The sequence below is a fragment of the Callorhinus ursinus genome, unplaced genomic scaffold (genome assembly GCF_003265705.2).
Source record: "Callorhinus ursinus isolate GAN/ISIS: 27379988/994484 unplaced genomic scaffold, GSC_fseal_2.0 scaffold10, whole genome shotgun sequence".
In the NCBI taxonomy this organism is placed as follows: Eukaryota; Metazoa; Chordata; class Mammalia; order Carnivora; family Otariidae; genus Callorhinus; species Callorhinus ursinus.
Window position 1 is genome coordinate 57,474,269 of NW_027397072.1, and position 71,340 is coordinate 57,545,608.

Genomic DNA, 71,340 nt, shown 5'->3' on the forward strand with positions numbered 1-71,340 from the left:
CAAAAGATACAAAAAGGGAGCAGAAAATCAACTATAATCCCACCACTCAATGATAGATAGTCCGGATATCATTTTTATACATTTTCCCCCTACTATTTTCTAAGCAGGCAGGTATAGTTTTACCTGAGATAAAATGATTAACATAAGAATGGTCTTAGCTTCCCCCCCTGCCCCCACCCAGCCCATGGACCTTGAGCAGAGATGTTTTGGGGAAGGAGCTGGGCCTTGGCACATGGTGAGTGGGGAAGAGGAGAGGTCTCCCAGGGAAGATGGCAAGGGGGCCCAGTGAAGGCTCCATGAAGGATTACTTTTGCTACCCAGCACCCTTTCCTTCGAGGAATCACCCTTTCCACATTCCACAGGAACCCCCTCAGCCCCTGAGCTTTGGTGGTGCTGATCTCACCACACCTTCTACCCCTACCCCATCCTGGACTGGAGCCAGATCAGTCAACGGTCTCCACACTCTGATCAGGATGATTGGTCCAAGGACAGCCACATGACCAAGCCAGGAAGAAGTCTTCTCTCTCGTTCACTAAGTATCCTGTGGCCCTCCCCTCCCACCAGGTGAGGGCTGCCGAGACATTCATGGAGCTGAGAGATGAAGACCAAACCTTGACAGCATCACTCAGTCCCAGGTCCCAACCATGTCTGAAGCCAACAGGGTCCATCCCGGACTTTTCATTTACATGAGTTCAAACATTTCTTTTTTTCTTTTTTTCCCCCAAATTGCTATTAGATTTTATTTTCTAAGCATTGGCTTTTTTTTTTTTTAGGTAAATTTCACATAACTTAAAATTAACCATTAACCATTTTAAAGTGTGTGGTTCAGCAGCAGAGTACATCCACAATGTTGTGTAGCCATTGCTTCTGTCCAGTTCCAAGACATTTTCCATCACCATCACCCCGAAAGGAAACCCCATGCCCATCAAGCAATCACCTCGTATTCTTTCCTTCTTCTCAACCTCTGGCATCCACTAGTTTGCTTGCTGTCTCTATGGCTTTACTTATTCTGGAAGTTTCATGTAAATGGAATCATACAATAGGTGACGTTTTTGTGTCTGGATTCTTTCACTTAACATGATGTTTTCTTTTTTATTTCTTTAATTATTTGACAGAGAGAGAGCAGAAGCAGGGGGAGCAGCAGGCAGAGAGAGAGGGAAAAGCAGGCTCCCTGCTGAGCAGGGAGCCCAATGCGGGGCTTGATCCCAGGACCCCGGGATCATGACCTGAGCCGAAGGCAGACGCTTAACCAACTGAGTCACCCAGGCGCCCCAACATGATGTTCTCAAGGTTTATCCATGTTGTAGAATGTTTAAGCATTTCATTCCTTTTTTAGGGCTGAATATTATTCCACCATACGAATATACCTATCAGATTTTGTTTGTTCATTCTTATGGACATTCGAGTTCTTTCTACCTTTTGGCTAGTATGAATAATGGTGCTGTGAACATGCATTTATAAGTATTCGTTTAAGTACCTGTTTTCAGGGCGCCTGGGTGGCTCAGTCGTTAAGCGTCTGCCTTCGGCTCAGGTCATGATCCCAGGGTCCTGGGATCGAGCCCCGCATCGGGCTCCCTGCTTGGAGGGAAGCCTGCTTCTCCCTCTCCCACTCCCCCTGCTTGTGTTCCCTCTCTCGCTGTGTCTCTCTCTGTCAAATAAATAAATAAAATCTTTAAAAGAATAAATAATTAATAAATAAATACCTGTTTTCAATTCTTTTGGGTATATAACTTTGAGTAGAATTGCCGGGCCGCATGGTGATTCTATGTCCATATGTTCCTTTTCTAGTTTAATGTGAAACGGGTTTCTTTCCTGGGCAAGCAGCATGGCCAAAGCGGGGAGCAGGGAGGAAAGTGTTCTGCCTGGAGAGAGCGGGCAAGCAGAAATATGAGAAACAACGGAGACAAAATACATTCTCGATTGGGAGAGCAACGTGAGAAAGTACTTTCTGGACAAGCAGCAGGGCACACTGTCTGGGAGACCCACAGAGAAGAGAAATCTCAGAGCAGCTGCTTCAGCAATCCTGTCTGGGAGAGGAAATGCCCCTTCTTCCTCTGTTATTTCCTCTTCTCCTTCCTACCAACGCCCATGCAGGGATGAACCAACGGGGTATTCTGGGTGGGAGAGAACACATTTTCCTTTTAAAGGAGAAGGATTTATTTCACTGGGTACCTCCCACAGCTCTGCCAGGGATTGATTTCTCCACTGTGATGAGCCACAGGTCAGCCCTCAGGACCACTTGGGAGGGTGGCTAGCCACCTTCCGACATGGCTCCTCTGCCCAGGACTCCAGGTAGGGTGAAGCCCCTGACTTAGCTTAGAAAGGAAATCACTGAGGTCTCTGCTCCTGTTCCTTCATGCCCACCGACTGCCGCTCTCCACACCCCGGATGTTATCAGTCCACCTGGGGACTTGTTTGTCAAGTGGCATCCATGTTTCTGCTCACTCTCATCAGGCGTGTGTGGAGATTCTCTTCAGAGGCAGTCTTATCCCCACTGTGGGATGTCCCACAGGTAGAACATGATTCTACTGAATTCTTTTAATGTTGAGCCCCTTCTGTGTGTGTCAAGGTAAAAAAAAAACCCTGGGCAATAGGGGAAGGGGCTTGGGCAGGGCCAGGGGATGGCAGGGCTTGGGAAATACCAGTAAATCAAGGCTCCTGACCCTGTGGAGCATGCAGCTCAGTGGAGGGAGACAGACATGGTGGCCTCATAAAGGAGCGCTGACAAAATTACAGGAGTAGGGAAATTTGGTTTTGGAGCCCTCCTAGTGAATATTTATTTACTTAGTATTTTACTTACATAATGGGTTATTTAATTGCATTAATAATTAGTATATATTTATATTTAATAAAAGTAATACCTTCACATAGTTTAGAAGCTAAGATCTCCTACCAATAGCCAGCATCAAGTTGCCAGCCAGGTAAGGGAGCCATGTTGGAAGTGTGCCCTCTGGCCCCTGTCAGGCCTTCAGATGACTACAGCCTCAGCTAGCTAGTATCTTGACTAAAACCTCACGAGAGTCCCTGAGCCAGAACTGCTAAGCTAAGTCACTCCTGAGTTTCTGATCCACAGAAACTGTGTGAGATAATAAATGTTTATTGCTGTTTGAAGTGGCAAAGGTTTTGAGATAATTTATCACATGGCAATAGAGAACTACTAGACAATTTTGTTATTATTATTTTCTTGGGTCAGTACTCTGAGCAAAGAAGCTGGGAAAAGGTATGTTCCGATGCAGGTGTGCTGTGAACAGTATTAATGGCTGAGGACACCTTGCTACTAGGTGGTGTACAACGTGATGGGCAAAGGGCCATCTGGACAAGTTTCAAAGCTTCTATTGAAATGATAAGTTTCACACCAATCTGAAGTATACTTCAGAAGCTAAAGGTCTCAGGGACGAGATGCCTTGGGCTGACAGACCTCGCTCACAGATGACCTCAAGTGCTCAGGTGACAAACAGCCAAGCAAGACTCCTGGGGCTGTTGACCTAATGCAGTTCCCGTGGTTAGGAATTGATGGAGCACTTTCATTAGAAAAAGTCGTCCCAGCCACAGATTCACCTGCATCCAGCCCATGTTCCCAGTGTGTGGAAGCTCAGCCCTTCCCATGAAAACACGGTGAAAACCTCTGCAGTGTTTCCCAGTGAAACTGGCTTCCTTCCCTATCACCAGGACCCGGATAGAGCTGCGGGGCACAGGACAACCACATTTCATGAGCTCACGTGAGCTCATGGCCAAGAAGTCCCCACCCTCTCCCCTCTAGGTACCTGAGATTGTGGGAAATCAGCTCTATTTTCAGCCTCTAGATTTCCTTGTTATTATGAGCACTGAGCTCCTTGGAAGCAGGTGGCCGCAGGGGAGCTGAGAGAAAAGAAGATGAAGCAAGACCCACACAGCCCCTCAAGGAGATAGGTCTCAAACTGAAAACTCCAGAAACCTTTGTCAAGGATCCTCTCAGCTGCCACCCCTTGGAGACATCGACTGTATTTGGGGTTATGTTTTCTAGGGCTTCTCTCAAGGAATGAATTGTCAGCCAATTTGAGCCTCCTTCCTTGAAAGATGTTTGATATAGAACATTTCAAAGAGAGTTTTAACACTTCTGGATTTTTGTTGTTGTTTTGTTTTTGTCTTTGCTGCTTATTCCTTTCTCCTCTGGTTTTGCTGCTTAGTGACAGATCTTAAATTCAGCAACATCAGCCTCCCCATGGCGGTGCAGGGAAGCTGTTGAGAAATGGCCACTTTTCAATTTCCTCTGGCCCTTGGGAAGAAAGAGCACAGAACTGGAGTTTGAACCTTTTAAGGACCCAGGGGCTTACAAGTCTTTCCTCCTCCAGCAGAGGCCTAGAGACAGTAAAAGAAACACATCCAGCCCATTGGTTATTTAAAAGCCTTCGCTTAGCGTTTGATAAAGGATGCGTTTTGAATTAACCATTAAAAGTGACTTCGAATTCCCAACAGAAATTGAACACATCCAGGCTCGGCACACATGGTAAACGAAGGCACCAACATTGAAAAAGCCAAGGCTGGGTTTCTTAGAAATAACCCCAGTTGGTGTGGGTAGGAGGGCTCCCCCACAGTTTCCTTGGCCTCCGCTCATGTCCTCCCGGAGTGGACAGTATCAGTGCCAAGGCTGAGGGGTAAATGGTGTGCGAACAAGGCATCCCTAGCAGCGACTTTAGACAGGGCTGGTGATGTAAGAAAAGCAAAAATGAAATCAAAGTAAAATACTGCCAATGCTTCTTATTGCAATTTGCATCACATTACCCATAATGATTTGTAATTTTACAGTTAAAGCTATTATCTTTTGGCAGACACCTTGACTTTAAATAAGTGTCTGTTACCCCAAGGGGCTGCAGCAAACTGTGCCTCGCATCCCACAGTGAGATCCAGAGTGAGGATATCCACCACGGAGCGCGGCTGTCCCGGCAGGAGCACCACCAGCCTGAGGCTGCGCCCTGCTCTTGGGTATGGGGCTGCCCTGGCTTGGCACTTATCCTGGTCACTGCTTTGGTGACTGTCATCCTGCCGAAGGCTTTCAACTACCACCTTTCATCTACTCCCACTTCTTTCTGCATCCAAAGTATCAAGTATCTTTCATTCTTCCCTTGGTGCCCTGGACTCTCTGATAAGTGCGTGAAAGGATCGTCTCTTGGGTCTCTGACATCTAGGAACCTACCTATACTTAAAAACAGCAAGAAAGCTCCCCGCAGAGCTGCTCGCAGAATGAGAAGTTGGATGGATTCCAACTGGAGTGCCACTTCCCTAACCCCACACACCTTTAAGTGACAGAGACTGAGGAGTGATAGGAGGTTATCACAGAACATTCCAGTCCTTTTGTCAGAGCCTGAAAGCTCCAGGGAGCAAATGACTATACGGAAATTCGATCAGAATGGAAGAACAGGCAGAAGCAAACTGAGGGGCGGGCTGGGAGCTATCTCTCCCCCGCCCCGCCGCCCCAAAACATCCGACACACTGATAAGTACTAATACAGTTAAAAGAAATAGGACAATTACATAAAGTACATAGCCAGTGGTTGGCATGTAGTAAGTTAGCTCTTTCTAGTGGCATAACAACCATTATTTAGCTCGTGATTCTGCAGTTTGGCATATTTAGGCTGGCTCACTCATGCTCTGCCATCAGCTACTCCATCACCTCAGGGCTGGTCTAGGGTGGCCTTGGTTGGGGCAGCTCCCCCGTACAATGTGGCCCCTCGTTCTGTGGCAGGCTAGCCCGGCCCGTTCACATGAGTTCGAGGGAGAGAAGTAGGCGCTTTCTCCTGAGGCCTAGGCTGGGAACTGTACCAACAGTACCCACTGCATTGTACCGGGCAAAGCAAGTCACTGGGGCAGCCTGAATTCAAGGAGTAGAGAAATAGCCTGTTGCTGTTGGTGGGAGGGGCTGAAAAGTCATCTTGCAAAGTGGTGCTTACAAAGGAGTGATGAAAGATTGTGGCCATTTCTGCAATCTACTACTATAGATGCCAGTAAATTCTGGGAGTGGGTATAGTTTTCCTACCATTTCCAAAAGGAATTACATTGATGTGTCAGTTGACAAGCCTAGGATGAAAAGCTCTAAAGAAAAGCCAGACCGTCAGACTGATAAAGAAGGTAGTCAGAGGGTGACGCCTTTGTTAATGTGCTTGTTTCCCTAACAGCCAACCCTCCCTCCTCTAATCCAGCCCCACCTCCCCTCTCCCCTCCTTGGTGTGAGAACCCGGCTGGGCCTTGCCCTAGGCTAGAGGCCTGTCCTCAAGACATGAGTGTGTGGTTAAGGGGACTTTCTGCATCCTCTGGCTTCCCATCTAGCAATCCTGTTTCCTTGTTTTCTACTGTCTTCTTGGAGTCAGTTCAGTCTCTCTGGGAAGAATGGAGTCTCTACTCTGTGAGTTAGAGGTTCATCACCCTGATCTGAAATGTTTATTTCCCTCTTATTTGGGAGGTAGTAACACATGGCCAGAGTCCATGAGATCATTCTGTTTCTCGAGTTGGCTAGATATTTGGAGACAAGTGCGAAGAAACCCAGGCTTTGTCTCAATGTGTACTGACTAGCTTCTGTCACATTCTCAGGTGAGACAAATCTGTCTAGTGATTTCCCTTCAGAAGTGGGAAATGTATCCCCTCTTCCTTCTGAGTCCCACCACCAGTGCTATTACACACATATACACGGTGCACTCATAGAACTGCACTGTTCTGTTTCTTGAGCAGAGCAGATACTGTTGCTTCGCATCTTCATCCACAATTGTCTTTTTCATCACCCTTTCTAGCTCAGCATGTGACACCACAGTGACCTATGAGGTGTAGGCAAAATCAGCCAAGTGAGATTTCTGGAAAAGCTTGTTTCTCTGACTTAAAAAAAAAAAAAAAGGCAAAAGCAAAAGGACCGATGAGCCCTTTGCCCTTCTTCCTTCTTCCTGCCTGGAACAAGGATGTGAGGCCAGGAATTGCAGCAGCCATATTGTGACCATGAGGATTAAAGTCATGGGCTGAGGACAGTAGGGCAAAACGATAGAAGAGGCCTGGGTATCTGACAATGTATTTGAGCAGCTGCACCAGCCCTAGGGTTAAGCAGGTTAGTGTAAGTCACTGTTGGTTGGATTTTCTTCTTATTTGCAGCCAAACAAATTTTTTACTGATACAGGTAGGATCCTTATTGGTTTGAAAGGAAAGTAGATTTACAGAAATATAACTGAGAGAGCTAAGGATTTCTAAGGAAGTCCTAGGAATACATCAGTCAGAGAGATCGTCGTCCATTCCAGGCTTCAAGTTTCTACTATAACTTGCCTGGAAGGGAAACAAATCTGTATCAAGGAGGGTTAGGATGCCATCACCTGAAACATACTGTTATACTTTATTAAATCTCAGATGCCATCAATTGTAAAGTGCAGCATAATTTTATGTATCACTATGAAAGAAAAAATGTTCTTAGGACCACCACTAATTATGAGACACATCCACTCTGATTTCAGAAATGTAAAAATCATCCTAGAATCAGGGCAATATGGCATATATTTGCTTCTTTGATTATTGCCTGCCATCTCCATTAGGTCTGACTTGTTCTCTGCTGAGTCCTCCATACCTGGAATTGGGCCGGGCACAGAACAGGCTCCATAAAGATTTGTTATTGAGTGAATCAGGGATCAAGTCCCTGCCTTTCCAATAACTTCTCATGCCACCCTGGCTGAGCAAAGCATTTCCCTTTGTGCCTCATTTGGTCAGAATGTAGTTTAACTGAACCTCACCAGAACAGGAGAAATAAAAAGCCCCACATGAATGGCAAGTGGACCCACACTCGGCATCACCATGGTGATGCCTCCCGGGACCTCAGATGGATGCAGAAAGGCCTCATTCTCCACCATCGCTAGAAACCCCACTTTCCCCAGAGCCCAATTCCTTCTAAGGCTCTGGGATTAACCCTTTCCAGCCAAGACTTTTCCAGCACTCTGGGTTACTAAATGTGCTTCCTGCAAATGGACAGGGACCAAGGAACTAGGCAAGAGAGTTCACGCAAAGAGTCGGAATTTTGTAATTTGCCTGAATTTCTCCAGGAAGTCAGCATGCCAGTGTGTGTTTGACACATAGTATTTATGTCACATCAGCCGCGTCTCTCAGAGAGATGGTCTTGCCTAATCAAGATCACTGAGCTGATGAGGAAGAGGGCTATGTGTGTCCTTCCTGCACCTTATTCAGAAATAATGAAGAGAAAAGTAATAACTCATACGTAATGAGTGACAGACCTTTTGCACATGTCTCCTCATCTAGATTTTTTAAAAATTTAATTCGTTTGAGAGAGGGAGAGAGCACAAGCAGGGGGAGCAGCAGAGGGAGAGGGAGAAGCAGGCTCTTCACTGAGCAGGGAGCCTGACGTGGGGCTTGATCCCAGGACCCTGGAATCATGACCTGAGCCAAAGGCAGATAGACGTTCAACCGACTGAGTCACCCAGGCGCCCCGTGTCTCCTCATTTAAACTTCAACAAAAACTTGGGGGATAGGAAGTATCATTACCCCCTTTTTATAGGTAGGGAAATTGAGGCATGGAGCTGCTAAGTCACAGTCAGCAGCATAGCCTGGCTTTGACCTCAGAGTCTAGGCTCATTACCATTACGCTCTACTGCTTTGTAGCTGCCTTACACTGGGTACCTGGCTGATGCTAGGCTTTGTGCTTGGCAGCAAGGCACAGACAACAATGAAGCCCAGTACCTGCTCCGAAAGAGTTCACACTCTGGTGGAGAAGACAAACCTGCTGACAGACCCAGGCAGAGATGGGTACACAAAGGGTCACAGGGACAAAAAGAAAGAGGAAAAGGGCTGTGCCTGAGAGCAATCAAGGAAAACGTCACAGAGAAAGTGGCTTTGAGAAGGGCATTGAAGGGAAAGTAGGAGTTTGCTCAGTAGATAAAGGAGAGGTGGGGCATCCCAGGGAGAAGTTTCTTGAAGGCTGGATCTGGGGAAAGGGAGGAGGAAGAAGGCAGGGCTGAAAATAGGGAAGGGGGTCCATGGGGAGAGAGTTTTTCTGCCTTGGTCAGGAAGCCTGGGAAGGATTTAATCAGCACAGGGACAGGCTTGCTTTGCCTTTTGGAAAGAGCTCACAGGTAGTTGAATGGGGTGATTGTGGGGAGAAGAGAGAACTACATCAGAGTGGACTGTGAATTTTATATTCCATGAGACACTGTGAAATGGAGAGAAGGGTGGACAGACATGGAGACCAATTTTGTCTTCATATAGAAGGGAATGGACATCCATGCCTATAAAACTCTCACACAAACTGGATAAGCCTTCCATATGTCCATGTGGAATGGCAAGGGTCTCTGGCAAGGTCTCTACTCCCATTTCTAAAACACCACTATTTATCTCTCTGATGTCTGAAATTCCACCTCCAGAAACTACTCCTGGGTTAAACACTGATCTTTCTTTTTCAGAGTTTTTCTTGTTTTTTCCAAAGTGGCTCATTTACTTATTTCTTTAACTTTCCAAAGTGGCACACCTTTCTTACAGAAAAAGAAAACTTAAAAACATACTGAAGATGTCCTATATTTCCTTCCCAACGGTGGCTGAGATTCTGAGTGTTCCTCAGTATCTATCCTTGCTTCTTTTTTTGGTGGCAGAACTTGGGTTATATTCTGGGTGAAAATGTGTCTTCCTAAAAAAAATCCTTCCATTTCCCAGACTTTTTTGCATCTAGGTATGACTATGTGACTAGATTTTGGCAATGATATAAGCAGGAGTGTTCTGTGAGACTCCTGATAAGGATGCTTAAAGGGAGCCAACTCAGCAGCAAGTGGGAGAGAGCTTTAGTCTTTCTTTTCTTCCTTCCAGCCTGCAACCCAATGTGATGTGATGATTGGTGCTTCAGCAGCCATCTTGGATCATGGGGTAAATTTGAGGATGGAAGCCACATACCAAGATAGTGATCAAGAGGCCACACTAGGGGTGCCTGGGTGGCTCAGTTGGTTGAGTGTCTGATTCTTGATTTCAGCTCAGGTCATGACTTTGAGGTCATGAGATCGAGCCCAGCATCAGGCTCTGTGCTCAGCGGGGAGTCTGCTTGAGATTCTTTCTCTTCCTCTCCCTCTGCCACTCCCCCCTGCTCATGCTCTCTCTCTCTCTCAAAGAAATCTTTAAAAAATTATATGAAAAAAGAGGCCACACAATACCAGTCCTAGACTGCTCAACTCTTGGATAAGAAAGAAATATATTTCTATTTATTAGGCTGCTCTTATTTTGGGTATTCTGCCACATGCAGCTGAACCAAATTCTGTATGGCGCATCAACCATGCTGTCTTTTAGAGAAACTGACTGGCCCAATAGTGGCGGCCCCATGATGATTGAGCCTGATGTGGTCAACTGAACCCCATGGAATCACCTATAGGCTGTAGGAGGCCAGATTTTCCCTCTCAGGTATTAGGAATTAGGTCAGAGAAACTCTAGTTAGTCCGTGTTGAGGCTTGACATAGAAAGTCACGTGGTGGGGTTCTGGGGCCCCCATTTTAGGGCAGCCACGATGGGGCCCTGTGCTGATAATTGAGTGAAGGAAGCTGTCTGCCAAGAGAAAAGGCTGAGGTGGACACAGGCAGGAGAGATGAGAACCCATGGAACCCTGGAGAGTGAGAGGCAGTTGGAGCGGGTAGCTCCTGAGAATTTTTCTGTTCCCTTGAGGCCACAACCATACTGTCTACAACCAAGTTTCCTGTGAATTCCAGTTTCCTATTAATAAGCCTTTTCTTTTAAACCTAAGTTAGCTTGAGCGAGTTTCTGTTTCTTGCAGTTAACAGATTCCTAACCCAACCCTGCAAACCATCTTGTCCTTTCCTTTTTCACTTTCCAGATTCCCTTTTAAGATACAAATGCTCCTGAGGAAGTAACGTGTACATCACTAGCACGCGAGGATAAGGGACTTTTGTCATTTTTCTTAGTGGAAGAAATGAAGGAGGAGGCAGGCAGGTGCCAGAGGCTTCAGGGGAGCAGGTGCCTGAGGGGTGGGCGGCGCCCATGAGAGGCCAGAGGCAGACGTGGCTGTCTGCACAGTTGTGCTTCGGCTCAGCCCTGCATGCGAGCTCTCTCACGGCCTTCAGGTCTGCAGGTCCTGGAGAGAGCTGTTCCAAAACACAGGGGTATAACACAGAAGGTAAAGAATCAGCTGGAAGTCTGAGCGCTTCAGACTGGATCTGCAGCCCATACTGAATTCTGCAGAAATGGAAGACTGTTGTATTTTGCTCCATCTAAAAGAGTGTGGAGTTTCTTTACTTTGTTGCACTAAAAACTTGGCCTCCCACGATTTCATAGTTTCTCCCACATTCTCATATCCCAGGTGACAAGCTGTTAATTAACAAGAAAAAAATACCGGCATTCTTAGTTACCTACCTAAACAAGTAGCTTTTTTAAAGGCTGGCTTTTGGGAAGGCCACCTAAAACGCCTATGCCCGCAAAGAACTGCCAATAGCAAGTGCCAAAGCCACATTTTAATTTACTTGAACTTGTTTATTTTTAAGATATTTTATTTCTTTATTTGAGAGAGAGAGAGAAAGCACTAGCAGGGGGAGCGGCAGGCAGAGGGAGAGGGAGAAGCAGGCTCCCCGCTGAGCAGGGAGCTCGATGTGGGGCTCGATCCCAGGACCCTGGGATCATGACCTGAGCCGAAGGCAGACGCTTAACCGACTGAGCCACCCAGGTGCCCCAATTTACTTGACCTTATTTATACCCTTTCCCATTCCACAAGGGATCTGAGGGGGCTATCAATTTCCTGTGTCACAAGATCATGACTCCAAACTTACAACGAACACTGGCTCTGTGCAGAGGGCTAGAAATACAACAGTGGCAAAGGTGAACCGAACACTTACTGCAGGCGAGGCATTGTGCTAAGTGATGAAAGCATTTGGTCTGTGAGAGGGACCACGGTGCTTCACTGAATCGACATCACCGTCGATTGTGAGTTGCACCATTATGCACCACTAAGGAAGAAAAAAGAAGCTGTCAGTTAACTGGAAGAGGTGATACCAGTCAGGATATGGGAGATTGTGCTGTCAAAACAGAACCCCAAGTTCCATGGCTCGAGAAGAAAAATTTATGTTCCTCTCCCCTTAAATGCCCAGGGACCCTGCATTGTCCTCACCATGGGATCCAGGCCCACGGAACAGCCTCTAACTGGAACTTTGCTGGCTACCTTTTAAAGCCTCGGCCAGGATGTGATACATGTTACTTCCCTACACACTCCACTGGCCCAAGCAAGTCACATGGCCACCCCTGAGCTCCACAGGTGGGAGGCAGGCTCCTGCAGGGAGGAGCATTGCAGCAAACACTAATACAGTCCCCTACTTCTGCACGGATTGGAAGACATATCCTGCCATATCCCAGTTTCCAAGATATTAAAAGGTAAAAAACTGTACATCCTGGAATTGAGGAGTTACAGAACGATCATACCCAGTAGACAGGCGAGGAACAGAGGCCGAGGTGGGTCACACAATGCACCTGAGACCTTGGAGTGAAGGGGCTGGAGCTTTAGCCCAGGGATCACCAACTCCACTTTTACCTGGCCCCAGTGAGCCCTTAGGGAGGTGGCCGGCTCTGTCAGGGGCTGGGGACGCTGGGGGGCCCCTAATTTACTCTCCGTGGATTAATCCCTTTCTTTTTTAAAAACTCTTTTCAAAATTCAAATGTTTTGAGCTAGCACTGCGCTAAGTACAACACTGAGGCATAGGTCTCTAGTTCCCTTAAACACAATGTCTCAGGTCAGTCAGGGGTCAAAAAGAAGAGTGACAGAGGTCGGCTATTAGCTGTGGAAAGAAAGGCATGCACTCAGAGGCTAAGATACACGTGACCCCTTCCAATACAGGGCTGGCCCTGGCCCTGGTAAATCATCCCACGAAGAGATGACTATTTACTCTAGGTTAGAGGCCTGGTGGGTGTGTGTCGAGTGCCAGGAAGCCAGTGAGCTGGCCATTGGAATGTGCGTGTGGGTGGGGTGGGGGGAAGTGGCCACTGGCTTCCACTGAGTCACAGAGGATTGAGAGGGTGAGGGAGGCTGGCCCCACCTTGGTGCAGCAGGAAGGGGCAAGGTCGGAGGAGTCAGAGGTTGGGTGGGGCAGGGAGCGGAAGACAGGCTGTCTCAGGCCCCAGCAGGTCCCTGAGGTGGCTGGCAAACAGGCCTTCGATGCAAACATTGCCCAGTGAAAACCACCCAGGATCCAGTTGGTGATCCAGAAGGCTCCTTCTGGGATGCAAATCAGGGTTGCCGTGAGAACATCCAGAACCTTGCCTTTGTCTGGTTTGAAATTCAAAAGTTGCTGGCTAGGGCATCCAATACAGATTCTGTAAAGTAGAGATTTAGGGGCCTTTAGCTGCCACTCCTCCCCAGAGCCAGAATCACAGCAGTGAGCAAGCTTTCAGACATTTTAAAAATGGGAAGTAAGAGAAGCTGAGGGTTTCTGACAAGTCGAAAGCACAGAATGGTTGGAGGAGATGTGGACAAAACCAGAAAATGAAAGAAAGCCAGCTATAGGATGGGCTGCTGGCTAGTCACGTTGTAATCTGAGTGTGCAGTCCCAGCTCTGCTTTATAAAGTGGAAAGGGATTACTGGGGGGCGGGCGGCGGGGAGTGTGCAGCCAGTCAGACAGCTGCCGGCCTCCTGCAGAGCTCAGAGGCCAGGCTGGCCTGCCAGGACCCCACCTCCACCCAAGCTCCCCTCCCCGGGGGCCCCCTGGAGAGAGGGTTCACTCCTGCACTCTGCCCAGTGGGCCCCCAATCTCCACACATCGCCCTTCCAGACCCACCCTCCGGCCTGTCTGGCCACCCTCCCTGCTCATGTCTGTCTAGAGCCTTCTTTCCATCCGCCTCCACACCTGGGCCTCTCTCTCCTCTCCATCCTTCAAGGTCCTCCTCCTGAATTACGCCAGGCCTCACTGAACAAGGGCTGTGTCCATTCCTGGGGCTCCTCTGACTGAGAGGGCGGGGGCCTGGCTTGTAGGAGCGGGGTGGGGTGGGGGGCACTGAGCACTGACCCACGTAACAGTAGGGAACACAACGTTTTCCTCAGCCCTCTTAGGGTCCCTGGCCACGTTTGAAAATTAAACCAGCAAAGACAGGTTAACGGGAGAAAAGCACACAGACTTATTTCATCTGAGCTTTTTGTGACACAGGAGCCTTCACAAGGAATTGAAGGCCTGAAGAAGCCTGAGTCTTTGTGCTAGGTCTGACTGAGAGCGGACAGTCACGGAGGAGCAAGACAAAGGAGTAAAGGAGATGAGGTGATCGTCGCAACCTGGGGGAGATTTAGGAAGGCCTCTTTGTAGGGTTCTTCTTGGCTTCCCTCTGTCTTCAGAGATAAGGTTGCTCCTTTCCTCTGGGTATAGGGAGCGCGCCTCTCACAGGAGGGCTTTATGATTTGTTTCAGGGAAGAGGGTCGGGGGCTCCGAGTGACCTTCTGTTTCTGCTTTTCTCGCCAACTCCTTCAGCCTAAAATAGTTAAGATGCCTAGATGCTGTATTTTGGGGTAGCATGTCCTTGAACCTCATCATAACCAATTGGAGGAAAATTCCAGGCTAGAGCTTGTGGCCTGGGGGGGCGAGGGGAGGGGTGCTGATCAGCTAGAGACTTAAACCTCACCTGTCTGTCTATCCCTGCCTGGTGCTTTCCCGCATGTTTATCTCTTTAGGTTCCTCTCCTCCTCTCAAGCTGGCTGCCCCCTAAGGCTGGAACATTGTCTTGCCCCTCCGTCCCTCCCCTTACATCCTCAAGACCAGGAGAGGTCACCTCTTCCTCTGCTGCCTGGTAGCATCCACCCCAGTAGCTGGGGCTGGGGAGTCTTCGAAGAGAATTAGAAGGCGGTTGGCGCTGGGAAGACCCGGGCAGTCTGAGCCACACAGACCATGATTTATCATTTGCTAATGGTTGCAGTGTTGAGACTTCAACTGCAGGGTGAACTCCTCACGGGGGTTCTCTCCCGGGCGCGTTCTGCTCTCCCCCAATAAGCGGGCCCTCAGCAAATGTTTGCTCACTGGTTGATGAACTCTCAGAACCAACAAGCCTGGCCAGGACCGCTGATCACTAAAAAGAGACCTAACCGCGAAGCTTAGAGTGGATCCAGAATCCTCAAGGATCTTCCAGGCTCCTAGGAAATCCAAACTAATCAGGGGAGATGCCGACCTCCCCCTGCCGCATTGTTGCGATCAAGAATACAAAGGACCTGTCCCTGCCCAGTGCTCCCACCCCTCCAGGGCCCGGAAAGGCAGCTTTGGGTAGAGGGCCATCCCAGGGATCCCTGTTCGTTCCCCTCCCTCCACAGACCCTGATCTTCAGGGCTGGGGTAAAAAGGGCCAGGGATGGAGGTGGCAGCAGGAACACTCCCTTTAGCAGAGATGATATCAAAGCCTATCGCAGAAGATGGTGGACGGTTGTAATTTGCCATTTAATGTGTCCGTTCGAGGGGTGAGAATCTCTGTGGCTTTCGGCTTTGTAGTTGTTCGTTTCCCACCCCAGCATCCCAGGGTGGCCCAGCAGGGCCTCCCTGGTTCACAGCCGGCTTCTCCCTCCCACCTTCCCCAGCTGTCTCTCTCCGGAGCGCTTGTCTGCCGATTCAAAAGCAGGGCGGGTTACACTCACTGCGCTGTCTGTGAGCATTTATTGATTAATCTGTCAGTGGGTAAGTACTTAGTGAGCATCTGTTGTGTGTATCAGTCATTGTGCTGGGGGCTAAGAGGACCCCTGAGAAGGGTAAAATTGGACCCACTCTCCAGGAGCTATGTCTACATGGGGAGATCCCTGAAGACACATGACACTGGGCTGGATGGTCTTTTATTTTTTTTTTTTCCTTAAAGATTTTATTATTTATTTATTTGACAGAGAGAGTGAAAGAGCACAAGCAGGGGGAGCAGCAGAGGGAGAGGAAGAAGCAGGCCCCCTGCTGAGCAGGGAGCCTGATGTGGGACTCGATTCCAGGACTCTGGGATCATGACCTGAGCCGAAGGCAGAGGCTTAACCATCTGAGCCACCCGGGCGCCCTGGGCTGGATGGTCTTAAAGGTTCTTTGGGGCATTAATATTATGTGGTTAGAGTGATTAGGTTTGGGCCAGGCTCTGACGGATGATGGGGTCTGGCTACCTGTTAGAAGGTGGGCGGGTGGGAGGGGGAGTTACATTTCAACAACTGGAAATAGGAAAGTACAAAGCGTGTTCTGGGTCAGGGTGTCGACGTGCTTGGATAGAGGATTTTTATGAAGCTATGACAGAAGGTTTACTACGATATTGGTTAGAGCTAATGAGTACATACATAATGTATCTTGGGCAGAGGAGAGATGGTGAGAATTTGAGCAGGTGAAAAAGCAAAGTTGGATCGTTTTTTATAATAGCCTTCGCACCCCACTTGCCCTCTGCTGCCTCCCTGATGGACACTGCTGGTCTTGTGCTCTGCAGACACCCCCACTTCTTTCTTTTTAACAGAACTCCTGGGATCCCAGACTTCAAGCGCTAAAACTGGAACTGCCCTGGGGAAACTGGGATGGTGGGTGACCCTGTCAGGGGCTCTTGAAGCTGTTGGGGAAAGCACCCCAAAATGAGATCACTGGCCATTCCCAGTGCACAATCTCTAACCCCATTGGAGCTTCCCCTGGTTTAGCAGTCCTATTACCCAGCCTGGCTAGCCTGACACCATTTGCCCCATTGGTTTCCAGTCTTTACCATCGCTCTCCAACTGCCTACCCAGCTCCCGCCGCACGCCCTTTGCAGCTGACTTCCAACTTCACAGATGAACTAGGGGCTATTGGCCATAAAACCCCTCACCCTCCTGCATTCTCACTCAGAATGCATGTCCTTTTCGGCTGCTGGAGGAAGCCTTTCTCCATCTCAGTGCATTCGTCAGAATACAGAGGCCTCCCTCCCGCGCACCCACCTGTAGCGATCACCCTGCTCCCTCCTTCCAAGGCCCATCTGCCATCTGTTTCTAACTATCCCTTCAACCTAGCCTCTGCCCCCCCCCCGCTTTTGCCATCAAAGGACCCATCACTGGGCTCATCTCAAGCCACAGCTGGCTGCCCAGTGTGCTCCCCTTGACACCCCCTCCTGGAAGCCAGCCCTCCTCCCTTGATCTCCCCCCGCCCCGCTCCCTCTCTGGCTGTTTCTGTTCAGTCTGTTCAGGGCTTCTCTTCCTTAGCACTGTAAATACCGGTATTTCCTTCTCTCCTCAACTGTATTCAAGGCTTCTTCTGGATGATTCTATCTACAGCCATGGTTTCGGCGATTATTAAATCCTGACGACTCTGTAGCTCAGGCCAAGACATTTTTTTCTATGCCTTGACCTGGATGTGCTGTGAAGTCATCAGTGTGATTGTCAAGGTCCGTGATTTTGGAGTTAGGTTTGAGTCCTGGCTCTACGACTTACTGGCTGTGTGACTTTGGTCAGGGGTTTAAACTCTCTGTGCTTCAGTTCGCTCAGCTGTAAACCAGAGATCATAATACACTTACCTCATGGGGCTGTTGAGAAGATTAAGTAAGATTATGTAGAATGTTTAATACAATGTCTGGCTCATAGTAACAATCAATGCAGTTATTTTTATAGCATTCAGTTGTCTATTACTTTTTTTTTTTTGAGCTTGTATTTCCTGAACTACTAGACACTCAGCCGTTGAAATCATTTAATCATTAAAAACAAAAAACTGAAACCTCATGGGGTAGGTGTTGGAGTCTCTCTTACAGGTGAGGAAACCAAGACTGAAGAGACGAAAAGCATCTTGAGCTCAGAGCCCCAAGCCAGGCTCTGAACAGATTGATGCCAAAGCCCTTCTTCTCAGCCGCTGCAACGAACCCATCTCTCATGGTACTCAAATCAACGTTCCTTCTCTTTCTGTGTCCCACACTTGCCCTTCTGCTTAGAGTTTTGCCAGAAGGATGCAACATTTACTTTGTCAGCAAAAATCAACTCTCTGGGAGAGAAGGGTGTGGAGAGAGAAGTGGTGCTAGTCTGCTCGCTCCTTCTACCACCGCTACCCCATCCAACCCTTCAGGAGGCCCCTGCATCTTCTCTCCATTTACCGCTCTTGCCCTGCTGCAGCCCCTCCAGATCTTTCGGTGGGCTATTTCCTAAAGCCCGGTGCTAGAGTCAGCACCTACTAGGGCATCACTAACTAACCGTTAAGGATCAATGGCTTACCTTAGCCTTGCCCCCAAATCCACCCTTTATTCTGCTGCTAGGGTGACCTTGCTACCACCTAACTATGTCCAGTTCATTCTCCTAAGGGTCCTCAATGCCTCCTTCCATTTCCCCAGGACAAAATGTTAGGGAGATTCAGGCAAAAGAGAAGTCCCGTGTGAAAGGCTTTGGAGCCCCTTGGAGGGAAGGGAATTGCCGCCAAAATCCGAGCCTCTGAGTCTGGCCTGAGGATGTCGGGTTAAGAATCCAGTAGTTCTTTCTCTGGCCTGCCTCCCAGGGCCTCCACGAGCTGTCCCCATCACCCCAGGAGGGGTCAGTAGCGAGCAAAAGGTGTTGCCATAGGATGGGACTGGTGTGACCTTGCTTCTGCGCTGCCTATCCAGTTCCCCGGGCAGAAGCCCGAAGAAAACACTCCGGCCACACAATTGGTCTTTTATTAGCATCTTTTCTGGCAGTCTTGGGGAGAATTTAGGCCTGAAGCGACTGGAAACTAGATCCCCGCCCCCCCCGCCCCGCCCCGCCCCCCCCGCCCCGCCCCGCCCCGCTCCGGTTTAGCCCCTCCTACTCCTGCTCCTGGGGCTTGGAGACGCCCGGGCAGGGAGGAGAGGCTGCGGACTTTGTTTCTGGCCCGGCCCCCGGGCACAGGCCTGCGGGAGAGTTGTCGCGTTAATTGCTCCTCGGGCCTTCGGCCTCCTGCGGGCCCGCCCCCGGCGTGACTCACACCTTTTCCTGCAGGGCGGCAGCGTGTGGGCCGTGCGGGGCGCGCCCAGGAGGGGGCACGTGCCCTGGTCATCCCCGGGGGTGCGGGGTGCGTGACTGGCCGGCCTCCCAGCCTCTCTCAGCCTTCTCGGGATTTCTCCCATCCCTCACGCCACGTTTAGAGTCGTTGGGTCGGCCCACCCTGGGGGAAGACACCGAATCTGGAGTAGGAAGAGAGATCCCGGCACGGTCTTGCTCTGCGGCCACTCTCCGGAAAACCGCGTGAAAAAGGGAAAGAGATCTTCTCAGCCAGTTAATCAAGCCTCTACAGTATTGATCAGGGGCCCTAAACTGTTAAAAGTTGGTGGGAGGGAGGGGGTAAGAATATCAAACAAAGGGGCGCCTGGGTGGCTCAGTTGGTTAAGCGTCTGCCTTGAGCTCAGGTTAGGATCCCAGGGTCCTGGGATGGAGCCCTCCGTGGGGCTCCCTGCTCAGTGGGGAGCCTGCTTCTCCCTCTGCTTGTGTTCACTCTCTCTCACACACAAATAAATAAATAAAATCTTAAAACAAACAAACAAACAGGGGCACCTGGGTGGCTCAGTCATTAAGCCTCTGCCTTTGGCTTAGGTCATGATCCCAGAGTCCTGGGATCAACCCCCACCCCCCAGCTCGGCTCCCTGCTCCCCGGGAGGCCTGCTTCTCCCTCTCCCACTCCCCCTGCTTGTGTTCTCTCTCTCGCTGTGTCTCTCTCTGTCAAATAAATAAATAAAATCTTTTAAAGAAATTAAAAAAAGAAACCAAATAAAGGAAGAGCCCTAAAGATAGTATCTTACTTGCCATTTACTCCAGGGCAGTGACTGACTTGGTGGGGCCAGTCTGTGGGTTGCCTCTTATGTACTTGCCAGAAGTCCTTGGGCTAGTTTAAGATTTATGAGCATCAGCTTCTTACTCCCTGGAATTCTGGAACTTTTGAGCTAGAGAAACCGGACAGAGCACCCGTAGTTGTCAGTTCTCATTTTAATGAAGAAACCTGGCGGGCTAGGTAGCCTGATGCTGTTCTGGCTGTTAGTTAATGATGAGTCACACCTGGAACCCAAGTCCCCAACTCACCTTATACCTACTGTCAAATGAGCATCTGCTCCCAGCCTTACCTGCTGGGTGGAGGGCTGGTGGGGAGCTGATGCGTGTGAGGTACCCTCCAAGGAGCTGGTATTAGGGAAGCATTAATCAAATGAATGGGGTCTCCCATGGGTTAAGAACTTCGTGTGTAAACAATTTTTGTGTTTCAGTGGAAAACTGAATCACCCATATGGATCATCTACAGCACACCCTCCAGGGTTATGAGATTCAAGCCCTATTCGCTATCTTCAAGCTATTTTGCAACTCAGTAAGTAGGTAATTGATAGATATGTAAATTCAGTCTTATCTGGTAGAGATTTGACTTCTTCCCCCTCCTCCACGTTGGCAGGAAAAATAAACCACTTCTGTCTTCATTTGCAATTCATCTCAACATTCCCTTACTCCATGTAAATTTGTGCTGTTTTGACTTTTCCTTTGAACCAGTTATAACATCTATCTGCCTGGTTCTGTCATATCATTAGAGCAAAATAAATTCTTTAACACGTGCTCATTTTTTAATATTTTTACAGAAGTCACGATTTTACCTTATAACAATGTCATGCCTCATCTGTTAGGCACAGCCATCCCACTGTGGGCTATGGTGAGTAGCTGCTGGATGAGTCTGTTCCTCTGTCCCAATGAATCCAACCTGAGTTGCTCTTCTCTGGGTTTGCCTTGGAGGACAGTGTGTTCTTGGGATGGCAGAGAGACTGACCTGGGCCCCGCATCTCCACTCACTGATTGGTGTTCCTCTGTTGACATTGTATCCAAAAACTATGTCAGAGAGGACGTCATACCCAGTTCTGAGGACATGAGGCTGTCTTGGAGGAGAGGCAGAGGGCCAGCCCCAGGAAGCAAGGATTTCATGGGACAGGGAGATAGCCTGGCTTAGGGACCTCTTAAGGACCTCTGGGTTTGATTTCTTTTCTCTTTTTGCTCATGGGTTGTCAGAACACTGAAGATAACAGAAGGACTTGCTTGCTCTACTAGAAAAATGGGGGAAAGGGAGAGGGAGATGGGAGGAAATGAGGGAACAACAGGAAAGCAGGAAGAAATGAGAGAGAGAAGAAAGGACAGCAGGGTTCAGAGACTTCCCATCATGGTTCCCTGGGCTACACAAAATGATCCAAGGACACAGACAGCATTACCTCACAGTGCCGAGATTATCCCTTTGTCACTTCTGATTCTGTGAAGGAGAAAGCCTCAGCTTGGTGCTAGTCTGGCTTCAACACCTCTCTTAACATTTCCTATCTCCTCTTAACCAGCTCTGAGCCTCCAGTCACCAACAGTATCTGGCTAGAATTTCATACCATTGCTCTGTTTTCATGGTATATATCTTATTGTTTTATAATTTCCTCCTGCTTACAGCGAGGAATACTGATTTTTCACTGATGGAAAGCTTCTTTTACTTTTTTAATTTTTTTGAACATTTTCATCTTTTTAAAAACTTTTTATTGTTATGTTAATCACCATACGTTACATCATTAGTTTTCGATGTAGTGTTCCATGATTCATTGTTTGTGCATAACACCCGGTGCTCCACGCAGAACGTGCCCTCTTTAATACCCATCACCAGGCTAACCCATCCCCCCCCCCCAAGAACCCTCAGTTTATTTTTCAGAGTCCATCGTCTCTCATGGTTCGTCTTCCCCTCCGACTTACTCCCCTTCAGTCTTCCCCTCCTGCTATCTTCTTCTTTTTTTTTTTTTTTCTGGAAAGCTTCTTTTAAAGGTAATTTTGTTCAGATTTTTAAAAGGGAGTCAAGAGGGAAAAAACATCAGTCAATGTCAAAAAAATTCAAGTAAATTGAGGATATGCAAAAATCATGAGGGTGGCACAAAATGACTGGGATTTTGGACTGAAATAGAGAAGAAAAGGGAAGAAGACAAAGAAGAAAAGAGAAAGAAAACAGTAGGAATGAGAGAAGTGAAACTGCTGGAGGGGGCAGGAGGTAGGGGTTGGGGGTGAAGGATGGGGCGGCTGGGGCCAGGGAGTACTCGTGAGGCAGGGCAGACCCTACAGTGAGAGGGGAGGGCCTAGAGGCCTGGGAGGGGGTCCGGCTTTTACGTTTGGGGTTGAGGGAGAGATGGTATGTCTCAAATGTATCTCAACTGCTCAGGAGACTGGGAAGTTATTCAGGAAAACTACAAGTGGTTTAGGGTGACTCTGACCTTGAAGAAAGGAAAGGGGGGCAGAGTTGCTGCCATGGGCTGTCCTGCAAATGAACTCGACGCTCTTTCTGCCATTAAACAGCCACTTCAGTAGACATCACTTCATTTCTTTCTTTCTTCATTGGTATTCATTAGATATTTTAAAATGTCTAATTGCAAGAACTCATTTCAAGAAGCTTGAATGTTCATGCCGTGGCATGAAATTTGTGTCCAGTAACTCAGAGCCTGTCTGCTTCCTTACTTAATTTAGAGATATGCTGGTTGGTGCAAGACTTCTGGTGCCAAAAAATCTTTCATTTCTGAAGTCTTCTAGCCAAGCTCAATGAAAAATAAGCCATAAATACTCATTCCAATGACTCCCCAGGCCATAGTCACAAAGCTTTTATACTGCATTTACTCAGGGCTCCTCAGCCAAAATTATCTTGCTCCATCCTTCTCCAGGGTCCTTGGAAATGTCTGTGTCCTCCCACCACCTGGCTCACTGTGTACCCCCTTTCCTTGCAGGCCATGCATCCAGATGCCAGGTTGAAGCGGTGGGCCCTGATTTCCTGCAGCACTAAGCCTCAGGCTCTCCTGGCTTACTGTGCGGTGATGCTCTGGCCAGAGGCACTTGAGGCTGAAGCCTTGGATTCTGGCTTTTACTATGGGAGGCCCTTGCCACTGGGGTTCAGATGTCCAGGTAGAGCTGATGAGTCCCTGGGTGGTGGCCTGCAGGATGGATTTGCAAAGTTGATCCATATGGGCAAAGGGGAGTGGGAGGTCTTAGAAGGATCTAGGAGGACAGGTGGGAGTTCACAAACTTTAATGCTCCTCTCTCCCTCCCCATGAATTGCCCTAGAACCCTTGGAGTTTTAGGGTTCATAGGCTAGTCCTGTTTCCAAAGGCCCAGCATAGACCAGTCACCAGGCAGCCCACACCAGGATATGCTTGTGTTTCTCAGTGCTGGCTACCTATTAGAACTAAATGGGGAGCTTTAGAAATACTGCTGCCTGAGCCCTGCCACAGACCATTTAAATCTAGAATTTCCGACGGGTAAACTTGGCCATTGGCATTTTTTTTTTTTTTATTGAGGTATAAAATAGAACAAAGTACACAAATGTTAAGTATACAGCTTCATGAATTTTTGCACCTGGGCAACTACTACTGAGATCAATATTCAAGATGTGAAAGCTTCTAGTCCCTCCAGAAGCTCCTTTCCGCAAATATCAAAGCCCATGAAGTCAGGAGCAGGGGCAGCTAGTAGCTCTCTTGAACATTTCTAGTCTTCCCAACTGCTGGGGTAGGAGAGGAAAAAATTCTTCCCCTATCCACCTAAGGTTCAGTGGCTGGAACTCTGTAAATTAGACTGACAAAAGACAGAATAATGAGAGAAAAGCAGACAGAAGTTTATTAACATATGCATCATGCATACACACGGAGCCCTCTGAGACAGAAGAACAAAATAACAACGTGTTCTTTAAAAAAGAGACAAGAGGACGCCTGGGTGGCTCAGTCGTTAAGCGTCTGCCTTCGGCTCAGGTCATGATCCCAGGGTCCTGGGATCGAGCCCCGCATCGGGCTCCCTGCTCAGCAGGAAGCCTGCTTCTCCCTCTCCCACTCCCCCTGCTCGTGTTCCTGCTCTCTCTGTGTCTCTCTGTCAAATAAATAAATAAAATCTTTAAAAAAAAAAAAAAGAGACAAGACAAAGGAAAACGACTTTGAACTTCCAAGGGCCGAGTGTGGGAAGGCACATATCCAGGGAAACTAATGGAAGATAAGGGCTAGTATTAGCAAGGCTTGTGATACAGAGTCCTTGGGTGCTGTCTCTGGGCTGATCAGGGTCTAGAGTAGCCTCCAGCGATTGACTTCTGTCCTTCCTGACGGAGAGGGCAGGGGGGTGGGGGGGAATACCTTTACAAATCTCTGTCGTGCTTTTTTGGGCAAATAGGGGGAGGACAGAGAGCTTTATCCTGTATCTGCTCAAAATAGTCCTCATTCCCAAATGGCATATTTTGGGGAGCAGCGTCTTCTGCTCCCCTTCCCAGGAGACCCCTGTGGAGCACTCTAGGTCCACCTCTTGGTCCCTGCCCCTGGCGTGGGGCGGGGAAGGGGATTGCCTAGGACCCCAGGGCAACTCTCTCCCTAGGGTCTTCACTACTAACATTTAGAACTAATGGCTTGAGGATCAGTGCCTGATGCCTTCAGAAAAGCCAGAACTCCGGGCGCCTGGGTGGCTCAGTCAGTTAACCATCTGCCTTTGGCTGGGGTCATGATCTCAGGGTCCTGGGATTGAGCCCAGCATCTGTCTCCCTGCTCAGTGGGGAGCCTGCTTCTCTCTCTGCCCTCCCCACCACTTGTGCTTGATTGCTTGGTTTCTCTCTCAAATAAATAAAATCTTAAAAAAAAAGAAGAAAAGAAAAGAGGAAGTCTGATGGGTGTGTGTGTGTGTGTGTGTGTGTGTGTGTAGGGCCTGCCTCTGCCTTGGGTGTTTCTGTTTTTCCCACTTGACCTGTCCTGCCCAGAAGGTTCAGCACCTTTCCCTAAGAAAGCTGTTTTGTCACTGGCTTTTTAAAGTCCCATATTACCTCTCTGATATTGTTGTTTCGTGTGTGTATAGTAAAATATACATAACATAAAATTTACCATTTTAACCAGTTTTAAGTGTGCAGTTCAGTGGCATTAACTACATTCACACCGTTGTGCAAACCGTCACCCCCATTCTGGAGTTTTTCAGCATTCCGAACTGAAACTGGGTACCGACCAAGTGGGGACTCCCCATCCCCCCAGCCTCTGGCAACCACCATCCTCCTTTCTGTCTCTGTGAATTTGCCTGCTCTGTGAATTTGCCTGCTCTAGGGACCTCAGGTAAGTGGGCTTCACTAGTGTAATGTCCTGAAGGTTCATCCGTGTTGTAGCAGATTAGAGTTTCCTTCCTTTTAAAGGCTGAATAATATTTCATTGTTTGGATCTACTATATGCTGTTCATCCATTCATCTGGGACATTGCTGTTTCCGCTGGTCGGCTATTGTGAATAATGCTGTTAGGAACATCGGGGCACAGACAGCTGTTGGAGTGCTACCGCATCCGTACTTTTAGATGTTCTTCTGCTGATGCTAACATGCAGCGGGGTTGAATTTCTCTGGTCTGGAGGCTCCTCAGGCTCTGTCCCTAGTCTCAAAGTCAGGCTTCCTCACAGGGCAGCTGGAGAAGCCAGGAGGTGGTGGGACTAGGCAAACCCTCGTACCATCGGGGCTTCTGATCCATCCCAGGTCACATCCAGAGCTGCTTCCCTGGAGGTGGGCTCCTGTTCGACTCAGCCACTTCGGCATCCCTGAGCTCCAGAAAGTTCCTGGACCTTTCTGCAGGCTGGCTCTCCTCTTTCTCTTGAGATCAGCTCCGCACCTGAAGAGTGGTAGATGGGACGTTGTCTTCCACAAAAGATCCTGCTGCACCCCTCCCCTGCCCCACGGTGGACTTAACCACTAACATGACCAAGAGGGGTCACTCCAAGTATCTTCCTAGAACAACAACAAAAAATCTGCTCCAAGAGGACTTCCTGCCTCCACCAAGCCCCGGAAATGCCCGCAGCCCTTAAATTGTGGCTTCAGGGGCTAAAAGGAAGCAGCTTTGGTCAGCCGTGCCCCCCACTGTATTCCCAGGCCTGCCGGGAGACAGATTCTGGCCTCGGATCACAACTGCACAGGTAGCATGGGTGGAGTTTACCCTGGGTGTGCAGGGGCCACTGTGCCCTGTGGCCCTGGGAGAGGTCCATTTCACTGCACCCCAAGGGGTACATGGTGTGGCTCACTGGGTAGTAGGGACCTCCAAGGGGTGAAGGCAGTAAAGCCGGTGTCTGCAGGGCTGGCCGCTGGGGGTCCTGGGGCCAGTGCTCTGGGCTGGGACCTCTGCCTCCTCACGGCCTCTGGCAGGAGTGGCACTGCCAACGCCTGTCTGGGCTTCAAGGGCCAAGACGGTGAGCTCACAGGCTGCCCTGGGGCCTCCTAAAACCGGCACCAGAGGAAGCCAAAGTCCTGGGTTGTGCGGGTGGGGCGGAAGCCAAGGACATTGGAGTTTTACTGCTAATGGGGGGGTCCCCTTAGGGCCTTTAGGCTGTAGAGGCCTTGGAAAATTCTCATGCACCAGGATCATCCTCAAATTCCCAACCAACAAATAGACTGATTCTTAGAGAAGTAGTTTCAAATCTTCCCGTTCCCCAGAAGAACAGTCTAATTTGAGTTTCACATTCCCCGACTCTCCCCGCTCTGGGGGTGCTGCTATAGAGTAAAATGGTCAGGGTTCTGAAAGCAAGGCTAGCCACTAGAGGCAGGGGTGCGCGCACATGAGAACTGGGGGCCCTGGAAGAGGAGCCAGGCTTTTCAAGACGTTCCAGCCTTCTGGTTTTCATAAAGCAGTTCTTGTCCTGAGGATGAAACCGGAAGACAGCGAGAGTCCAGTAAACCAGGTCTGCCTGCTGGTGGCCAGAACTGGTCAGGCATTTCTGGGGCCACCACCTTCTCTGGGGCTTATTGAGGTCAAGGTCATCTCTAAGAAGGACCAGTCAGCAGCAGTGACTGCCTTCTCTTCATCAAAGTGTGAGCAGGCTGAGAGGCAGGGATGGGGCCTGGTCAACCCTGGCCAACAATGGGGTATTAGAGCTTTCACAAGGTCTTTACATTCATCTTCCCGATGCTAGGCTCTGCTCCCCAACAAGCTTCCAGGGAGCACCCATTTTGTGCAAGTCACACCCCTATGCCCCGCGGAATAGAGAAAGAGAGAAGACAGCAAGAAATTTACCATCTGGTAGAGGAGAGAATCAGGCATATAAGGAAAGGAACCAATGCCCCAAATAAAGTGTAGGAGAGGAAAGACTGTTCCTCTACCCTCCTAGATTCGATAGCTGGGTCTATGAAATAAATTCACAGCAGACAATGAACAGGAGAAAAGATATACACATGTATTAATTTTTAATAGTCCGTGGACAAGGGCATCACAGAGGGAAAAAATAGCGAACACCTGAAAAAGAGATGAGACTTGAGAGCTTATATACCGTCTGAGTAGAGAAGGAGAGGGGGATGCGGGTCACTTAGGGGAGAGTAAATGCTTCGGGGAAAGGTGAATGGGCCTTCAGAAGAACAGACGGGAGGTATGAGGGTGTGACAACGTTTGTCTGGGGGTGGTGTGGACTCGAAGTCTCCTCTCCTGGGATAGGAGTCAGTCTTCCCCTGTGCATGAAACTCCCAGGTTGGGGATTTAGGACAATCGAGTTCCTTTTGCAGGCTCCGTCTTTAGGCGGAGGAGGGCAGTTCCGAGAGAGCCTCTCCCTGCATCTGCTGTTTTTCAAAGGCCTTCAGCTCAAAAGAATCAATATACCAAAGCAGCATATTTTTGAACTCCTTCAAAAGTAGGAGTAGAAAATGCAGAGTTCTGTTCACAAAAGAAGTAATCTTCAAGCTGTGTGGGATGTTGTTCTGTTAAGGCTGTGGCATTGTTTTTATACGAGTTTGGTATTCTTTTAAATGATGGAAGAACCTAACAAAATTTTATTAGGGTCATATGTGTGCTAAGCCCTCTGTGAGCACTAATTTGTGTAGCGGATATAACGACACTAAGAGGAAAGTAATAGCATTATGTTCTCCATTTTACAGGCAAGGTTAGAGATGGTTAGAGATGTAAAATACTCTCCCTTGTAAGAAGGGGAGCCAGGACCTTAACCCAGTCTGGGCCAACTCTAAAGCTTGAGTCGTGGATGCGATGCTATGCTATATGTTCAGATGCATCCACGGGCACTTTGGAGGAAGCTCTGAAGAAGGGGGAGCTGACTTTGATTCTAGTACTATCCAGCCTATGGCCCTAGCTCAGTACCAGGCCCCCAAGCCTTTGGTTTCCTCCTCACTGATTTTAATCGTTGAACCAGATGACTACACATACACCTTCCGTTCACTAAAATTCTCTCAATCTAGGATTTTTTAAGTTCTTACGCTGAAACCATTTCATGTTCACTCTCTTAAATGTCTAAATCCTGAAGAACAAGGCAAGCAAGCTGCTGCTGTACTTACCCACTCTTGGACCTCTGGGAAGGCCGCTAAAAAGGCCGAATGCAGTAAAGCGTCGAACGTGGGATTTCCAAGGTAGGGAGTCACAGTCACGTTTGGAAGGAACTCAACATCCTTACTCTAACATATACAGTGTGTATTAGAGTTGACTGCTATGTCAAACAGCCATCAATGGCTTAACCCAAGGAAAGTTTACTTCTCACTTAGGAATAGTCCAACCCAAGTTTCCTACTTCTATGGCTCTCCTCCAAGGGGCTTCCCAGGAACCCAAGCTCTGCCCATTTCCTACGTCCTCAGAATACTTTGGCTCCAGTTGTAGAGGAGCACACGAAAGCCTTTAAGGGAGCAAGAAGTAGCCTCTCACTTCTACCCCATTCCATTGGCCAGAATTGGTCAAATGATCCCACCCACCTTCCCAGGAGAACTGGGAAACATAGTCTCACTGTGTTTCCAAAAGGATGTTAATTTTGATGACTATATAGTGGTTTCCATAGAAGACCATAAGTAGTCAAGTCAATCTTTAAAAAACAGGTCGTGGAGGCTCTCCTTTGCTGTGCTCTCTGGGTTGTCGACAGCCCATCTTCCCATCATGACTGTTCATAGTACTAACTTGAGTGTCCCTTGGCAAGAATAACATGACCCCCCTCCTTTTGGTTCTCCTTTCTTTCTTTTTAAGATTTATTTATTTATTTGAGAGAGAGAGAGAGAGCAGGGGTGGGGGCAGAGGGAGAGGGAGAGAGAATCTCAAGTAGACATAACACGGAGCTCAGAGCCCGACTTGGGGCTGGATCCCATGACCCTGAGTTGATGACCTAAGACAAAACCAAGAGTCAGACACTTAACTGAGCTATCCAGGTGCCCTTCTTTCTTTCTTTTTCAAGGAAAAGTAGACTGCCACAAGCAGCACCTCATTTGGATGTGTCTGGAGTCTTGGAAGCTTGACTATCCTAGGTTCTTCTACAAATGGACCTTGAGAGCTTGTTTAGAGATTCTAGAGCGCAGCTACTCGTAGACCCTTGACCTAAGGAACAGTCCTCCTCTATGGGGGAAGGTCATCCTCTTCAGCTGAGTGTATAGCTCCAGGAGGGACACACTAAGTAGTGAGGGAAGAAGGGGACACTCACCTAGCCAGCCAGATCAGCCAAATCAACCCTGGTGATCAGTGGGATGACAGATGTCTCAGCCAGCTTGCCCTCACATCTGGTAATAGGCCGTTCTTAAAGTGTGTAATAGGACTTTCTTCAGTGTCTTGTCTTGATGGTAATAGTAGTAACTAGCATTTATTGAGCACATACTATTTAATGAGGCACTTAAATCATTATCTTAGGGTTGGGGCAAATCTCATGGTCTGGATGAAATACATAGAAATGAATAAATGGTTTTTACTTCTATTTTTAATGCCCATTCTGCTGGGTGGCAGAAACTTAATTCCAGATGATTTTGGCTCCTGCTCTATCCCAGGTTTCGTCTGAGTTTCCAGGTGATGGGAAATAGCTGGGATTTGATGTCCTGGTGTTCGTCCTGTCAAGTGACAAAACGAAAACAAGTTGAGTTTAATGTCCTTTATGCAAGGCAAAAACAATCCATGTGTGGGGGGGGTCGTGCCTCACTAGCAGCAGAGCACTGTTCCCGAGGGTGTTTGGGCGAGAGTGAGCTTTATAGGGTGTTAGAAGAGGCAGTGTGGAAATAGGGCATGATTGATGAGCGTTTCCTTCTAGAGTTGGCAGGTCCTGTTTCCTCGGGTAAGGTAAGCTAGCTGAAGCTGAGTTGGAGGACTGTGACTGGTGCATGCTAGGTTTCCTTGACAGATGTTTTTCCTAAGCACAGACTTGGGTTTAGATTTGTGACGTGAGCCTCCATTTTGTGGGTCCCGATGTACAAATTAACTTTATCAATCCGAACTGCCAGACTTGACATTCCATCAGGCCCCCGCCTGGGTTACTCCTTGGCTCTACACCTCAAAGCCATGGTTTTCTCTGCTACCTCAAAACTACCTCCCACTTTACCAAGAACAAGCCACAGTTTCCGGCACCTGGAGAGATCCCAGCACTCCCACCTCGCCGCCCAGCCCTTCTGCCTGACGAAGGCTACTGCCCAGGAGCCAGGAGGCTCCGCTGCCCCACCTCCCCGGGGCAGTCCTCTTTCTCAGGGACACACTACCGATGTTTGGCCTCCCCTTGGTTTCTCTCCTCCCTTCCATAGCCTTGGTAATCCTTGTAGGCCTACTTCTCTGTTTTTCCGTGTTTAATATTTATGCCCCAGAATTGATGCTTCCATTACTCAAGGGTTAAATTTTGCAGTGCCAAAGGCCTTGTTCTTACCACTCCTAAGTAGTTTTGTGGCTTTTCTGCCTTATCACTCCTCCCCTGAGGCAATAAAAGCTAGCTGACTTCAAGGCGATGATAAGGAAAAACTACAGACCAGATCAGGAGGAGGGCGAGAGACGCTAGGAAATAAATACACAGTTAAAAAAAATTTTTGTAAATTTGTCAAAATATTTTCCTGTCACAATCTCATTGAATTCTCAATGGCTGCTTTCTGATGCAATTGCCATGACTATCTCTACTGGACCCATGAAGACACTAAGCTGTATCTCAAGATCTACTTTGCCAGGATATTTTCTGGGTGTTTGGTGGATGATAGAAGTTATTATCATTTGTAATTGGTAGAAAGTCAGGAGAAGGGCCATTTACAAGACATTCACTGTTATTACGTTTAAGCGCCAACACAAACTAACTGATATGAAATCTTATCTAATGGAGACAAGTCTTAGACTTTTTTTAACAAATACCTAAGGCACACTTGAACATTCTACGGAAGCCTATTATTTGGAATGGATAAAACAAAAGGTTGGGAAGTATCCTCTTAATTAAGTTAAACTCCTTCTTGCAGTCTCTTCTAATGATTTGCTTATTAGGAAAATCTTTTTATTTACCAACAATGTGAATGTAAAGTTTGCTCCATCGTTCAATAAATATCGACAGAGGCCTTTTGAGGCTGAGTGCAGACAGTAATTAGGTTTTAAACTCTCCAATTTGCAGCATGAAGATTCTCTAAGCCGCCTCCTCCCCTCAGCTTTGAAATCTTTTTCTCAAATTTAACAGCAAGGTTTCTTTAGTCAATGAATACTTGAAGCAGAAGGCTCTGCACCGGAGGGGGCTCTGGGAGCCTCGCAGAGGAGAGGGGTGGGGGGCCAGGGAAGGGTGGTGGTTAGAAATGTGGGAGGAGCCGATGCCGGGCATGGTGCAGGCATCAGTGAGATGTTTGAGGGAGGGACCGAAAATGCAGGGGAGCAAAAGGAATAGAGTCCCCTCCAGTCCCTCTGGGGACAATGCCCCCATTTTCCAAAGATGCTCCTTACTGATCTGTCTTGACTGAAGTTCGGTGCGCCAGGATGACTGGGCTTTTTCTTATACCCCAGTGAAACCCATCCCACCTTGGTATCAGAGCACCAGACGGCCCGGCAGAGGAATCTGGAGAAGCAAAAGACACAACAGAGATAAACCAAAGTAAGTGTGCAGTTGAATTCTTGGAGATGGCGGGTTACCCTAGGGACAGTAGTCGAGGTTGGGTGGCAGGGGCTCTCACTTCTAAAAGGAACCATGGTAAAAAGTTATTTTTGGAGCTCACAGACCTTTGCTCAGGATGCCAAAAAGCCTCCAGAGAACTCCTAACCTAGGCATCCGGGTTCAACGAGGGCTCATCATCTCTCTCTCTTTTTTTAAAGATTTTATTTATTTATTTATTTGACAGAGAGAGCGCGCACTAGCAGGGGAAATGGCAGAGGGAGAGGGATAAGCAGGTTCCCCACTGAACAAGGAGCCCAATGCGGGGCTCGATCCCAGGACCCTGAGATCATGACCTGAACCGGAGGCAGATGCTTAACTGACTGAGCCACCCAGGCGCCCTGAGGGCTCATCATCTTAGGGTGGAAGAATCAGCTGCCTCAAAAGGAGGGACACCTGGCACCTCTGAAGGTTGGAAGCCCTTGGGTTCAATGGTTCTGAAGGCACTCACCTTCTGTTAGAAAAGATGGCAGCTTCCTGCTTGGTGCAGACTGCACTGGCATCCTTAACAGGAGGTATCTAAGTGGTGTTGATATTGCCACCTAACTGCCTTTTCAAGCACCAGAATCAGTAACGGCCATTTCCAGTAGTTGAGCAGGTGCACAGTGAAGCCTGAAGGTGACTGTAAAGGAAGGAGCCAGGTGACCTGGATTCAGATCCTGGCTTCACCACTCTCCAGGTATGGTAGATTAAGGATGGCTGCACATTCTTTTCACGCCTCCGCCCATGAAGAGATGGAGTCCGTTCCCCATCTTCCTTCCCTTGGCTGGGCCTGTGGTTTGCTTTGGCCAAGAGTGTGCAGTAGAAGTGCCAGGCTAGCACCAGAGGGGACGTGCAGCTTCTGCCCCCGCCTCTCTGAGTGCTCGCTCTCGGGACAGCCCCTCGCGGAGAGGCTACCTGTGACACTTTGAGTGACGGCTCCAGCTTTCATTTGTTCAACCAAGGGATGTGGGGACAGCCAGCTCAGTGGAGCCTCCAGGTACCTGCAGCCCCAGCCAACATCTAACTGCAGGTGCCTGAGACCCCAAGTGCGAACCACCCAGACACCTCCAGAGAACCCTAGGCCACCCAACGGACTACTTCAGGCCCCTGCCTGTTGGGTGTGTACAGAGTATGACCTCAGGTGAGGTACGTAACCACCCCGAGGTTTAGCTTCCTTGTGTAAAATGGGCAAAACGGCCGTGACGACTTCCTAGTGCTTGTGCTATGAATGTAATAATGGTGAAGGGCCGAGCACAGTGGCCGGCACACACTAGGTCCTCCATAAACGCCAGGCTTCTTCCCGCCCCTTCTACAGGAGGTTATATATCCCAGGTGTGAGTGAATCTTGGCTGCTGCTGAACTTCCTGGGCAAAGACCCAACTGCCCTCAAAGGGAATGCCTGGGATCGAATTTGAAAATGGGGCTGGAGAGAACTTGATTGTTTTTTTTCTTTCTGGGGCGACCTGCACACCCCCACCTCGGGAAAAATATTACCACGTTGTAGGAGGAAAATTGTAAGTTTTTAAAAATTTCTCCTCAACTTAAGGGATTGAGAGAGGAAGTTTTCGCCTCCCCCCCCTTTTTTTTTTAACCAGAAATATGCTTGCTCACACTGAAAAGTAGCGGCATGAAAGAAAACAACTCCCCTTCTGTTTCATAGCCAGCAGGTTTTCTTCAACAGCCCGGCCCCAGAGAGCCACAGATTGCATAGCGGGCAGACTTTGTTGAACAGATGAACAACTGTGGCTTAATCTGTTTGGGGAAAAGGGAAAAAAAAAAAAAGTCCTGAAGCAATTGATAAAGAGGCTGAGAGGCTGAGGTCAGTGTGAAGGAAGAGTAAAGGAGGCCAGATTGGGGGGCGTTGAAACCTAAGCCTCTTTCACCCCCTGTCCTGAACTGGGCGTGTGAGTAACAGTCAGGACGAATCTGCTGGGAGAGGGACTGAGAGCCTCATGGACCGCCTGAGTTTGGAGTCATACTTACTCTACTACCCAAAACAATTTTTTTTTGTTTTTGAAAACCGTATTCGAGTATAACATAGAAAAGTACATGAATCTTAAGTACAGGCAAATGAAGCTTCATAAACTGAACACATCGTGTAACCAGCGTGTGGGTCAAGAACTGAATATTAGCGGCACCCCCAGAGGGGGCCCCCCCAGGGAGAATTGCTATCCTGACTTATAACCTCCTTATTTTTAGTAGCTCATACACATTCATGTGTGTTCTTCTGGGGACATTCTACACATATGCAAGAATACAGATGTTATTATTTTACACAAATGTAGTAGAAATGTATTTTGCACACAAGGTAGCGTATTATCCAGGATGATCTGCCTCTGACTTTTTTCACATTTATCTTGGTGGTCATTCTGTATCACTATGTAGAAAGCAGCTAGGTTTCTTGAGTGGTCACATAACATTCCATTGTCTGAATGTACCACAATTTATTTAATTTTATTAAAAGGCATCAAGAGGTTGTGTTCAACCTTTTTAGAGTTGGCTTTTTTTTAAAGTATTCTTGAGGTATACTTGTGGTCCTTTAGATTTGAGGTGGCAACTAGATGTTGCTCTCTGGAAGCCTTAAAAATACTGCTATGAGTTCCTACTCAGTTCTGGAATATGTTGGGTGTGGTACCACCTGGGGTGGTCGCCTCTTTTATTGCCTTGTCCTGTTAGGACTCAGTTGTTCCATGTTTGAATGTGTATCCAGGAAGTGGAAATAATGTCCCTGACACCCCCACTTCCTTTTCTGGCAAATCAGCATCCGGTGAATGAATCCAACTGCTTTCACCCTCCTCCCCCATCTCAGTCAGCGTCTTACCCAGCATTGTCCTGGCTGAGAGCTAGAGGTTTTGGAAGTTGGACCTCAAGAGCTCTTCCAGACAGGACTAGTGGGAGGAATTATTGCTCGTTTTGATCAAGCCAAGCCCTCCCTTTCTGCCTGCCTTTTCCTTCTGTGGGTCTTTCATCCCTCATCTCCAATCTCAGCCTCAGTCTCTGGGCCCTCCCTGCTCGGAGCTCTGCTCTCCAAATAATTTAGACTTTGTGTGAGTTCAAGTTGGTGCCTACTTCTTTCTCCTACTGGTATTTGCTCTTTAAATTTCTTACCCACCATATTTATAGAACAAAATATTTATTGTCTCCTTCAGGCTTTTTGATTCCCTGACAGAAGGAACAGTTACATATTTGGGCTTGGGGCACTCTCCCCTCCTCCCTCCTTCACTACCAGAATCACGCCTGTCCTTCCCCAGACCTCAGGGACAGGCAGGAAGGGGCAGGCCTAGCTGGGTCAGGACCTTGGGGTGAGGTAGGACTGTCTCAGTATCTCTTACCCATATCAGAGAGGCAAATGCCACCAGCTATGTGCAAAGTGGTGCCAAGGCGGAGCTACAGAATCATGTCCTCCAAAGGCAGGCAGGGTCACAGGCAAGTACTGGGGCTGGGGAAGCCCGCATTCAGCGCAGGAGGGAAGTCCTCAGGGGTGTAACACCGGGAGGTAAGGATTACTGCCTCACCTCTTGGAACCCGCAACCACGCCTTCTCTGAGCCTCAGCGAAGGCAGTAACAGTGACCGCCTTGTAGCGTCATAATGAAGATTAAATGAGTTGATATATAACCATGGTAAGCGCTCTATAAACGTTAGCTCTAATTATTATATGAGGTGGCCCAGACACAGCGGCCCCAGCGCCGATTACCAGTGGCTACATTAGCTCCTTCCCTGCTCCATTCCTCCTCCTGTGACTTGGCCTGCTCTCCTGACTCTGCTGAGCACACAGCTCAGCCTTCCCTGCCTAAGCCTGTTCCTGGTCTCCGCATCCCCTTTCACGCCCCTCCCTCCTGCCTGCTGCCTCCCCCAGGAAGCCTTCACTCCTCACCCCTCCTCAGCAGGATCATCACTTCCTGGCCCTCCTCTTGGGAAGGACTAAAAGCCCACCGCAAACCAAGGAACATAAAACAGCTTCTTCCAGCAATGCTTTTGTGTCTCATTGTCCCCTTCGTCTTGGCATTGTCCAGTCTCCTTCCAAAGTCCCAGCTCTAAGATCTCCCTGCCCCTCTCCTCTTCATGTGCCCTGAGGACAGTCTGGTGGGAGAGGAGAGGATGCACAATCCCGACCCTTGGGGACTCTCCTGAGATCAAAGATGCCTAACACCTCTCTATCCACTGGGCAGGAAGATAAGAGCAACAGAACTGAACAATTTCCCGGTGAGGACCTGCTACAGAGCCTGCACCGTTCCAGGCATTTTACATTTTACTCTTTCATTTGATCCCCACAGCAACGCTCTGACCCAGATGTTAGGACCATCCTGGAGATTTCCATACCAAGGCTCAGAGCGGGTACCTATCAAAGGCTTCATCACTGCTAAAGTAGCAGAAATGGGATTTGAACCTGGGTCTGCTTGACCCCAGAGTCCAGGAGGACTTCCGCTAGGAATAACATTTTACAATCTGCTTTGTATTTGGATCAACTAGCCCAAGAAGTGGTGTTTTCTACTTTTGAACTTGGCATGCACAGTAGATTAGCCGAGTCCCTAGTCTCAGTTATCGTCGTAGTAATACCTGGGTCCCTTCCCACCTCTGCTGTGGTGCCCAGCCCCAGCGCTTCCCACCCCCATCCCAAGCCCAGACTGGTCTCCCAGAGCAAACCTTTGCTCTGCCTCAGCTGGGACTCCACATAGTACAGGTCCCAGAGCCAGAAGTCTTGGGGCTGTGCCCGAAGCGAATGGAGGTAGTAGCATCTAAAATCAGCATCTCGCTGGGGCGCCTGGCCGGCTCAGTCGGTAGAGCATGTGACTCTTTTTTTAAAAATTTTTATTGTTATGTTAATCACCATACATTAGATCATTAGTTTTTGATGTAGTGTTCCATGATTCATTGTTTGTGCATAACACCCAGTGCTCCATGCAGAACGTGCCCTCCTTAATACCCATCACCAGGCTAACCCATCCCCCCACCGCCCTCCCCTCTAGAAACCTCAGTTTGTTTCTCATTTTTTTGTATGTGCCATGGTTCGTCTCCCCCTCTGACACGCTCCCCTCCCTTCTTCCCCTCCTGCTATCTTCTTCTTCTTCTTCTTCTTCTTTTCTTAACATATATTGCATTATTTGTTTCAGAGGTACAGATCTGTGATTCAACAGTCTTACACAATTCACAGCGCTCACCATGGCACATACCCTCCCCAATGTCTGTCACCCAGCCACCCCATCCCTCCCACCCCCCACCACTCCAGCAACCCTCAGTTTGTTTCCTGAGATTAAGAATTCCTCATATCAGTGAGGTCATATGATACATGTCTTTCTCTGATTGACTTATTTCACGCCACATAACACCCTCCAGTTCCATCCATGTCGTTGCAAATGGTAAGATCTCATTCCTTTTGATGGCTGTATAATATTCCATTGTGTGTGTGTGTGTGTGTGTGTGTGTGTGTGTGTGTGTGTATACACACACACACGTATATATACCACATCTTCTTTATCCATTCATCTGTCGATGGACATCTTGGCTCTTTCCACAGTTTGGCTATTGTGGACATTGTAGAGCATGTGACTCGATCTCAGGGTTGGGAGTTCAAGCCCCATGTTGGGCGTAGAGCTTACTTAATTTAAACAAACAAACAAACAAAAAAACCAAAAACCGGCATCTTGTCTGAATACATTCAAATTTAGTAGGATTTGAAATCAATGTGTGTGGAGTATTATGTATCATGTGTGTGAGGCATTAGCCTAACTAATCACTCGATTTGCACCAAGTTCTCTACTTCCTACCCTAGAACTGTAAGAAGAAGAGCCTGGTGTCAAGAGAGTCTGCAGACAGAAGTGGATGCATGCCTTGTAAATAGAGGAATGTTTTTGGATTTATTCACTTGTCAGACAAATATTTACTAAGTGCTTCCTATGAATCAGTCACTGTGCTAGACATAGAGGACAAAGATGAATAAATTGGATGATTCCTGCCCCCAAGGAGTCCACAGTTAATTACAATTATTATCCACATTTTATATTAGCCGCACTTTATACCCAGGCATGTAAAGTCCAAAGATGTTAACCACTATACGCCTATCAGTAAGACCAGGTATTTTTCCAGAAATTATCGTTCAGAAAAGAGGAAAGTACTTTATCTCTGGGTCTATAAAGGAATAACACACTCCTGTGTACCCCCTTTACTACTCTCACTCAATACTTCTGACATTTCTGGTCACCAGAGGTGTGGATTTTCCACACATCAAGCCATTGTGACACCAGCTGGGTGTCCTACAATTTAACCCAATTCTGACACTCCCTACCTGCAGATAGATCCCACCGGTAAGGGCTCAGTCCCATGAAACTGTCCCCCTTCCTCCTCATCTCAATGCAGACACCAATCACAAGTCCAGCTTGTCACCTGGGCTTCTGACCAACTGGCTATAATTCAGAGGTTCCCACAAACCCCCTCCTTTAATTGATTTGTTAGAGTGGCTCACAAAACTCAGGAAAACACTTTGCTTACTACACTACCAGTTCATTATAAAAGGATGTAACTCAGGAGCGGTGAGATGGAAGAGATGAATAGGGTAAGTTCCGTGGGAGGGGGTGCAGATCGTCCACCACCTCTCTGGATACACCTCTCTCATGGCCCCTCCACATGTTTACCAACTCGGAAGATTGTTGAACCATGTCCTTTTGGGTTTTTATGGAGGCTTCATTATAAAGGCATGATTGATTAAATCATTGGCAACTGGCAATCAATTCAACCTCCAGCTCCTCTCCCCTCCCCAGAGGTCAGGCAGGTGGCGGGGGAGAGGGATGGAACTGGTTGGGCCCCCAGCAACCAGTCCCCATCCTAAGGTCATCTTGGGACTTTCCAAAAATCCCCTCATTCATGTAAACTCAGGTATGGTCGAAGGGGCTTTTTGTAGGAATAACAAAAGACATCCATTTCTCCTTTTTGGCTCTTATCACTTACGAAATTCCAAGGTTTTAGGAGCTCAGTACCAGAAATGGGGACAAAGACCAAATATATATATTTCTTAATATAAATCACAATATCATAGCATCCTTGCATTGTCTCACATGTTACGCCAATGCTTTCCAAATTGCTTTATATTTAACAACCATGTTACAGTTTGAGGAAGACATTAGCTTAAAATACCCTTAATTCATGCCAGTTTTGGAAGCTATGGAAGCTCTTGATACAAAAAGAAGTGAGGAAATGTAACACAGATTTGTTAGTTATTCCTGGGAGTGTGACTTCACATTTGCGATGTTGGAAGTCGTCACAAACAAGCCTTTTATGATCACTTTAAAAAGCAGAACAGTGAGTGGTTATGTTGGAGAGACCAGAGCAAACATGAGCTAATGCTATGCGAATGGGCACTTTGTAGTTTGGGCTAAAATTTCCAGTGACCGCATCCCATACCGGGTCCAGGAGAATCTCCGGCAATCCAGACAGAAGTGAGAATGCCTCATAAAGTCCTCTTGACAATGAAGACACTGATGATCAAGAGGTGGGTGAAGAGTTGGAATTGACTTGTTTCATGGAACAGGAGAGTGGAAACAAACAGTACTTTCAAGTTAATATTTTGTATAAATTAATTGTATTAATGATATTAAATATGTATGTATTAAATTCACACATTGAATAAGCATATCACAGTTTTATCTATGTCACTAAATGTTTTCTGTGTTCAGGTTGACCAAAATATTATGGGAGGATTTCCCCTTTGGAAAGTTTAGGGCTGCCTTGTATTTGGCGCCAACTTCTGTCTGGGCACGTGAGGGATCTTTGCCCAAACTGACACAACTAGGAAGGCAGAGCCAGATCTGTGTGACCCACCCATGTGTTGGCCTTCATTCTTCAGTCAGACCAAGTGTCATAAAATCTAACACACCGGTCCCTGGCCCCACTGTCCATCTATTTCATTCCATTTAAACTCAGAGCATTTATTGAGCCCTCACTACAATGGAGGATTTGTTTTTTCAAACCTGCGAATCACTTTTAGTACAGAATTAAGAGAGAAAAGATCGACTTTTAACTGAAGATTCAGAAAAAGGAATAATTTGTCTAAGAACAGCTCTAGATTCAGGTTCTGTAGGCCATTCTCCCTGTTATGCAACATAAGTTCTAATCTTCCCTGTTCTCTTGCTTACTTCCCGAGGATTGAAAAATGTCTGTAACCTCAGCCCCAGTAGGACAGCCTGCAAGGAACAAATCAACATGAAATTTCCCTTTGTCACCTTTAAAAAAATAAACAAACAAATCCTATTAGTCTCTCTGGATAACAGGATTTTACTTTTTTCTTTATACTTTGCAGTATCATATAAATTTTCTACATGAGCATATTCTTTAATAAGAACCAAAAATCTGAAATGTTCTTTTTTTTTTTTTTGAGAGAGAGAGAGAGAGCACATGTGTGCATGTGCCAGCAGTGGGGGGGAGGGGAAGCAGAAGGAGAGAGAGAAACTCAAGCAGACTCCACTCGCAGCATGGAGCCTAACCCGGGGTGCCATCTCACGACCCCGAGATCATAACCTGAGCTGAAATCAGGAGTCAAAAGCTCAATCGACTGAGCCCTCCCAGCAGCCCCTGAAATGTTCATTTTTGAAAACACACAACTATTAGGCTACAGAATTCCAATTTCACTTTCCAGATTTGCATTGAGCTCTCCTCACATTTAAACACTTTCCTTCCAATTAATCCAGGCTAAGAGAACCAAACACCTGTCCATGGGAAATACATTCTGGGTTTCCCTCTTTTGGGATCTGCCTGCCACCCAACCCCACCTCCCCTCAAGATGCCAAGAGAAGCATGCGTGAAGGCAAAGGAACAGAGAGATGCCCCCCAAGAGCTTGAGCTATATGTTTGTGTGTGTGTGTGTGTATGTGTGTGTGTGTGTGTGTGTGTGTGTGTGTGTTCAACATGATTATGTCTCCCTGAGACTTTCCTTTAAGGCCACTTTCTTACACACATACCAAGTTCCTAGAAGTTCTGTGAAAGAGAGTGGAAGACTCTGTGTGACTCAGAGCAAGCTGTGCAACCTCTCTGGGCTGCAGTTTGCCCATCTGGAGAATGAGTGGTTAGATCCAAAAAGAAAAGGGAGAAAGAACATGGCCTGGGGAGACAGACAGGACTGGATTTGAATGCTGACTACTTATTGCTGGGCAAGAAACTGAGCCTTGGTTTCTTTACTTGAAAGCAGACTTCTTGTGAAGATTAAATATAATGTATAAGAGTATACTGTATAATATATACTGGTACATCCTATATGCTAAAAAAATGGTAGTGACGGTTGTTATGATAATTACTACTACTCTATATGTGAAAGGGACAATTTCTCTTAAAACCATAAAGCACAAGGCTGTCAGCTCAGCTGCACAAGCTGTGCACTGCACAACTCCAGGGTGCCGTCTACATAGAACACAATGTCTAGTGGTACCCTGAGAAAGCACTATACAGATTTATTTATTTATTTATTTATTTATTTTTATTTTTTAAAATTTTTTAAAGGATTTTATTTATTCATTTGAGACACAGAGATACAGAGAGAGAGAAGAGAAAGCATGAGCAGAGAGAGAGGCAGAGGGAGAGGGAGAAGGAGGCTCCTTGCTGAGCCAGGAGCCCGATGTGGGGCTCGATCCCAGGACCCCGGGATCATGACCTGAGCCAAAGGCAGACGCTCAACCATCTGAGCCACCCAGGCGCCCCAGCACGATACAGATTTAAAAATACTACTTTTATTAAGAATAACAGAGAGGTAATGCAGGACTTCTCTTGTTACGTTAGGTACAAATGAAGCCTCTTAAATGATAAAATAGGTGACAAAAACACTCCCTTTTTAAAAAAGGTGCTGGAACTTCTGGACAGGACTTGTTATTTATTTATTTGAAAGACAGAGAGTGCATGAGCGAGGGAGGGGTGCAGAAGGAGAGGAAGACACTGGGCTCAGGGATCATGACCTGAGTCGAAGGCAGATGCTTAATCAACTGAGCCACCCAGGTGCCCCTTAGGCAGGACTTGTTAAATAGAAAAACAAAACACCAAAAATCAGAGATCTGCCTTTCTGAGTCTATCAGTCACTTGTCTTTAAGTGATTTGTTCTAAGAGTTAGTAGTGAAGACACTAGGGAGAGAGTTGCCCAGGCATTCTAGGCATTTCCCTTCTCCTCAAGCTATGTGAAGGGACCTGGTGTGCTTGGTATGGGGTTCCTACAGTTAAGAAGGCTGGAAAATTTCCAAGGAGAGGTGCTGGCTGTCCCGCTCCTCACAGCTGAGCAAGATGAACACTGCAAAGGAATCAGCCTCTGTCCCACCAGGTGTCTCCGAGGATCTCTCCAGCAGAATGGGACCAGAATGAACATATGGAAAAAGAACTGGCTTGAATTATTTTTAAGTTTCTTTAAAAAGGCTTTTAAGCTCTGTTTGCCAGGGCAGGTGAGCACAGGGGTGGGGGTGGGGGATGGTATATGTGCCCATGGATGCTATGGAAACAGAAGCTGGACCGGAGGCGAGTTTAAGGAGTGGGCTGCAGGGCTGCAGCCCTTGCTAAGGAACCCTTGTAGCCCTTGCTAAGGAACAGAGCGCATGCCCACTGCCCCCCAGCTCAGGGTCTCAAAAGAACCTAACAAAGCTGAGGGGTCACCCATGGCGCTTCACAATGTCTATTTATAATAGCCCTAGTCAGATGGGCAGTTTCTGGCCTTTACCTGTCTTTGCTGCCCATACCCCGTCCTGGAGGAGCCAGAGGCCGGAGGAACAAAAGAATAGGTAGAAAGACATGAGACATTTAGGATTTCCAGGCCTGGGGGATGGAGAGAAGCTTTAAAGTAAGTGTGAAAGTAAGGGCTTGATGGAGGCTGGGCTAGTAGGAGACTCTAGAGCAAGATCTGAGCAAGGCTGGAAAACCAGCGGGTCGTGCCTTCTGAGATCGTCTAGAGGTGGGGGACCAACACAGCAGGTGCGGTCAAAACAAAGTCGTTTCCAGATTGGAGCCCACGGGCCTAGCTTGGTTCAGCAGTGTGCCATCCTGGGTATTTGACAGTGCTGCTTCTGGTCTCTGCCTCTCTAGATTCTTGCCTTCCAGTCCCCGGCCAGGAAAACCTCCACCTCCCTGGACGGACAACCTGGAGCGACAAGTGCTTCTGTCTCTCTGGCTCAAGTAAGTGTCCTCTGAGGGCAAGGACTCTGTCACCCTCAGCACAAAGGCCACAAGAAGCGTATTATTGAAGAGGATGAGAGAGCCTCGGTACAAGAGTGGAGGGGTGCCGAGGGTGATAGTGGGGAAGAGGGGGGTGCCCAGGCACAGAGCAGACGGGGTTCAGCCTCTTCCTCCCCCTTCACCTCCGGGACAGCCAAGAGACTATGCTATTAGATTTCAGGACACGCTGCCATCATAATCTCTCCACCACCGCACTTCTCTGACTTAAAAATTCAATTAGAAATTTAACAAAACTACAGTAAAAGCTTTTTTTCCTGACCTTCTGTTCACTGGAAATATCCAGTTTACTACCCATCTACCCTCCACGAGATTAACTGTTGCTCCTGGTGATGCCCCTAGGCGCTGAAAGATTCTAAAGTCTTGACGTCCTGCTCCTCTGAGAAAGTCTGGGTTTCGCGGCACCACAATTGGGTGTGACGTGTACATTACTGCACAAAAAGTCTTCAAATGGTCGCTCTCTATCACTGGGTTAGCCTGAACATCCCACTCCCCGAGCAAGTCCAATAACAAGCATTTCTCGTACTCGGTGGTCAGGCTCAACTGTGAGACTCGTAGCATGGAGGGAGAACCTTTGTTCCTTCCACGGCTCAGGTAAACCTTCCTGCCCAATACATCTCTCCAGGGCTGATTTCAGAGGAGTGATGTTCAAGATGAAACAAAGTGATGAGCCTACCTAGAAACATATATCCCTTTTCTGTATACATTTATAGACAGATGTCTCTGGAACTCAAGAAAATGCCTTTCCCCTCCACCAAAAGACCAACTCCCTACAATTTCTTGGCAGTTCACCATCAGAGCACGCCGGGCAGGCTGCATGATTTTACTTCAAACTTGTAGAAACACGTCGTCCTCAGAAAACTGTGCTCAAGTCTATTGAGTGTTGTCTGATCACTGGGGTCGTCCCAGCTGTATTGTAAATGCTGGTTTATTCTTCTGGACATCACAGAGTCACTAAATCTAAAGTCAATGTCCACACAGAAGTGGTGGGTTTGTTTGAATAACATTCTTATGCCTACAGGAGCATGAATGTCCACGGTGGATTGATACATAGGAAATCGTTAGGTGTTAAGGGACAGGATGGCGGATGGTAGGGAGAAAAGTTAAAACAAACAAACAAACAAACAAACAAGGAGGTCATCTCAGAGAATTAGGAAATCCGATCTTTTCCTTTATAAGCCTCAGATCTTTCTGGGATTCCATGTGGCTTTCATTTCTAGCTCCTTGTCTCCTAACAAAGAGAATAAAGATGGTTTTTAAACTAAATGTGAGCCCTTCCAGGAAACAAGAGCTCCTCCCTTCCCCTCTTTAGTCCTAGTAGCAGAATTTTCTTTTGCACTATTAAAAATGGCGTGGGCCACCTTTTCTCCAAAAACACATGAAGCTGCGGCATAACTCTTTCCCAAATAATTAATCTTTCCAGTGGAATCTTTCAAAGCCCCACGTTTCCTGTTATTTTATACAGCTGCAATTTGTAACTGGAGCTCCTGCCCAGTGTTCCACGGGCAAAACGCCAAATCCACTACATTTCACCTACGAAGGTGCCCCGCACAAATAATCCTTAACCACAAGTTAAACAGTTAGGTCCTGTTCTAGCCGAAAAGAAAAGCCCAAGGAACAAAAGACTTTTAACAGACTTCTGTATTAAAATCTTAGTGGATGCTCACAATATTTTATTTTCCAGGGTCAACATTTGGAAGTATCACCATGATGCCACAATAAAAGGAGAATTTTCAAAAGAGAATTTTCAAAAATTGATTGATTGTTGTGTTAAGCTATTATGTGTGAATCATACAAATGACACCCTCTTAGTTATCCGGAAGCCAAGAACTCTGAGTTGCTGTATCAGACCCACCTTGTTGGCTTCCTTGTCTATGAGCTGGAAGACCAGGGCTAAGACTGGCCTAAGGGTAAGTAGGGAGGCAAGGTAGGGGGTTGGCTGGGACCCCCTTCCTTCTTCTCTTTGCATCTCCCCTCTTCCCTCCACCCAGTCATCATTTCTCCACGCTGTCCGTGAGGGAAGCACTCTCAAGATCACTAAGTTGGGAGTTTCTTCTACTTCAAACCCTCTCCACTCTCCTTCCTGCCTTTCCACCCCCCACCACACATTCCTGCATGTAACCTGCCTCCTCCTTTCCAAAAATTGAAGCCATCGAACCAGACCCTCAACCTCCTGCTACAGTCACTCCTTCCCTGGCCGCACCCCCCTTCTTTTCCTCCCATCCTGGCTGATGCTTCCTACCCTGAGGTCAGTCCCTGTGTTCTGGATCCCAGCCCCTCCTGTTCTCTCGAGAGCCGGACGCTCTAATACGTCTCCTCTCCCCTGTATACTCCACCCTTCCCTGACACCTAATCCTTCCTATTTATGCTTAAACATACTCAAGTCCCTCTTAAGATAAAACAAAAACAACTTCAACCCACAGCCCCTTCCTGCTGTTATTTTTTCCTTCTCCCCTTCCCAGTGAAACTTCTTGAATAGGTTGTTTATACTGCTCTTCCTTTTCATCATTTTCCCTCACTCCTCAGCCCCAGCACTTTGGCTAAAATGGCTAATGGCCACCATGTTGCTAAAGCAAAGGACTCAGTCCTCACCCTCCCTGGCCTCTCTGGGACCCTTCCCTCCGGAAACCCTCTTCCCTGGGTTCTTCTCGTTTTCCTCCTACCCTGCTCTTTATCTTCTTTCCATTACCATCCTTCTCCAGAGAGCCATTAAATGTTTCAGTGTTTTAAGCTTCACTTCTCACTCTACACACTCGTACATTCTGTTGCCTACTCAAAATCTCCCGTTGAACTTCTCATAGCCACAAGTCCAAACCCCAAGTCACGATCTTTCCTCCCAAACTTGATTCTCTACCTCAGATTCTTATCTCAGCAAATGATGCCACCATCTACCAGTTGCTCAAGTCATAAACCTGACATCCTTGGTAACTTTCCCTATTTTTCAAATCTAACCATTCCCTTAGGCCTGGTGTTTGTGCCTCCTAAAATCTCTCATATCCCTTTGCTTCTTTCCACTTCCACATCCACCACCCCAACCCTGGACACCCTCTGTTCTCTTCTGGACCACTGCAATAGCTTCCCAGCTGTTTTCCGTACATCCATTCTCAATGCTCGCAAAGCTGTTCTCCTCAATGTTGCCAGACTATGGCACTCTCTTGCATGGATTCTTATAATGGTATATAGGACACAAACTCTGTGTGCTTCTCAGATTCCCTTGACTGCATCATTTTATTTCTCTGGGTTGGTGTTCCACATATGCCTCAACCTCCAGGTTTGGATGAAATGCCACACCTTGGGCATGACCACTGAAGGCCTGGGTGATACACTCTGGAAGCACAGGGGAATTAGCTTTCTGTAGAGTGAAACATGAACAATGGGCAGTGGAAGATGGGAGAATACTAGGCAGATAAATCACTCCTTCCTTTCTCCCTGATAAGAACGGCTCTGAAATATGGTTTTCCTTATAAGCTTTCTGGAGAAATTCTATGTGCTGAATTAACGCGCTACCTTAGTCTTTAATTCAGAATTGACTTCCTCGAGGTCCCAGATAAGACAAATGTTTAGGATAAAGACCAAAATATTTATCCAAGACTCTACATGGATTTATTCCTATCTACTTCTGTAGCATCTCTCATCTCCTACCACTTTCCTGTCATTTTTCTATCTCCAGCCACAGTAGAGAGTTTTCTATTCATGCCAAGTCCTCACGTGCCAGAAAGTTTATCTGGAAAACTCTCCCTTTCCATGCCTCCCCCCCTTCACCTGGCTAACTCTTTTCCCAGCAGACCTGTTTCACTTCCTTCACTTCCTTCCAAAGGAAATCTCTATGGCCCTCTCCATACTCCCTCCTCCCCCACTTCTCATGTTTCCCTTGCTAGGGACTCTCAGGGATCTGGGTCAGGGTTTGACTAGTGTCTTCCCCCTCCCCACACCAACTGTAAACTCCATGAGAGCAGAGACAGCATCTGCTTTGGCTCTCCTTTGCATCACCAGAGCAGAGCCCGACACTCAACAAAACGTACTTTGAGTAAATGAACTCATCAGATCCAACACTCCTGCTGGAGAAGCTAAGATCAAAGAGAGAAAGGGATTCATTCAAGCTAGCTAGTCTGTGGTAGAGATCCGTTGTTCTTCTACCTTCTTTTTCAACCTCCCTAATTCTGAAAAAGACAGTAATAGACAGATCAATGAAACAGAACAGAGGATCCAGAAATAGACCTAAGTATCTGCTTCACATATGAAAAGTACTCACCCTCATTCATAATAAAGTAAATGCAAATTAAAAATTAGGTGACATTTTTTAATCTTTCCAATTGGCAAAATTCACAAAATTTGGTAATTTCCTCTCTTGATGAAGGCACTCAACAGTAAAGTACCAAATATATGAGAATAAATATATAAGTGTTTATGGAGTATTTAAATTGTCTTCTTTCATGGAAGACAGTTTGACAATAGCTATTTGATTATAATGGGTACAAAATCACAAGAGCACATGCTCTCTGCAAGTCAACCTAGCAGTTCAACTTTTAGGTATTTATCCTACAGATATATTTGCCCAGACGGGAAATAGAAAACCTACAGTTATTCATTGCAGCATTATTTGTAATAGCAAAAGATTTAATGTGCATCGTTTAAGGACTGGTGAAGTAAATTGTAGTACTTTCATACAATGGAACAGTATGTAGCTGTTTAAAAAAGAATGAGGTAGTTCAATTCTTTTGAATTCCATATTCCTGTCTGTGACTATTGCATATTCCCATTGTAGGAATATTCCATATTCCTGCATAGTCCATATTTTTATATATACTAATATGGAACCCTTTCTATGATAGATAAATAAAAACCAAGGAGTACAGTAGTTATATAATATACCCTTATCTGGTTAAACTGAACAAAAACTACAAATAAAACCAACTGGATTGTAAACTAAACTCAGTGAGGACAGACAGTGCTCTCGTATAGTTTGTCTTTCCTACATTGAACAGTGAATACTCCATTAATATTTTTTATTAATTTCAATAAGAAGAAATATCCTAAGTGGTAAGGGAGAGGGGGCAAAGGGAAAATGGACAAGTAATCATTGCTTATACTTGTTTGCCAACTGGGTGAAATCTCATCAAAAGAGAAAGTGAAATCTGACAGTTAATATGATGGTTTTAGATCATCGGTGGATTTTTGTTGTTCTCCATGAATTAGTTAGCTATTCCCATGGGAACTGAAGAGTTGTGTGTCCTTGATTGTATCAACTCCTTTTTCTACCTCAACTGAAAAAGAAAAGATACTCAGTAAAGCTTTGTCTGCCCAAACCTTATTCAGATCAGGTCTCTGTTACTTGCATGTCCTCACTACTGGATTAACTCGATTTCTCACTCACGTATCACATCAGGAAAATCAAATGAAAAGATGCTTATGAATTGGCAGAAAGCTTTGCTCATGCTAAAGAAACAGGTATACGTTGATTAAGTCTAGGTTTTCATGTTGCGGCTTGCATGTTCTTTTGGAAGACATATGACTTTATAGCTTGGACCTGGGAAGCACTAACTGTGCAATCTGGCTGTTGCCAAAGTAAACACCTGCATGTTTTCCCGTCGGAATGCTCAGTGCGCGCTCGCTGAGCCTCAGTGGGGACGTTACTGCCACAGAGGCACTTATGTTATTTTTTCCTTGAAGGCTTTTTTCTAAGTAGTATTCAAGTGTGTCAATACAAAAAGATGTTTTCTAGTGTGACAAAGGCCCAATGATATTAATAACATCAGGAAGCTGTGGTGTTTTTTTGTTTTTGTTTTGTTTTACCTTGTAATCACTATATTAAAGGCAGTGGGAGTCTTTTCTACTCATCAGAGAGCAGGCAATGGGCTTTTTGCAAGACTAGCCTTGCCCCTTTGGCTTCATCTCAGACAGATAGATAGATAGATGATAGAGAGAGAGAGAGAGAGAGAGAGAGAGATAAATAGAGAGATAGATAGATACACAGACACACAGATAGGCAGACAGACATAGAAGATCGATATCTAAATGGTACATAGATAGCATTAGAGAGGTCTGGAATGAAGACTACTTTTCTCAGCTTCTCTTACCGCTGAGCAATAATATGTAAATGGTATTTCTGTATGGGTCTTCCAAAGACCTAAGGGAAACTGAATCTGCTGGGATGAGCCCATTTCTCATCCTTTGGGTCTGATGGGCTGTTGGAAGGCTACCGTAATACAGAGATGAATAAGGCACAGTCCCTCTCCTTGGAGCATTTATAATGAATTACACATTAAGGGTATGAAATGGAATACAGAGGAAAAGGGAATTGATTCTATGTGAAGGAAACCCAGAAGGCTTCGCAAAGAGGAGATGATCTAAGCTAGGCTTTACAGAATGGATGATAGCAATAATATCTCAGATTTATTGAAGACTTACCACATGCCAGGCAGTTGTATAAAATGCTTTACAGGCATTATCTCATTTATTCTATATGACAACACTGGGAGGTAGCTACTATGATTATCCCCATTTTACAGATGGAGGAACTGAGGGGCAAAGACATTAAATGACTTGCCCAAGATTAGAGAGCTAGTAAGTGGCTGAGCCAAGGTCCAAACCTCAGCCCATCTTATGGCCCTAAGGCTCAACTCCAGGATCTGGCTGCCTGGGACTGACGTGGATGGAGAGACAGGGAGGGAGAAAAGCATTCACTCTCATCATGAACTCCAGTAATGGTCAGGGAGGGCAATTCATTCCAAACTGGTTGTTAGGTAAAGATTAGGCCAGTACTTCCTAAAGTATGCTAGCGTGTTTGGCAGAACATCAGTCTTTTAAGATGCTCAGCAGAAAAAGGAAAAAATACAAATAAACAGAAGACTTATACACACACTAACGTATAAAGGTCCTGAGAAGGCCTATGGTAAAGAAGCATGCTTAATTTTTATTTTATTAAAGCTTGGATTTCTCAAACTTATTTGACCACAAAACTTTTTTTTGTCATTATAAAAATTGTTGAATGTAAATAAAAGTGGAAACTATAAGATCATTTATATACTCATTACCCAGCTTTGGCAACCATTACTATTTTCTCCTACGTGTTCTGTCTATGACCACTTTTCTCCCTCTCTCCTTTTTTGCTAAAGTATTTTAAAGGAAATTCCAGACAGCATGGTATTCTACCCTTAAATACTTTAGTGTGCATCTCCAAACAAGGGGGAGATTTTCTTACAGAAAGTGTGATTATCACACCTAACAAGATTAAAATATTTTCTTAATATAATTTTACATTCAGTTCATATTCAATATTCCTGATTATCTAAAAAATCAGGGCCCCTTTTTAAATTAAGACCTTTGGAACTCTCTGATTATTCTATTGTTTCAGTTTCATAAGCAAGTGCCAGTACCAAGCAAACACATATTAGAAAAATGTACAATCACTCACTGATACTTCTTTTCTAAAACGCCATTAAAGAATTGAAACTCTCTTAATAATTCAGCCTGAAAAATACTGGGCAGAATATGTTCAGTCCTTCACCCTCAAGTTGTCCCTTGGCTAGTGAAGATACTAATAACTGGATTGAACCACCTTTTTTTTCCTTCCACTTGACTTTCCAAATAGAAACAAAATAGAAAATCCTTTTAGCATCCCAGGAATACATATTCTGAGGAACACATTTTGGGAAAGCTTGATTTAGAGAAAATATCCATTTGAACGTAGGCTTCACTTTACTTGACTGTTTTGGTATCGAATAGCAATAGCTTTAGACTCTGATTATCTAGGTTTTTTTTGTTTTTAAAGGCATCACCTTCTAAAAGAAAGGACTTAGTAATCAGTCCTGGTTTTGACTCCTACTACATCTGTGATATTAAAACATGTGTGCACACGCACACACACACAACTCTACAAATGTTAAAACAGAGAAGCACGGTGGCAAAGTTAGAATCAGATCAAAACCATCCGAAGCAAGTGACTAAGTTTTTTGAGATCTAGTGGAAGGAGATGAATCTAAAAGAGATGCTTTGCAATATGGATATGCAAACTGACACAGTAATAAACCATAAAGCACAACAGCAATTTAGCTTCCGCATCTATGACAGCAGCTAAAATAAACACCTCATACCACTACACTGCCAATGGTATCTTCTAAATTAAAGAACAGAAGAAATGATTTCATTAATTGATGCTTCAATGGCTAGCTAAATATTTATACACCCCACAAGCACTGTACTCAAAATTTACAGTAGCAAAGCAGCCTGCAGCAACCAGAATATTGATTGAGTCATAAAAACTCAAGGTTATTAACCCAAATATCTTCTTGCTTTGTATAAAACTAATTGCTAGGCCAGGGAATGCAATTTCTGAGACAATTACCAGGAATGGGGGCTTTAATGACTTTCTCTTACTCTTTGCATAAATAAACAGTAGCTGCCTAATCCAGGACACTGGATGAGTTTCCTTCTGCAGCTCAGAGTTAATCAAATGCATTTCTCACCGTGTGCCCAGGTGATTCTTTACCTGAAGTTAGACCTGTGCACATTCCAAATTTAAAATGTGTGTTCCTGAAACAGATACATCCTCAGGCCAACATCATATCTGCTGATATACAGTATCAACCGTAAGGTTGTGTGAAGGAAAACAAACATAAGGGTAAGTCATCAAACAATGAAATGTATCTCTATTATGACAGCCCAGCATAGTCATTTGCTGGTTTACACCGCATGCAGAAACTCCTGGCAGCTTTGGGGTTAGCTAGGGAAGGTGTCAGGGAGGACTTGGCAGCTACCTGTGCTTCCTGCCAGGAGCCAGGCACCATTCCCCCACATAGCCAGGTGTGGTCTAGCTAATTGCTAATAGGACCTAGAAGAAAATTTTCCTCCTGGAGTGGACTCCAGGCTCCAGGGAGACCCAACCAGCGGAAGGGGAAGTGAAGGTAGAGCTTGGCATCTGGAAGGTATGGTGTGGGGCGACCTTCGGTAGTACCAGCAAGGAGTTTGCACACAGAGCAGTGGAGGTATTCCAAAAGGCAAGCCAAGTATGGCAGTCAAAAATCCTGAAGTTGGTGATATTCGGAAATCCAGGAAGATGGTTGTCTACACTGCAGAGGTAGATCAGCAGGAGCCAGGACCCAGGCATAGGCTGTAGGGAGGGCTTATAGGCAAGTAGAGGCTCAGGTTATCAGAACAAGACAGAATCCCAGTGTTTTAGTTGGAGTATAAGCTGGGTAAATCTCCTGTAACAAAGATACCCAACACAGCATGCCTTAAATAATGCCGAATCTCACTCCTCTCTCATGCAACCGCAGGATGGGAAGGGCCACCACAGCTCCACGACGTTGTCTGGGGCCCCAGGAGCCCTCGGCTCCGTGTGTCCACCTCTGTGTCCGAGATGGTCGTGCCCGCTGTCCTCTCCTCTCAGCCACAGCATGCCACCTGGCACGGGGATGGTGTTCCAGGCTGCGGGAAGGGGAAAGAGAGCACGGAAGGCGAGAAACTTTATTGTGAAACTCAGGAAGCAGAAGTTACACACATCACTTCTACTCATGGCCCAAATGTCATCAGGTGGCCGCTCCCAGCTGTCAGAGGGACTGGGACATGTCGTCCCTACCGATGTGGCCGTGCGTCCAGCTCAAATCCAGGGAGGAGGGTGGTAGTAGTCATTTCTTGTGTCTGTTGTAACACGTTACCAAAAACCTGGCGGTTTAAAACAACAGAAATGTATCCTCTTACAGTTCCGGAGGCCAGATGTCCAAAATCAGTATCACTGGACTGGAATCAAGGTGTGAGGGTGGGTCTCCCTGTGGGAGCTCCCAGAGGAGGATGCCTTCCTTGCCTCTTGCAACTTCTGATGCCCGCCAGCCTTCTGGCCTTCCATGATTTGTGGCCACATCACTCCATTCCCTGCCTCTGGAATCGGAGTGCCTTCTCTTCTGCCCAGGTAAATATTTCCCTTTGCCTCTCTTTTAGAATGATACATGTAATTGCATTTTGACGGTCCATCCAGATCACTGAGATCCTTAATCACATCTGCAAAGACCTCTTTCCCAAGTAAGGTAACACTGAGAGGTTCCAGGGATTAGAACTTGATTTTTGGGCTGGGGAGGGGCGTGTATTATCCAGCCTGTTACAGGGGTACTCAATCCTAAGAGGAAGAAGGAGAAAATGGCCTCTGCATCACTCAGCAATCAGAATCAGGAAACTGGTCAATGCAGTGAACCTCGCTCAACGCCGAGCACCAAAGAATTCGTCTCTAGTCTTCAGGTTTTCCTGGCTTACTTCTAGCCTGGTGTGGAGCCTGAACTGGGCTATGCCCTGGCTGGGCACCCATCAGACAGGTAGCCCTGGCCGTGGGGAAAAGACGGCCACTAAGCAAAGACTTCAGGTGCCTGGGCAGTATGTGCCTTGTGAACAGTATCACCCATAGTGAGAAAGCTCAGTGAGCGCCACCCAAGGACACACGCGAGGTTCTTGGACCAATACATCAATCCTGAAGCCCTGGCAAAGCCCTGCTTGCAGATCGCAGCCCCTGAAGACAGGATGCCTTCACCGTCACATCCCCTCCTCACCCCCGGAAATGCCCAAATAGTCCAGATGCTTGTTAGTGAAATGGCAAAACCCCTTTTCACCTACTTCCCCAATTCCACTCCCCAGATTTAACCACTGTTAACAATTTGATCCTTCCTGACTTTTCTTTATGTGTTTATAAACACACACACACACACACGGAAAAATAGTGGCTCCTTTTTACATAAATTGGACCGTGCCATACTTGTGTTTTTATTTATTCACTTAATAATATATCCTAGACATCATTGCTAGTCAATAATAATAATTAATTCAGTGCTCACTCTGTGCTGGGCAAGGTGCCGAGCACTTTCCACATTTTTTATTTCATGTGATTCTCACACCACCTTATTAGTTAGGTACTATTATTTTCCTCTCTAAATGATGACAAACATTCACAGGGAGCTCAAGTGACTGGTCCAAGGTCACACAGCTGGTGAGTGGCTGAGCTAGGGTTTGAACCCAGCTCGCCACTACCTGGACGTCACTCTTTGCTAGCATCCTTTGCTATCACATAGACACTCTTGGAAATCTTGTCAGGCAGCTCTTCCACCAAGAACGAATCAGCTGTCGCACCAGACAAGCTTAACTTTTGCATCACGACCTCTTAGATTTCCCTGGAAACTGAAGTGGTCCCCTTGGTTACTGGATTGTCTTGTAGAGCCCATGGCTTCAGCCGCCCCAGTTCGTGCGGGGAGGGGGCCCTCAATTCCATCCCAGCGGTGGCACCTGCCCTGGTCCCAGTCCCTTGGCACCTTCCCCTTGGTCCCTATCTTCCCTCTGCCTCTAAATTTCTCTTAAACTCTAGTGGGTTTGGCCCAGCATCTGTCATCCCCGCTCAGATAAGCTGGCCTTACCTGGCACCTTCTCCTGAAAATTTACAGTCGTGAAGCATTTTTGACGCTTCCCTGGGGCTCCAGCTGGACACTCCTCCTCTCTGCTGCTACAGCCAATAGAAAGTCTTTACTATCATCACCGTTTCCTTCTGGGTCTCCCCGTTGGCCTGGAGCTGGCTGCAAGGGCTGGGTACCAGTGAGACCTCTGCTCCCCTTCTGGACCATTACCATGGAAACAGGTGCCATAGAGGAACTGTATCCCCCTTCCAGGCTGTTCACATTCCCCAGGTGCTTACCTTCTAGGGAGCTCTGTCCCTCTCAGCTTCCCCCTTGCCGACCTTCCTACCATTGAAGCCTTCTCTCATGCATGTGCGGGTGAAAATGGCCCATAATGTGGGCCCTCAGCCCAGGGTCTTCAGTCTTCCTAGAGGAGAGCAGGACTCCAGTGTCAGCCAAGCAGCCCCTGCTGATCAACACAGACACAGATGCTGGTGGCTGTTAGTGGGGTAGAGGGGCATTCACTCCAGAGAATTTGAGGCTTGTGGTCTGACACTAGATCTTTGGAAGCTAAGGGTTTGCCCAGGGCAAAATGAGTTGCTCTGTGGGGCCAGGAAAGAAGGTCTCTGTTGTCTCAGCAATCCCTCCTGATGACTGGGATGCTGGGGAGCCCTGTGCATGGTCACACCCTTGCCGAAGCTGCCTTCTGGCCTGTCAGCTCACCGTCTTCGTTCCTTGACCTAGTTGTCTTAGGCCTCACTGACCTGAGGGCAGACAAAGCAAAGAAAGCAAAAAGGTTGCCACGACTTTGGTCACAGAGACGCCATGGTCTCAGGATGAAGCCTGGCTAGAGGTTCCAGGCGGTTTCTCATGGGCCTGGCGACCCTCCTACCTGCTCCACCCCAGACCGGCTGAATCCGAATCTCTGGGATGGGACCCACGATGTGTTTTAACAAACCTCCTGGGTAAGTCTGATGCATGCTCAAGTTTGAGAACCATTCTGTGGCTCCTTCTGATTCTCTCTCTCCTCAGAGGAAACAGGCCCACTTCCCTCACAAGGGTTTTTTCTCCTGGGTAGCTGTGGTTTGTCACTTTAGACAAGGTGCCAACCCTTGTCAGCCCGTGCCCAGATCTGTCTTGGGCCAGGAGCCAAACTTTTTTGTACTCTGTTATGAGAAGCAGGTATCTACCAAAGATAAGAAAGGGGCCTAAAGTATTGCCCCTCTCAGAGGTACTATTGTTTTATGAGGCCAAGAATACTAACAGTGGAATCTCAAACTTTGGATAGGAGAAGGGAGACAGCACAGTTTTCCTGGTTCTCTTAAAACCATAATGGTGAGATGATGTTGTTGTCAGAAAGGGGACCAGACTTTGTCATGCCACATGCATACAGTTTTGTGCCACTTAGGCTGAAGTCAGACTTCTGGTAACCAAAACCTTCTAGAACTCAGGGCTGGCATGGGAGCCGGGGCCAGATCATGAAGGGCCTTGAAAGCCATTTCTTTTTTTTTTTTTAAAGATTTTATTTATTTATTTGAGAGAGCGAGAATGAGAGAGAGAGAGAGAGAGAGAGAGAGAGAGAGCACATAAGAAGGGGGAGGGTAGGAGGGAGAAGCAGACTCCCCGCTGAGCAGGGAGCCCGATGCGGGACTCGATCCCAGGACTCCAGGATCATGACCTGAGCCGAAGGCAGTTGCTTAACCAACTGAGCCACCCAGGCGCCCCTTGAAAGCCATTTCTAAAAGTTGGTCTTTATCCTAAGAATGGTGGAGGAGTTGTGGATGGCTTTTAGGCTTAGGAATGCCACCCTCAGCTTTGAATGTGAGAGACAGCTCTGGATTCCTCGGGAAGAATGGATTGGAGTGGGGCCGCGTAGGGTCAGAACAAGTGAATGCTCAAAAACCAGTTGGGAACACAGGTGAGAGAGAATGACAGCTTGAATGAAAGCATTGGCTGGGGTGGCAGAGAGAAGTGGACAGATTCTAGAAATATTAAATATGGAGGGAGAAGGAAAAAGGAGAACCTCCCTACCTTGCACATACTTTGCACTAAGAACTGTCCTGAACGTTGACATTTAAAGCTTAACAGTGACAACGTCATGAAGTCTGGGTTTGCAGACAGCACAGAGAAGCTAAATAACATGGCCAAATGGTCTCTTTCTTTTTTTTTAAGATTTTATTTATTTATTTGAGAGAGAGAGAATGAGAGATAGAGAGCATGAGAGGGGGGAGGGTCAGAGGGAGAAGCAGACTCCCCGCCGAGCAGGGAGCCCGATGCGGGACTCGATCCCAGGACTCCAGGATCACGACCTGAGCCGAAGGCAGTCGCCTAACCAACTGAGCCGCCCCTGGCCAAATAGTTTCTGACTGGATGACTGTAAGAAGAGGGAGGGAGTAAAAGTTAAAGAGTAAAAGATGACACTTGGTTTCTGACAGGAGTGCCGGGGGCGGATATTTGGTGCCATTTGCTGAGAGGGGGAACATGTGAGGAGAAGCAGGTTTTGGGGGGAGAAAGATAAGGAGCTCTTGGACTTGGATTGGGTTCGAGAGGTGGAGCTCTCCAGCTGTATCTCAATGTTCTTTCTCAAAGAAGCCACTGTGATGCAATGTACACATTTTTATCAGAAAGGGTGGAGATGAAAAAAATATGCAGGTGTTGGGAGAGGGGGAGTTTCAGGGATGTGGAATTACTGGGACGGACTGTTTTTAGGGCTCTTGGGCTCAGCCTACGCTTTAGGATTGTTATCCCTGAATCCTGAGGAATAAAGCCTTTGCCTTCTCGCCACCTCAGAGCACTTAATTCTCTTGTTCTGCATGTGCAGCCACTTCTTTGGAAAAGGATTCTTCGCCCAAGAGACCAAAATGAATCAAGTAAATATGTGTTTAGACAGTTTCTAAAAATCTGTAGTTTAGCCCAAGAGACCAGAAAGGTTCCTGTCTCCTAGGTAAATAGCAATTAAATGGTGTATTAAAATGTATATTATGTCCCTGATTGGTCCGCGGGGTAATTATGCATTTCAGGAATATTTTGAAACATGTGTTCTGCCTCTCTCAGCACTGTTTCAATCCGTCAAGTAACTGTATACTTAGAACATGTGTTCTGCATAGTAAGAGTCGTTTTATAAACCCCTCGTTAAAGGGAGCCAAACGAAAAGGCATTAGCTGCAGACCATTTTTCAGAAGTGTTTATGCCAGCCAAACGTAGACAAAGGAAAACAAAACCATAGCGGCGACGTCGTCTGCCACCGACCCTCCCCGACTGGCTGCAAAAACCTCGAGGGTGATCCCAGGCTGTGAGGAGCAGATGCCGGCACTCACTTGGACACCTTCTGGAGTTAGGTTAGAAGATGTCAAAAAAGCAAACCGGGAGAAGGGTTATAGCACAAGCACAGGTTACAGCCCCACGGGAAAAATTCACACTTCCTCTGAAGAGAATGAAAAGCAGGTGTTCTCTTGGCTGGTTGGCAACTGAGAAGCAGCGGGCCAAGGCCCAACTCTGTCGAGTGTGCCGTGTTTGCCAAGGGGTTGGAGCAGTTGGGCACTGGGGGGTCGGTGGGGTTGGGGTATGCAACAGGAGAAGGAGTGGCAGGGTCCCCCTACCAAGCCTGTGGCCTGAGGCCGCTGGGCGATCCACAGCCGGATATCTTGGTTATCCAAGAGCATTCTTGGCCTCATTGCTGTTCTCAAGGAGAGGGCAGCACGCAGAACACTCTCTTTTCCCTGGTATTTCAGTCTCTCCTTCGTATTCCTGAGCACTGTTTGCAAGTTAACACTTGCAGAGCCGTAAGGGAGCGAGGAGGCACTAAGCATGCCCTTTTCCGGGTCCCAGAGTGTCTCCAAGCCCTTAGCCGTTAACTAGAAGGAACAAAGGCTTCCTCTAAACTCAATGGATTTAGTGGAAAAGGGGAGCTAGAAACTTCTTGAAGCAAGGTGGCATCGGCTGTATCATAAAGGCCCGAAGAGCTACAACCCAGGAGGGGAGAGGAGCTTAGGAACTTAAGATCCTCCTCGGAAGGGCTGTGGGGTGGGCAGGAGATGAAATAGAGGAACTCACTGAAGGCCAAGTGCACCAGGCGAGGAGAGAAGCAAACACAGCAGAACAAAAAGTAGGCAAACAGGAAGTGGAATAACAGGGAGGGTCCAAACGGAAGTAATCCCTGGAGGGGAAATTTTGAAACGCAAAAGAGAGGAAAGGAAAAGGAAAACTTTCAGAGGAAAAGTCAGGCAGCGTCAAAATACAGGCTTTCCTGGGGTTGATTGATGCTTGGCTTGCTTTGAAGTTCACCGGTGGTGGAGACCCCATTTTCCCTCCGTCCGTCAAGAGAGTTCACTCTGTCGGCAAGATGGCAGCCCCCCTCTCGCTTGAATTGTCGTATTACAACAGCACACAACAGTGGCTATAATCTGGGAACTGGGGAATTCTTTTGACATTATTTTTGGAGCCAGTCCTAATCAGTTTCAAAGTATGACACAAATGCATTCTTCTGATGTTTGATGTCTAACATCATCGATGCTGCTAGATGAGGAAGGAAACAGCCCGCCTGAAATGCCTGAGTAGGTCTTGGCAAGGTCTTACAGCCTGGAGAAGTAACCGTGACCTCAAAACCTGCAGCAGGGAAGGCTGCCAAGTGGTCTTGGGCTTCATCATGGGTTCCATCTTCACTGCCATCAACATTGTCACCGGGATGGCGGGCAGGAGGGCTGACCCCACTCCACCACCTGATGGCCCTCATTTGTTGGGCTCCTACTATGTCCAAGCATTCCCGCGACGCCATCCCGTTCCTCATACCTGATTCTTACAACAACTTTGCAAGGTAGACTTTATCTGCTTCATTTACCAAAGGCGGAAATCTTGCATGATCTTGGCCTCCTCAGTGACTTTGGTCTTCAGCACTGCCTGCACAGCCACCTGGGAGTGGTGCCCTTGCTGAACGGTGTTTTATGGGCTTATTCTTCATAGGTCACCAGCTTGTCACCCATGCAGACCCTGTTCCAGTCAGGGTGGGAGCAGGTCAGGAAGCTGTGAGCAAACGAGATCAAAGGAACCCTAGTGGGGGGAGGGGTCAGGTCCAGGAGACTGGAAAGGGCCCACCCCCCCAGGGTCCCCTTGGTCATCTGCCACACAGCCACCACCTGCTGGGTGCCACAGGGGACAGACGGGAATCCTTATGAGGAGGCCTATTCAGGAGGTGAGTCATGAAAAACCACTCCATCAACTAACCAGTGTTTACTGAGCATTTATTCGACTATGTGCTGGATAAAGCCTGTTCTAGGCCTGGGGCTAGGGTTATGAACAAAACAGACAAAAATTCCTGTCCTTATGGTGCTTAGAGTCTAATGGAGCAGACAGAAGAGTAATAACTAGAATATACAGCAAGTTAGACAGCAAGAGGGAAAAGAGCCATGTAACGAGGAGAAGGAGCATAGGAAATGAGGAAGAGTTTTGCACTTTTAAATAGGGCGGCCTGGGAAGGCCTCAGGGAAGAGGTGACAGCTGAGTGAGGGCACAAGCTAGGGGAAGAGACTGCAGGCCAAGGGAACGTCAGGCACAAAGAACCTGGGACAGGAGGAAGCAGAAGAGAGGGTAGTGGGAACTGAGTCTAGAGAGGAAGGGGGCGAGGGATGAGGCCAGAGCAGGCAGGACCTTACAGAGACCCGGACGAACTGTGCTTCGCCAGGACACCCGCGCAAGGCTAATGAAAGGTTGTGAGTGCAGGAGGAAAATGATTCTAAAGTTTAATCAGCTCACCAGCCACTGTGTTGAGAACCGTCTGCATAGCTCTGAGGAGAGCAAGGACTGATGCCAAAAGACCAGTTAGAAGCTTCTAGAAGTTCCCAGGTTTCCAGTCCTCCTTCTCCTCTTCCCCACCATCTAATCCATCTCTAAGGTTTAATGATTCTACCTACGTTTCTCCCTTGTCCCTCTGCTGACTTCTCGCCGAGCCTCATCGTTGTTCAATGGAAGCAGTGCCAAGCGGCCTGGGGGTGGGGAGGCCTCCATGCCCCTCGCCTCTCACTCCCCAACCCTTCCTCCACATCGCTGCTGGTGTAATTGCTTTACAATGAAGGTCGGATATTGTCCCTTCTCTAGACAGCTTTGATGTGCCAGATGCTGGGGGGATCGAAACATGATCCCTGCCCTCGAGGGACCCACAGCGGAGGGAGAGACTGAAGCTGTGACCTCCCACACCAGGTGATGTGGCCACCTGAGGGGAGGACATCCGCCTCAGCCAATCGCTAGAGGAGTGCAGGGTGAATCCCTTAGCAAGGCCAAGGAGGGAGACGGACGGAAGGATGCCACAGTATGCCCAGGCCTTAATAGATGAGATTCTTCAATGGAAAAGAAAAGAACAACATTGGAGGCAGGGAGAACAACCTGGGTCCATTCCTTTCAGTCCAGGGAAGATGGGCAGAACTGGCACACCATGGGGGCTCCATCTCTCAGGAATGGACTCACATTATTAGCCAGACTCACAATGACTGATGTAAACGTTTCCATTTGAATTCTTAGGAAAAAGACTTTATTTATTTATTTGTAAGTTTTATTTATTTATTTGAGACAGAGAGAAAACAAGCTGGGGGGAGGGGCAGAGGGAGAGGGAGAAGTAGACTCCCCGCCAAGCAGTGAGCCTCATGTGGGGCTCGATCCCAGGACCTTGAGATCACAATCTGAGCCGAAGGCAGACGCTTAACGGACTGAACCACCCAGATGCCCCAAGACTTTATTTTTTAAAGCACTTTTAGATTCACGGCAAAATGGAGTAGAAAGTACAGAGATTTCCTGTATATGCCCTGCCTCCTCATACATCCTGCCTCCCCTATATCAAAAGCCTGCGCCAGAGTGATACCTCTGTCACAATCTATGAACCTATATTGACACATGATAATCACCCAAAGTCCATAGTTTTACCTTAGGGTTCACTCTTGGTATTGGACATTCTATGGATTTTGACAAATGTATAAGGACATGTATCCACCATTATAGTATCACACAGAGTAGTTTCACTGCCCTAAAATCCTCTGTGCTCCACCTATTCACCCCTCCCTCCCTACCACCTCTGGCAACCACTGATCATTTTAATGGGTGCATAGTCTTGCCTTTTCCAGAATGTCTTAAAGCTGGAATCACACACTATCCTACCTGCTTTTTCAGGTTGTTGTTTTTTTTTCACTTAGTGATATGCACCTTAGGTTCCTCCCTGTCTTTTCATGGCTTGATCGTTCTTTTTTTTTTTTTTTTAAAGATTTTATTTATTTATTTGAGAGAGAGAATGAGATAGAGAGAGAGCATGAGAGGAGAGAGGGTCAGAGGGAGAAGCAGACTCCCTGCCGAGCAGGGAGCCCGATGTGGGACTCGATCCCGGGACTCCAGGATCATGACCTGAGCCGAAGGCAGTCGCTTAACCAACTGAGCCACCCAGGCGCCCCTGATCGTTCATTTCTTTTCAGTGCCAGATAATATTCCATTGCCCAGATGTACCACATTTATTTTTTTAATTCATTGACCTACTGACGGATATCTTGGTTGCCTCCAAGTTTGGGCAATTATGACTAAAACTGCTATAAACATTCCTGCGCAAGAGTGTGTGTGGATATAAGTGTCCAGCTCATTTGTGATCGTCTTTGAAATCCCCTCCTTTTCCTCTGTGACACTGCCCGCTCCTGGTTCTCTTTAGGGGTAGACTGTCCTTCTTTCATCTCTGAGAGACTGTGAGCTCTCCTCATTAAGTTATGAGTGATGATTCCATATCATTCTTTATTCATTTGAAAAATATAGAGAGCTTACTTCATAGAGGGCAACACGCAGTGCTTCTCTCCCTGAAGTCTCTCTGTAACTTCAGAGGCTGTTTTGCGGGCTGCTAAGAGCTGATGAGAGAAATAAAAATTAGAAGGTCGTCCTGTCCTTGGAGAGGGCTTCCCAGATTGCTCTCTCTAAAAAGAGTCTCTCCTCCCAAACACACGGCTCTCTAATTTATCCCCTTGTTGGTTTCCTTCATAACACATCAGCACTTGTCACTGTTTTCTCTGTTTCCTTCATTTTTGTCCTTCTCCCGGACTAGAATAACATACTCAGTGAAGGACGGTATATCTCCTATCATTGTATCACCATGGCCCAGGACACATTATGTGGCATATCCTAGGTTCCCGGTAACATTTATTGGTTGAATTTTTTAAATGAATGAATGAATGAGCAAGTAATTTCTCAGATGCAGGCCTTCCTCTCATCATAGGTAAGGGGGCCTCTCCCAAGGGGTCTGGGACTTTGTCTGCACGTCGTTGTCATTGCAGAAAATAGATCCGCAGTGGTGTCCACCTAACACATGTTAGAGTCTCTTCTTTTTCCTGTTCTTCCTCACCCAGCAACGCTAGTTCTTTGGTTTTATAGGTTCTTAGTCCACACCATACAATTAATCACAGTTGTTCTAATCATTCAGTGTCTTTTTTATACTCATGACACATTTTCAAATTCCTGAAAATGTAGGAATCCAAGTGGTAGACCTTCCTATTATCTCTTGGCATGACAAAACCTCTGCTTCGAGCCATATTTACTTATTTATTTATTTATTTATTTATTTACTTACTTACTTACTTACTTATTTAAGATTTTATTTTTCAGAACTCTCTACACCCAACGTGGGCCTCGAACCTACAACCCCAAAATCAAGAGTCGCATGCTCTATGGACCAAGCCAGCCAGGCGCTCCTCAAATTCCTGAAAATTTGATTGTGCACTTGAAGAGGTTAAAAGATTCAAAGAGGGACTAAAGAAGTGAACAGTGATGAAGCAATGTCTCCCGGTAACTATAAAATTATCTACAGTTCCCACAGAGGTCTACCTCCCCGACCATACATCTAGCTAGCATTGGATGTAACTTCTGTTAGTACTTAACACATTTCCAGCAAGTTGTACAAAGGTCTATACCAAGTTGTGATATTTGTCGACTAACATTGTTGTAGTAATTGTCTGTCACATCGTACCAAAAGTACATTTTACACATTATTCTGAGCTCATCCACCTGTGCAGGGTCTGCAGTCCATCACTTGCTCATCCATGTGCTGGTCTATTATCTGTCAGTCTTCTGACACTTGGCTTGAACCAAATGCAAGAGAGCCACCACTGAGGCATATAAGGGTTCTGTTTCCTCTATTAAACACGTATCTAAGAAGTGAAGGTATGGAACTCTGCAGATGTGTATAGCAGTTTCACGTCTTCTATTGAGTGTATTTCTGTCAGGTAGAACTGGGCATTTCTCTCTAGTTGTGTAAGCAGGAAAGGGTGGAAAAGGGGAACTAAGAATAAGCCGAATTGGCCAAGGCCAAAGCAGGAACTGTACCAAGATCAGGCACGACTGATGGGCACTGGTGGCCACATACAGTAATCAGAGTGAAAGAAGATTAAAGGCCAAGATCAGCCAGGTGTCTAGGAGAGCCCCCCCACCACCCAGTAGACTCTGCCCACCCACTGTCTCCTAGGAAACCTATCCTCCATGGCCCTCTAATTTTAATGAGGTGGTACCAAGACATAAGGAAAGAAATAGTCAATGGAGGCAGGATATTCTGTGGTCAAGACAGATGGAGGCAGGATATTCTGTGGCCATGAGGGAAGGGCAAGGAGGTGCCTGGGCAGGGGTTTAAAGTAGGGAAGGGGTAGGGACAAAGAAGAAGGCAACAGGGTTGTCTTGTATTATGGGTTAGACCACACACCACATCGCTGAGTTCAGTCTGTGGCTGGTTACTCCCTGACAGGAAGGATTACACGGGGGGTTATCAAGTGGGAATAAAGTGAAAATCTTTCCAGATACATGGCTCCTTCCTTTCAGGAGGGGTGGTCTTGACAGCTAGGTTCCCGCTAGGCTCCAGAGAATGATCTGGGGAGTCAGAGCCAGGCATTAGGAACCACTGACATCCAGGATCCATTCCACATCACCTTTGCTTTATTATTCAAATGTATTAATATCTTAGTAGTGGTTTATAAAAGCTCCAGCCTCCCCTACCTCTTCTCACTTCATCTTGGTTAGCTATGGTTTTACATCTTGTAAGGTCTTCAACTAAAAAAAAAAGTAAGTCGAGGGAGTCTGTGTAACTCGAAGTAGTTTTACTACTATACATGTACTATATTATACGTTTAAGCTCTGGTTTAAGATCTTTTTCTGGGGAGGAGATTTAAATGACAATAAGAGCAAAAAATGAGTTCTCATCACTTTCTGTGGATTTCAACATGATATGAAAATATCATCCCTCGTACCATTAATTATCAAGAATTTACAGGAGCATAAGAAGAATAGCCAGAGATATAAATATAGACACATATGCATACATCTCAAGTTTAATCCTGAGAAAAGAGCATCAGAATTAGAAAGACTTATTGTCACCGATATTCCTGAGTTATCTTACCATGAGACAAATTGCAAAATTTTATACATTGAAATCTATAAATGATGAAGAAACCAAAATAAAAAAATGCCTTATTTATTGAAAGCTAAAATGTAAGTTATTTTTAATAGTACACAGACAGGTGGGTGGATTAGAATAGAAATCAGAAATGAGAGACTTACATAGCTATTTACATTATCTGTTTAAATCAAAAGAAAGAAAAGATTTCACTCACTTATTACTAATTAGGTAGTGTAGACAAACTAGGGAGTTTAGGCCAAAAATGCCACATTGTGACCAAGTCTTTCTAAATTCTTCATCTTCACCAAGCCAAAGTTACTATTCTCCCTCTTGTGTTACAGTAGGCATAGGAAAAATGGATTCAATTTCAAAATCAGGTCACTACGTCAACAGTTTTGAAATCAATTTTTATAATTTAATGGCTGATTTCCTCACAGTTCACCAAAACACCAGCTCTTGACCTATTTATTTCTTTCATTTAGATATAATGAAAGGCTATAAAGAGTGTTGAGCCTATTCTACACTTTTAAGTGTGTTAAATGATGTTTCCTTTTTTTTTTAAGCTTTGATATTTCACACAGTTATCCAAGGTTCAGACATATAGCTCTATTTGAATACCATTCATCTATTGTTTATATAAAAGCATAGAGATTTAGAGTTAAAAGGATGCTAGGATGCTTGGGTAGCTTAGTTGGTTAAGCATCTGCCTTTGGTTCAGGTCATGATCCCAGGGTCCTGGGATTGAGTCCCACATCAGGCTCCCTGCTCAGTGGGGAGCCTGCTTCTCCCTCTCCCTCTGCCGTCCCCCTGCTTATGCTCTCTCGATCTCTCTCTCAAATAAATAAATAAAATCTTAAAAAAAAAAGAATCCTAGAAATAAATTAATCCATATCAATCACCGACTTGGGGGGTACAAATGACAGAAAACAAACTTGAACCAGGTTAAGCAAAAGGAAGAATTAATTGGAATCAATCTGAGTGTCTCATTTAACTGTGGGCAAGGCAGGGGTACATGTAGGTCCCAGAGACACCTGGTCCAAATGCCACCAGAATGATCTCTGATCTTTGCTTTTCACTGCATGTTTTAGCTTCTTCAACTTCACATGTTGGAAACAGAACTGCCAAGTGGTCCTGAGCCCCACTCTATACACCCTACTCAGAAGTGCTGACTCTCTTTTCCCAGTTCCAGTTCAACAATAAAAACAAAAATCTCAAGGAAGCACTCTGATTGGCCCAGCTTGAGTCAGGTGCCCCCTTCTGGACCAATCAACTATGGCCAGGGAGGTAGAGTCATGTAAGAAAATGGAGGTCACAACAACTGGGGTATGGGAAAGAAACAGTTCCCAGAAGAAGTGGGGAAGATGATGGGCAGACTGCTCCCCTTCAAAAAAAAGTCCACTGACTCATTTTACAGATGTGGAAATTTAGGCTCAGAGAAATTCAGTGACTTTCTCAAGGTTACAACTTGTACTTAAACTCAAGTCATCTGGCACCCAGTCAAATGCTTGGCTCATTCCTCCACACTGCTGCTCATTTTGTGGAATCCTTATTTCAAACTCTTTCAGCAGGAACGGTAGAGGGTGGGGTGGAGGGGAGCGGGGTTAAGGGTATTATGCTATGCTGAAACTTCTTTCCAGTTTTTTGCTGGAGTTCTTACTCCAGCAGTCTTTTTGTTGTCTGGTTTTGCTTTATTTTCTTACTGGGGGAAAGTGCACCTGAAGCAGGAATCCCCCTGTTGTCTTCTGCCCCTGTCAGTCCCAGAGGGCTCACCCTGTGTCAAGTTGGATGGTTATCATATAACAGCTCACACTGAGAGAAGACTTATAATGTACCAGGGGCTGTTCTAAGTGCTTTGTATACATTCTCTCATTTAATCCTCCTAACAGCCCTAGGAAAGAGCCATTAGCAGCATTATTATACCCATTTTGCAGCTAAGAAAAGCGAGGCACAGAAGGTTAGTTGGCTTGTCTAAAGTCAGAATTGGGAAGGGAGGGAGGCAGGATTTGAACCCAGCAGTCTGGCTCCAAAGCCCTTGCTCTTGAACACTGCAATTTGCTCCCTCCTGGATAAACACCTCCAGCCTGGGGCTACCTGCACTAAGCCCTGTTAGTGTCTGGGACTCTTCAGATGCCTGTTGACCTGGAGTTGGCTCATCTCTGGAGCCATTGCCAACCTGTCTCTGCTCAAGGCCCCTCCCGCTGTAAGTCCGCTTCTCCAGACCCTTGGCTTTGACCACTGCTGCCTGTGCTGTTGTGACTTGCCCCGGGCCCACCTCATCTCAGGCGACAGAGGTAGCTGCTGTGGCTGTTCCTGGTAATAGATCTGCCGTCCTGCCGCTGTAAAGAACCAAGTCTTCTGCCCACAGTGGATGGAAGTTTGCTCCCCAACCTTGACCTCATGGTTTAGGGAGGAGTACTTTTCTCCTCTCAGGGAAGTCTTGCTATTTTAGGTTGACAGGTTTTCCTTAGAGAAACCAGAATCGAGGTCCAAAGGGGCAAAGGTGATTGTCGTAGTGACTCTGTACTGACTTAAGCACACCCCCATAAAGACAGACCTGGCCCCTAGTGACACACAGGGAGGAATACCGCAATTCTCCCCCACCTTGGGTTGAGTTCCCATGTCCTCATAGTTGGGGGGCAGCCTTTATCTCCTCCCCTGGTTGAGAGGGGATTAGAGTTCAGCCTTTGGAGCTAGACTAGGATTTGAGTCCTGGTCTACCATTTACCAGCCTTGTGACATTGGGCAGATAAACTTGTAGCCACTATTCTGGTGTTTTCTTAAGTCTAAAATGAGGGTAGTAATATCTACCTCACAATATTATTGTGAAAATTAAATGAGATACAACTTAAAACTCACAGGAGAGTGCCTAACATAAAATAAATTTCAATAAATGATGTCATTATCATTTTTGAGTCTTTTTTTTTAAGATTTTTATTTATTTGAGAGAGATATAGAGAGAAAGCACAAGCAGGGGGAGCGGCAGGCAGAGGGAGAGGGAAAAGAAGTGGGGAGCCTGATGCAGGACTCCATCCCAGGACCCCGGGATCATGACCTGAGCCAAAGGCAGATGCTCAACCGACTGAGCCACCCAGGCGCCCCTAACATTTGTGAGTCTTAGCCCTGGTGGCTAGGCCTGACCTTTGGGCCCACAAATCCTTTTAATTTTCTGAAGGGCTTGAGGGTGGCTTATGTGAATAGGATGGCTTGTAATCTAAAGTTCGCTCTTGATCCGCCTTCAGTTTAGGTCCTGGCTGGAGAAACATGGGTTTGATAACTCGGAAAGGCAGGCGGAAGTGGTAGCAGGACTGAGGAGAGGCCTCTCACTCAAAGCTGGTGCTGAAAAAGACTAATTTGCCAGTTACCTTCCACCGGCGAGAAATGTGATTTGTGCTATGTTCAGGCTGTGCCCAACCTGAGGGCCAGCCCTGGCAAAGCCAACTGCTTCCTGGAAATGCATTATTGCACAACCCCTACTCCTACCTCACCTCCCACCACTCACATCCATTCTCACCTCCTAATATTTTAGCCACAAGAGGTATGCTTTTTGTTAAAACTTCAACCATTCTTTTGCCTGGCTCTTTTTTTTCAGATCCCAAGGGTAGGCGCTATTTCTGATTTGCGTTGTTGATAAATGCTTGTATTTCACACGCCATACCAGACTCAGAGGAAGGACCCAAGTGGTCAGACATTTCACAGATGGGAACAAGTGCAAAAAGATGACCATGGAGATGGCTCTTTATGGGTGAATGAAAGATGCCAGGCTCCTGACTTTCAAATACTGTATGATCAAAATTTTGCTTTATAGTAACTGTATATGGGGGTGCCTGGGTGGCTCAGTCAGTTAAGCGTGGGATTCTTGATTTCTGCTCAGGTCATGATCTCAGGGTCCTGGAATAGAGCCTGGCACCGGACTCCTTGCTCAGTGTGGAGTCGGCTTGGGATTCTCTTTCTCTCTCTCCCTCTGCCCACCCCCCTGCTCTCTCTCTCTATCTAAAAAAACAAAAACAAAACTTTATATTAAGTGTATATGTGTGTGGGGGGGAGTATAAAATCCACATTCAGAGACAAATTGAAAATATTTTTTTCCTGGACGCCTTTTTATTATAAGCAAGCAGCCCTGCACCTAAGACATTACAGTTTGTGATTTCTTCAGCTAAGATGGCTTGACCTATATATAAGTATAAAAATCCCAGCTAGCCCAGACTTTCTGAAAGTGGAACTGTATAACACACTTCCCTGACATAAAATGCCATGAAACCTTCCTGTTTTTTTCCAGGAACCCTTGAGTCCTTAAGGGGACAGAACTTAAGGCAATGGAAAGGAAAAAAAAAACACACACACACACATGCAAATGTATTACCTGTGAAACAAAAACAAAAGAAAATAGGAATTGGAGGAAGCAAATTATGAGAGATGGAAATAAAATCAACACAGGAAAGGGCAGGGGGACCCAACGGAAGCGCCAACCAGAAGAGAGAAAGAACCTTAGGACATGGATACACACACACTAAAATTAAAGGAAAAGTGCAAAGCTTTTTGTGTCTGTAGAAGAGAAGGAGGAATGGAGAGGAGAGGGAGACAGAGAGCGACAGAGACAGAGAGATTGCGATCTGGAGATCTAGACCGGGTCAAGCTGGAAGAACAGGCAGAGTAAGGCGCGAGACAGGGTGGGGAATCCCAGAGCAATCTGTTTACAAAAAGACAGGCCTATGGAAATTCCACAAGTGACTTTAGAGATTCAGATCCGAAATAGAAAAGGACCCAAACACACACGCTCTCTGCGTGTTTTCACCAACTGCTGATGTTCCACCTAGACTAGAGGAAATTCTCGGCGGCTTTGAACAGACACTTTTAGATTTCAACAGACCTAAATCGTCGTCCACGTGGCCTCGCGTGCCCGGGTGGCCAGCCAGCGGCCGCGGTCCCGCTCGGACCCCCCGCTGCGCGGGGACTGTCCCCTCGGAACTCCCCTCTCACCGGCCCTCGGCCCGGGAGTCTCCGCTTCCCAGGCGCGCTCGGGGGTTATTGTTCTGCCTTCGCCCGCGGGGAGGAGGGGTGGGACCGGGTGGGACGGGGTTGGGGGGAAGCGGCCGGAGGAGAACGGCGGCGGTACGCAGCTGGCCCCCGAGCTGGGGCGCCTCGCTGCACCGCGCCCCGCCTCTCGGCTGAGGACGATGCACCCGGGACTGGGTCTCCGGCAACCTGAGGCTGAGCGAATGCGGAGGCCGCCGGGCGCCTCCCCTGGCCCATCCCCCTGGCCTTCCCGGAGGTCTCCCGCTCCCCGGAGGCAGCGGACGCGGGCCGGGAGCAGGAAGCCGGGGCGGGCGTCCCGGTGCAGCGCAGAGGCTCCGGCGGCCGCCCGGGCGCTCTCGGCTCGGGGGAGGGACGCTATGACGCACCCTCCCGGTATTAGAACACTTCACCTTCTATTTATAGACACTCCTCCGACCGCAGACCCAGCTCGCCCTCTCTCTCCTCCCTCTATCGTGAAGGAGGGAACGAAAAATCCTACCTAGAATGGAAGATCCTAATGCACAGTGATAAGGAAGAATTCCATTTTGTGCGTTCCTTTATTACTGCAAGTATTAATTGCAGGTCTAGTGAACTCTCTCTGGCACAGGGAATTCCCAATTTTCTGAAGCTTTAAAACCTACACGACTCTATTTTACATGTCTCCTAAACATGTCAAATAAATCTGTCTCATGTGGGTTCATGAAATATGCGCCGAAAATGTGCTCAAACGGGTTAAGACGCAAACCCATTCAATTCAGGGAAAAGATGTTTCTTGCTGGCTTTCTGTATTTGCTAAAGGCCTGCAATTTCAGCCGTCGAATTTATTTGGGAGAGGAAGCATATAAAGGGAAAATATTGCGCATTTCAAACAAAAGCAAAGTTTCTCTTAGGGTTTTGGGGGTTTTTTTTTTTTTGAAATTGTGGCTTTTGGATACCGACTTTATGCTTTTAGATGTACGCTATCTATATAATTATAGGTGATTAAAAATAATTCTTACCTAGTCACATTAACATTTGCAGTAATTAAAACAGGGAATTTTTTAAAACTGTAATTTATTTCTCATAATTTGGTTGTTTGTGCTGCAGTCAACTGAAGAGGAAGCCTGATGATTATCTTTCATCTCGGTTTCTATTCAGTTTCACTTTCTAAACTCCTGAGTCGACCAACGAAATACTGCCTTTTAGATTTATTAAGAGAAAAGATAGACATATGTACATATAGGCCTTTTTAAAGACAATTTTTTAGAGCAACTTTAGGTTTACAGCAAAATTGAGAGGGATATACGGAGATTTTCTGTATGCCCTCCACCCCCACACATACACAGCTTCCCCCATGATCATCACTGTCCGGTACATTTGTTACCAAGAATGAGCCTACTTTGACACATCATAATCACTGAAAGTTCCTAGTTTACCTTCAGGTTCACTGTACATTCTGTGGGTTTTAACAAATGTATAATGACATATATTCATCTTTAAAATATCATATAAAGTATTTTTACTGCCCCCCCCAAATTTTGGGAGCCCTGTGTAGGCCTATTTTTATTTTTATTTTTTTATTTTTTTTTAAAGATTTTTTAATTTATTTATTCATGAGAGACAGAGAGAGAGAGAGGCAGAGGGAGAAGCAGGCTCCCAAGGAGCAGGGAGCCTGATGCGGGACTCGATCCCAGGACGCTGGG

General features: G+C 46.8%; 1 protein-coding gene and 1 long non-coding RNA gene across 2 annotated transcripts; both read left to right on the forward strand.

Moving 5' to 3' along the window:
• The first annotated feature begins 16,071 nt into the window (after positions 1 to 16,071).
• Positions 16,072 to 51,507, forward strand: LOC112820700 (uncharacterized). The gene is made up of 8 exons (XM_073896906.1): positions 16,072 to 16,096; positions 18,865 to 18,930; positions 25,706 to 25,800; positions 28,123 to 28,225; positions 31,572 to 31,659; positions 42,740 to 42,829; positions 44,571 to 44,796; positions 51,428 to 51,507. Exons 1-8 carry the CDS (start codon positions 16,072 to 16,074, stop codon positions 51,476 to 51,478), a joined length of 744 nt encoding a protein of 247 aa, XP_073753007.1. The 3' UTR covers positions 51,479 to 51,507.
• A 664-nt stretch (positions 51,508 to 52,171) lies between these two features.
• LOC141373608 (uncharacterized) lies at positions 52,172 to 63,058 on the forward strand. Its single transcript, XR_012379803.1, has 3 exons — positions 52,172 to 52,417; positions 52,588 to 52,793; positions 62,869 to 63,058. It is a non-coding gene; the product is annotated as an uncharacterized lncRNA (long non-coding RNA).
• The last annotated feature ends 8,282 nt before the right edge of the window (positions 63,059 to 71,340 follow it).

Bases quoted from the DNA above. Each gene is read 5' to 3' on its own strand.
- LOC112820700 (XM_073896906.1), top strand. From the start codon at position 16,072: ATGGGGTCTGGCTACCTGTTAGAAG. The intron at 16,097-18,864 runs GTGGGCGGGTGG...CTTTTCCTGCAG, and splicing joins GTCTGGCTACCTGTTAGAAG to GGCGGCAGCGTGTGGGCCGT. The intron at 44,797-51,427 runs GTAAGTAGGGAG...TTCCTGAAACAG, and splicing joins GGGCTAAGACTGGCCTAAGG to ATACATCCTCAGGCCAACAT.